This window comes from Vulpes lagopus, chromosome 3 (assembly GCF_018345385.1).
Source record: "Vulpes lagopus strain Blue_001 chromosome 3, ASM1834538v1, whole genome shotgun sequence".
Lineage (NCBI taxonomy): Eukaryota > Metazoa > Chordata > Mammalia > Carnivora > Canidae > Vulpes > Vulpes lagopus.
In genome coordinates this window covers 131,091,674-131,160,105 of record NC_054826.1, presented here as the reverse complement: position 1 = coordinate 131,160,105, position 68,432 = coordinate 131,091,674, and the positions used below count along the sequence as shown (strand labels likewise).

The window sequence follows — 68,432 nt, the reverse complement described above, 5'->3', positions numbered from 1 at the left end:
TTGATTTCATCTCCTATCCTCGGAAATTTCCACTTGTCTCTCTAATAACAACACTCATTATACTGGTACTGTTATTAAAGAACTCTATAAAGTTTGTCTTTTACCCCCAAACTTTTGCTATTATTGTCATCCTTTTATCATTAACTTATCATTTACTTATTTTTGTAGTCCTTTAGGAAAAATGCCTGGGTGGCTCAGTGGTTGAGCATCTGCCTTCAGCTCAGGGCGTGATCCTGGAGTCCTGCACTGGGCTCCCACATGGAGCCTGCTTCTCCCTCTGCCTATGTCTCTGCCTCTCTGTCTCTGTGTCTCTCATGAATAAATAAAATCTAAAAAAACCAAAAAACTAGTAGAATCCTAAAAGCTGAAATTAACAAAGCTTCCTTAAACTTCCATGGCCTAAAATATTACCATTAGTTTTAACGTATATAAGATCAATCTCCTCCGGGACTCAAATGTTATATTCTTATCAATTAATAAGAGGCTGGTCCATGTGTTTGAAAATCCCACCCCAGGACATGGGAACTTTAATACTATACTGTTGGTATTTATTTCTAACATGTCATTTTATATCCTGAGGATATTTTACATAGATTTAAAAATTTTTTTTTTTAATTTTTATTTATTTATTTATGACAGTCACAGAGAGAGAGAGAGGCAGAGACACAGGCAGAGGGAGAAGCAGGCTCCATGCACCGGGAGCCCAACGTGGGATTCGATCCCGGGTCTCCAGGATCGCGCCCTGGGCCAAAGGCAGGCGCTAAACCGCTGCGCCACCCAGGGATCCCAGATTTAAAATTTTTTACATTGAGGGTTTAGAATATAGAGCTGGGAGGAGTTATGGAATACAAGCCAGAGGTCAGATTAAAGTCCCTTAGCCAAATTCTGACACAAGTTGCTTTTCAAATTGAACTGGTCAATGGTCTAAAATCAGGAGAGAACCCGGATGAATCCGGAAACCCTGGTGCCGCTGGCCACACTGGCGCCCCTCAGCCCAGCCTCCCGCTTCCCCAGCCCTCTGCTCCCGTCTCCTTGCACCCACTGCATCCTCGCCCTGACCCTCTGGGCCCCCGCACCCAGGCCAGCCCGCCTCCTGCACCCCTGCAGAACTGCCCCCTGTTTCTGCTGAGGCGCCATGAGAGCTCTGGGCCCATCTCCCGTCGTCACCTGCCTCGGTGTCCTTTCCTGCCACGCACTGCCCCCCCCCCCCCACCAGGAATCCCTCCCTGGATTCCTCTCTGCCTCTCACTGCCTCTTGGTGTTTACAGGGGAAATGTGTCCCCCAGTTGAAAACCTCTCTCCCTGGCAGTGCCCTGGGACTCCCAGCATTCACAGCCAGGATCATCTTATTCACGGTGCCCACCTGGTGACAGCATCTCAGTGACTCTTGGTCACTACAGGAGCGACCTCAGGGATGAGTGCCAGTGGACCAACATCTGTCCCACTCTTACATGTTCTTACTCTGCTTATCCTTAGCTTCAAAAATAGAACTTTAAATCTATTTAAAGTGGATAAGTGGAATCTTGTGATGTTGCCGTTCCAGGCTGAGGATGTGTAAGAGTCAAAGGGACAACTCCTTAATGTATGATGAACGTGTAGCCACATCGAGGGCCACTCATGTGTGTTTGCACTTGGCCCCCACCACCTCCCCGTGGCCAGACTTACCTGGAATTCACCTTGACCCCAAGGGCTACTTCCTGAGCCTGGACCCAGCCCTGGAGCACTGAGGACTGGCTGGGGGTGGATGGGTGGGCAGCACGTGCAACAGGGACTGAGCTCTGCTGGCCTCAGGCGACACACCCTCCCAGCTCCCCAGCCTAGCACAGATGGACAGACCTCTGACTTCTGCGATAGCTGATCGATCAGGGGAAGCCTGTGGGTGTTTTTGTCTGTTAAATTTTAAAAATTAATTTATTTTTAAAGATTTTATTTATTTATTTGAGAGGGAGAGAGCATGCAGGAGCATGAGCCGGGGTGGGGCAGAGGGAGAGGGACAAGCCGACTCCCCACAGAGCAGAGACCCCAACTCGCAGCTGGATCCCAGGACCTGTGATAAGGACCTGAGCTGAAGGCAGATGCTTAACTGACTGAGCCACCCAGGCGCCCCTAGGGGAAGCCTCTGTGTCCTCCTCTTTCCCCACTCCACACTTGATCATGGTGCTTTGAAATCCTTATCAAACACCGGGTTCACACTTGCTGTCCTAACACAGTGTTAAGTCATTTCAGGCTTATTTTTCCGTAGCGCAGCAGTTTAGCGCCACCTGCAGCCCGGGGCGTGATCCTGGAGACCCTGGATAGAGTCCCATGTCAGGCTCTCTGTATGATGCCTGCTTCTCCCTCTGCCTGTGTCTCTGCCTCTCTCTCTCTATCTCTATGAATAAATAAATAAAATCTTAAAAAAAAAGCCCTAAGATTAAAAAGCGAGCACTTAATAATCCCCGAAGTAGGCAAACGAAGAAGATGCTTCCGTAGTTATACAAAACGGTATCTTCAGACAAACAGGACGAACAATTCCTGGTGACAGTTCTTTTGTTTTTGGGCCTCAAAGTCTCTTGGAAATGCTTCATCAAATGCTGAACTTCATGCATTGGAGTGATAAGCCAGTCACTTTCTGTTTGCTTTGGCATTAAACGATCTACAATAAAAGCAGAAAGGGCACTAGAAAATCATTCAGGGAAAGTTCTGACTCACATGTAAAGTGGATGATTAGAGAGACAGTTTCTCACGTTTTGTAATTACTTATGCTAAAGAAATTTCAGGCAATTTCTGAGTCTGAACTGTGCCTCCTAAAGCCAATGAAAGAAAGCCAGCTTTTGGACACTTGGAGTCTTTTGTTTCATTTTAAGTTGCCCCTCAAACGAACAATTTGCCCGCCTCAAAGTCCCCCCAAAGTGGTCCATATAATTTCAAATTGTCGCTGGTGAACTCTGCCAGTTAGAAAGATATATACAGGTGTTAACATTATAGGAGCAAGAGCAAAGGAAGCAGGTGTTTGGCCGGGATGGGTGCCGTTGAGACCTGTAGTGTGACCCTCTATGTGACATGTGTCTCTGGGACTTGGTCAAAGACCAAGGATCACTCATCAGGGGCCAGATGAGATCTCCTGATTCCAGAGAGACTGAACTAAGGTGATTTTTAAGGTGTGGATACAGAACACTGTTTACTAAAGTTAATTTTAATTTGTCCTTATTTTAAAAATGCCAGCAGAGTAACAAAACATGAAAATGCCTTTGGATGATAATGCATGTATATTTGTTTTGGCCTTCTTAAAATGTTTACATAATGTGAGATAAACATGCATAAAAAATTGCTGGATGGTTTTTAAACTTATTTCCCTTTGAGTTTCTCTTGTGTCTACAGAAAAAAAGAAAAGATTGGTTACTCTAAAGATAATAAGTAGCGTGGATGATTAATTGTATTGGATATAGTAATGGCGGAGATACAGGTATATATATCTATGTAAAATAGGATGTGATTTTCTGTTTATTTAGAAAAATTATTACAGTTAATTCAAATGATGAATTTAATATGATACATATTATTTTAATATGCTGATAAGTTAATGATACTTAAAGCAATATCCAAAATCTTTAAAGTAATATTTATTGTATGTTTATGTACCTGTGTATCTGAATACATATAAATGAAATATTAGTAGATCCTTTACTATAATCTCTTACAAAAATAATGCACTGAATGAGTAAAGTTAATATTGGGGTCCTTCATGTAAAATGCTTATGTGCTTCTACACACAGATAAGTAGAGGTTCCTTTTCTTCACCAAATGATTCTCAGAACCTTTACTGCTTTTCCCACACTCTTAAATTATTTTGTTAGAAATTCCCTTGAATAGCCCTGTCCTCACTGTATTTGCTCATATTTTAAAATGCTAGCACAGACCTAAATTCACACTTGAAATATAGACTTCTCCAGAAACCAAATCAGTTCCAAAAATTAAGATAATTGTCCTTACCTGGGCCTCCCAGCTGCTAAAAAGGAAAAGAGCAAGCACCGGTGCTATTAGCAGATATGTTTTTGGGGTAGCCTGCAAATTTGGAATGCTTTAGGAAGAGCTTTCTAACTTTGACAAAACCATAAAGATTGGATAAGTTAAAAAAAGGGGGGGTGATTAGCTGATTTGCTGTTACCTAAGGAAATAGCTATAATAAAAGTAGAACATCATTCACAACACTAAGACTGGGGATCTCACGGTAGTGCTGTGGCTGACCTTCTTGCTCTGCAAGTAGCATTGCCCAAGACTGTTCCAGTAATCGCAGTGAAAAGAAACTCTTGGAAGAACACAAAGAGGCTATTTTTAAACTGTCATAGACAAATCCCTGATTTGGAAAACCGGAAAGTGGAAAAATTCAGAAGCAGGAGAAGTTGCATAAAGAGGAATTTTGCGTTCTCAGAGTGGCTGATGCATAACCTCATATAATGTTAAACGAAGTTTAGCAGAGATGCTTCATCTTATTACTCATAATAGCAGAGATACACCGGCAGCAATCTTGAGCCAACATCAGTAGGATACTTTATTTATTTTTTAAAGATTTTATTTATTTATTCACGAGAGAGAGAGAGAGGCAGAGACACAGGCAGAGGGAGAAACGACAGAGAGAGAGAGAGAGAGGCAGAGACACAGGCAGAGGAAGAAGCAGGCTCCATGTAGGGAGCCTGATGTGGGACTCGATCCCTAGTCTCCAGGATCATGCTCTGGGCTGAAGGCAGCGCTAAACCGCTGAGCCACCTGGGCTGCCCAGTAGGATACTTTAGAAGCATTGCCAAGGATGTTTTTAAAACATGTCACACTGCTGATGATGTGATCCTGATGTAACATAAAGGTAGGATATGGACAAGAACTGAAGTCTTGAGAGCCTTTCATACTTGCTAATGGACTTTATACAGTTGCCTCTTGCAATGGATTATAAATGTGTTTTGGTTATTTTCTGTTTTCTTCTCGGAGAATATTAAAGATTTTCCTTACCAGGAAGCTATGGTTCTAATTGTAGCAAAAGAAAAAAAGAAATCTGCTTGATTTCATCTCCTATCCTCGGAAATTTCCACTTGTCTCTCTAATAACAACACTCATTATACTGGTACTGTTATTAAAGAACTCTATAAAGTTTGTCTTTTACCCCCAAACTTTTGCTATTATTGTCATCCTTTTATCATTAACTTATCATTTACTTATTTTTGTAGTCCTTTAGGAAAAATGCCTGGGTGGCTCAGTGGTTGAGCATCTGCCTTCAGCTCAGGGCGTGATCCTGGAGTCCTGCACTGGGCTCCCACATGGAGCCTGCTTCTCCCTCTGCCTATGTCTCTGCCTCTCTGTCTCTGTGTCTCTCATGAATAAATAAAATCTAAAAAAACCAAAAAACTAGTAGAATCCTAAAAGCTGAAATTAACAAAGCTTCCTTAAACTTCCATGGCCTAAAATATTACCATTAGTTTTAACGTATATAAGATCAATCTCCTCCGGGACTCAAATGTTATATTCTTATCAATTAATAAGAGGCTGGTCCATGTGTTTGAAAATCCCACCCCAGGACATGGGAACTTTAATACTATACTGTTGGTATTTATTTCTAACATGTCATTTTATATCCTGAGGATATTTTACATAGATTTAAAAAATTTTTTTTTTAAATTTTTATTTATTTATTTATGACAGTCACAGAGAGAGAGAGAGGCAGAGGGAGAAGCAGGCTCCATGCACCGGGAGCCCAACGTGGGATTCGATCCCGGGTCTCCAGGATCGCGCCCTGGGCCAAAGGCAGGCGCTAAACCGCTGCGCCACCCAGGGATCCCAGATTTAAAATTTTTTACATTGAGGGTTTAGAATATAGAGCTGGGAGGAGTTATGGAATACAAGCCAGAGGTCAGATTAAAGTCCCTTAGCCAAATTCTGACACAAGTTGCTTTTCAAATTGAACTGGTCAATGGTCTAAAATCAGGAGAGAACCCGGATGAATCCGGAAACCCTGGTGCCGCTGGCCACACTGGCGCCCCTCAGCCCAGCCTCCCGCTTCCCCAGCCCTCTGCTCCCGTCTCCTTGCACCCACTGCATCCCCGCCCTGACCCTCTGGGCCCCCGCACCCAGGCCAGCCCGCCTCCTGCACCCCTGCAGAACTGCCCCCTGTTTCTTCTGAGGCGCCATGAGAGCTCTGGGCCCATCTCCCGTCGTCACCTGCCTCGGTGTCCTTTCCTGCCACGCACTGCCCCCCCCCCCCCACCAGGAATCCCTCCCTGGATTCCTCTCTGCCTCTCACTGCCTCTTGGTGTTTACAGGGGAAATGTGTCCCCCAGTTGAAAACCTCTCTCCCTGGCAGTGCCCTGGGACTCCCAGCATTCACAGCCAGGATCATCTTATTCACGGTGCCCACCTGGTGACAGCATCTCAGTGACTCTTGGTCACTACAGGAGCGACCTCAGGGATGAGTGCCAGTGGACCAACATCTGTCCCACTCTTACATGTTCTTACTCTGCTTATCCTTAGCTTCAAAAATAGAACTTTAAATCTATTTAAAGTGGATAAGTGGAATCTTGTGATGTTGCCGTTCCAGGCTGAGGATGTGTAAGAGTCAAAGGGACAACTCCTTAATGTATGATGAACGTGTAGCCACATCGAGGGCCACTCATGTGTGTTTGCACTTGGCCCCCACCACCTCCCCGTGGCCAGACTTACCTGGAATTCACCTTGACCCCAAGGGCTACTTCCTGAGCCTGGACCCAGCCCTGGAGCACTGAGGACTGGCTGGGGGTGGATGGGTGGGCAGCACGTGCAACAGGGACTGAGCTCTGCTGGCCTCAGGCGACACACCCTCCCAGCTCCCCAGCCTAGCACAGATGGACAGACCTCTGACTTCTGCGATAGCTGATCGATCAGGGGAAGCCTGTGGGTGTTTTTGTCTGTTAAATTTTAAAAATTAATTTATTTTTAAAGATTTTATTTATTTATTTGAGAGGGAGAGAGCATGCAGGAGCATGAGCCGGGGTGGGGCAGAGGGAGAGGGACAAGCCGACTCCCCACAGAGCAGAGACCCCAACTCGCAGCTGGATCCCAGGACCTGTGATAAGGACCTGAGCTGAAGGCAGATGCTTAACTGACTGAGCCACCCAGGCGCCCCTAGGGGAAGCCTCTGTGTCCTCCTCTTTCCCCACTCCACACTTGATCATGGTGCTTTGAAATCCTTATCAAACACCGGGTTCACACTTTGCTGTCCTAACACAGTGTTAAGTCATTTCAGGCTTATTTTTCCGTAGTGCATTTTTCTGTGCTTTAAATGAGTTTTAAAGTCATTCGTTGGGCAGCCCGGGTGGCTCAGCGGTTTAGCGCCGCCTTCAGGCCAGGGCCTGATCCTGGACCTCGAGATGGAGTCCCATGTCCGGCTCCCTGCATGGAGCCTGCTTCTCCCTCTGCCTGTGTCTCTGCCTCTCTCTCTCTCTCTCTCATGAGTAAATAAATAAAATCTTAAAAAAGAAGTCATTTGTTGTTTTAAATTTTTATTTATTTATTTTTTAAAGATTTTATTTATGTATTTGACAGAGAGAGCACACAAGCAGGGGGAGCACAGGCAGAGGCAGAGGGAGAAGCAAGCTACCGGTGACCAAGGACCCTGATGCAGGGCTCGATCCCGGGACCCTGGGATCATGACCTGAGCCAAAGGCAGATGCTTAACCAACTGAGCCACCCAGGTGCCCCCCATTTGTTTTTTAAGGCTCCCTTCTTCTGGGTGGTGCAGTTGGTTAAGCGTCCAGTCTTGGTTTGGGCTCAGGTCATGATCTCAGGGTCCTGGGATGGAGCCTCGGGGCCAGCTCTTCGTCAGTGTGGATTCTGCACTTCCCTCCCTCTGCACCTCCTGCGTGTGCTCGCTCTTGCTCTCACTCTCTCTCAAATAAATACATAAAATCTTAAAAAAAAAAGGTCCCTGCTTCTGTTTTCACATACCCACCAGACCTTGCAATATCCTTTATCCAAAGGGAAACGAGCACAGGCCAAGCTCTGGCCTACTCACCTAGTTCTGAAATAGTCTTCTGCCTCCAAAGAAGAAAGGTGGCAGGGAGGACACCGTGGTTGTGGACGTCGTGCCATACGTCAGAGGTCACGGAAGAGCCTCACAGGCCATCTGAGCCACCCTGACATACAGGGGAGCACACGTGGGCCCCAGCTAGGGTCGGGCTGGAATGCCACAGCCAAGGAGCGCAGGGACGGCCTGACTGCCGTCCTGTGGGGCGCCCTCCACCCTCCTGCTCACCCCCCATCCCCCCCCCCCCCCCCCCCCCCCCCCCCGCTGCCCTCTGTGGCCGTCAGGGCTCCCGTGCCCCTTCAGCCCTGTGCTGTGTGTGAGCACCACACTCCCTGTCGCTGTCCTGGACATGAACGACATCTCTGGGGCTGCACCCCACAGCCCCGCCCTTGGGTTCTGGGTTCCGATTCGCAGCCAGGGTCCTAACGGTAATGGCTCCGTTGCCAGCTGAGCCAAGGGCCCTCAGGCACGTGCCCGAAGGGCCGGGGCCTCCGCAGGCCAAGGAGCAAACACGGAGACCACGTCGTCCCGGCGGCAGTTCCCACGCAGGGACCGCGTGTTCCGGAGACCCGTCCCGGGGGGGGCCGTTGGGGCGGGTCTGAGTCCTGGGCCCCCCGCCCCGGGCCGCTCTGCACCCGGACGGAGGACGCTCTCCCCGCTCCGCACCTGGGCGGAGAGCGCAGCGCAGGTGGGATCCCGGCAGCCCGGGGCGGAGCCAAGTGCAGGGCGGGGGCGGGGGCGGAGGAGCTTCCCGGGGCCCCGCGGGTCCCGAGGGTTCCGTCAGGTCCTAGACCTAGAAACAGAGCCCTGGTTTGCGCGGGGAGCCGCGGGGAGCCGCCGGGAGCCGGAGCAGAGACGCCCGCAGCCACCCGCCTTCAGAGGCGGCCCGGCCCCGGCGGCTGGGGGACCTAGAGGCCGAGCGGCTTGGGGCCGCGCCTCGGCCGGGTCGCCGCGCCTCCGCGGGGCGGGGCTCGGACTGGGCGGGGCCGAGAGGAGGGGCCGGGGCCGGAGCCGAGGGGGCGGGGGCGGAGCCGAGAGGAGGGGGCGGAGCCGAGAGGAGGGGGCGGAGCCGAGAGGAGGGGCCGGGCCGGAGCCGAAGGGGCGGAGCCGAGAGGAGGAGCCGGGGACCGAGCCGGGGGCGGGGGCTGGCCCGCCGCAGGTCAGCTCAATAAATTGCGAGCTCGGCTGTGCCCAGTCCCTCCACTCAGCGCAAAAATCCGGCACCATGGTCATGATCTTCGGTTACTGGGACATTCGCGGGGTGAGCGCTGGGGCTGCCGGGTTGGGTGGATGGAGGCTCCTGGAGAGAAATCTTGCGTCCTAGGGACCGTGTGTACCAGAGTCCGCTTCAGGGCTTCTGCAGCTCAGTCCTTCCTCGTAGTCTGTCCTCCTGGGGCGTGTTCTTGACTCCGCGCGCGCATGCGTGTGTGTGAGCGGGCGGGGGGGGGGTGCGGCGGGGGCAGGTGGGCGCGCACGCGGCCGGGGTCCCGGGGCCGCCGAGGCTCCCTGCGCGGGGCGAGCACCAAGCCAGAGCCCCGTCCTGCAGCTGGCGCACGCCGTCCGCCTGCTCCTGGAGTACACGGACTCGCACTACGAGGAGAAGACGTACACGATGGGGGACGGTAACGCAGCCCCGTGCCCTCTGGCTTTGGCCCACCTGCTGCTGATTTGTGACCCAGCAGCCATTGCCTTAGCCACATGCGCCTCGACCCCGTCACCCACCACCACCTGGAGCAGGGCCTGCCCTACCCTAAGGCCTTTTAGGGTCCCCAGGCGGGACGGGAGAGGGAGTTGCTGGACGTTGGCGTCAGGAACTGGGATGGGTTCCCCTTAGGGCTGCTCTAAACGTTTTGTAAGCTTACTCACGCAAGTCCCAGAGCCCTGTAAGCCTACACTGTCCCCTGACCTGGAACGTGAGACTCGGTGGTCCAGATTCTAGATGCAACTGGAACAGGGGTTTGCCACTGATCTTTGGGGGGTGGGGGGTGTTCCCGGCCCTACCTCCGCCCCAGGCCCAGTGAGGGTGGGTTCTGGGGAGGTTTGTTTCACTCCATCTTCTTCACCACAGCTCCCGACTATGACAGAAGCCAGTGGCTGAATGAAAAATTCAAGCTGGGTCTGGACTTCCCCAATGTAGGTGCAGGGGGTGGGGGCGATGTGGGGGCAAGTGGGAGGGTGTCTACTCCACCTGCTTTCCCAGCTCAGAGGTTTCAGGATTTGCTGCCTTTTGCTCAGCCTCTCAGCTTTCTAGTTCTTGTCACCGCCTGTCCCCCATGCTCTACGTTCTAGTTCATTCAGTCATTTTACAGTGTACTGATTGAGTGGCTACACGAGCCAGACTCTGGAAGTGCCCTCGTTCAAGGGGAGGGGGGGTTGCAGGGGAGCCCCTGGCCTACCCACCTGCCCCTGTTGCCCTGCAGCTGCCCTACTTAATTGATGGGGCTCACAAGATCACCCAGAGCAACGCCATCCTTCGCTACATTGCTCGCAAACACAACCTCTGTGAGTGGGGCTGGGTGGGGATGCAGGGGAACAGGTGCCATGCCCCTGGGGATGCCTGGGTGGGATGTGGAGGGTGAGTCTCTTGTTATGTGGGCCTCAGGTGGGGAGACGGAAGAGGAGAAGATTCGTGTGGACATTTTGGAGAATGAGGTTATGGACACCCGCAAATACTTTGCCAGGATCTGCTACAGCCCTGACTTTGTGAGTCTCCTCCCCATGGGCTGAGATGGACAGGGTGTTTTAGGGAGAGTGGACTCTTTTGTGCCATCTACCTTGGTCTCCTTTGCCATTTGAATCCCAAGGCGAGGCTGATTCTGCAAATCATTCTCTGTACTTTCACCAGAATGACCCTTATAATTTATTTTTTATTTTTTTATTTTTATTTATTTTTATTTACTTTTTTATTTTTTTGACCCATATAATTTAATGCATCAGATGAGTACTGTGACTCAGTATCCAGGGTGGAAATTCAGTTCCTAGACAGTGTGTTTACCTTGTTAGCTCAGCACTGTCTTCCTGACACCCCCAGACCTGAGCACATTTGCCCAGCAGGCGAATGTCAGCACAGGGGTAGACCCAGGGCTTTGTACTCCCTCTCCTTCCTCTCAGTCTCTCAAATTCTACATCTTTCCAGAAACTACTCGAGTGTCCATTCCTAGCTATCACCTGCCAAGTAGAAGGTGATAGACCGTGTCTCCCTAGGCCGTTTCAGTTTCGTGCTTCTTTGCCTCTGCCCGCCATCTGAGTGCAGAGCACTGCTGGGTTCTCACAGACACCTGGGTGTGACCTCTGGGAGGGCGTTTGGAGAGGAGCGGTGGCAGATTCAGGGGCAGTGAGGTGGTGCTCTCTGCCTTCCACAGCCTCTCACAGGTGGGCGGTGGGACCCAGGAGGACTCTGCTGAGCACAGCTTCGCTAAATCATAGCCTGGACAGTGACTCGGCTCTGGTGGGGGGGACACAGCTGCTCACCCCCGGCAGCTGGGGTCATGCACGGCCCAGGGGAGACTTGCCTGTCTGCCCAGGGGGCCTGTGTCTGAGGTGGTGACGGCTGTTCTGTGTCTCAGGAGAAACTGAAGCCTGAGTACGTGAAGGCAATCCCTGACAAGATGAAGCTCTACTCACAGTTTCTGGGGAAGAGGCCTTGGTTTGCAGGGGAGAAGGTAAGGGGAAGGCTATGGGCGATGGGAGGCCGTCATTTTGCCCAGGTTCAGAGTTAGGTGCTCATTCCTTCTTTGCCTTTCTTTAGCTCACCTACGTGGATTTCCTGGTTTACGACATCCTTGACCTGCACCGCATATTTGAGCCCACTTCCCTGGACACGTTCCCGAACCTGAAGGAGTTCATGGCTCGCTTTGAGGTGATTCTCGACCCTCTTTACTAGTTATGGGTCTCTTGTCTTCTCTCTTTTCTCTAAGGCTTTCTTAGCTTTACAGCTAAAATAAAGAAGAAGTAGGATTTATAGAGGATTTGTTTATGCCAGGACCCATGCTCATATCTTACATATAGTGTGTGAAATTCAGTCTTTACAACATTTCTACACGGCAGAGGAATTATTGCCCGCATACTACAGATTAGAGCAATGAGGCAGAAAGGCTAAGTCATTTGCAGAGTGTGTCAGGGGCAGTGAGGCTGTCCTGGGCTCCCAGGCAGCGGCTGGTTGGGGTGGGCAGCAGTGAGTGGCTTTCCCTTTCCTGGGCCAGTTGGTACACCTTGGGTCTATTTATACTGGGCTCTGCGGCTCAGGATGGTGTGAATGAAGCCGATGTTCAGGGGTGTGTATGGAGCTGGCATTAGTAGAGCAGAGCCATGGTGGGGATGATACTACGTAGGAAGGACACAGATGGCATTTACTCTGCATCTCCAGGCAGCTTTGCAGCCACCCGATCCCTGTCGGGGGCCACCCTGAGATCCCCAGGAATGTAGTTGGTCCCGGGTATGCGGGCCTAGGTGGGTGCCCCGTGGAAGGAGACCACCTTGCGTCTTCTGTGGTGGGCACCTTCCTTCCCTCCGTGACCCCCTTCCCTTCTTCTTTTCCATTAGCGAAGCTTCCGTGTCAGAGGCGGGCAGTCCGTTTATTTTAAGTCCTGTTGGCCGATCCAATCTTCCCCTGGGGTGTGAGGCACCGTGCCAGGCACAGTGGGGATGCAAGGGTGAGCCGGGCCTGGGGCCACCATCCTGGGGCTCAGAGCACTTGGAGGGCTAGAGGAGCACCCCGCCGTGTGGTGTGTGTGCTGCCAACTGGGTGCTGGAGGAGTACAGCCTGGACCTCACCCGATGTCACTGGCTGGAGGGCTTCGGGTGTGCTTTGTGAGCCATGGGCGGCTTTGAGGCATTTGTCCAGCAGGACTTTCAGCCTGCAGTCTGAGTCTCTTCCCCATTCCTCATCCAGAGATCTGCTTTCTCAGCTGGTCCTTATCAGCCCTGGCTTGGGCTTGGGTGACTGGCCTTGGGGACTGTGCCAGAGCTCCGGGGACTGGCTAGCAGGAGGGACAGAGGACATCCGTGGGCTGCAGTGTGTGGCCTGCTGGGTACAGGCAGTCCCAGGATCTTGAGTCCTTTAGAACCCACTGGGCCCTCCGTGTGCTGGGAAGGAGGGCCTCAGACAGCCGTGAGTGTCTTGTGCCCACTGGCTGCAGCAGCGCTGGGGAGGAGGTAGTGGTGCCCATGACATTGGCCTCAGCTACCAGGCCAAGCAGTTGGATCTTCTTCTTTCTGAGGCATAAATAGAGTCTGGCCTGGGCTGGCTTTCATGCTCCCCAGCCTCTCCTCTTTGCTCCAGATTTTGCTGAGTCACTGGGTGAGGTCTGGGCTCTCCTGCAAGCTGTATGGGCACATTCTGAGTGCCCCTGTTCTGCTGGGTTTCCGTGTGTGTCAAACCCTGAGATGCCAGGAGCCTCCCTCTGCACTTGGGGATGTTTGTATGACAGGGAGGGATAGGGCCTCCTGAGAAGGTGGAGGAGGGAGAGGAGGAGGGGGGAGGCAGAAAGAGCTCAGCTCTGGAAAGAGAGCCAGCTGCCCTCCAGCCCTTCCCACCTGCTAGCCTTGGGAGCCTGAGGAGGTCGCTGCAGCCCCTGTGCCTGTTTGCCTTCTGCTGTAGGGAGATAGTAGGACCTGTCTTGTAGGGTGGTTGATGGGGGTCCTTTACCTGTACCGTCATCTCTGGTGGATTCAAAGCACCCAGTGCAGGGACAGTCTCCAGATGTGGTAACTCTTTGAGATGTCGCAGTAGTTAGAGGTTGCTGGAGAGGTGAATTAGGAGATCTGCGGACCCCAGGTTGATTGTCTGTAATCTCAATACCGGATGTCACAAGGAATATTCCTCACCTCAGGTTGCTCAGTAGGGCAGCAGACCTGAAATCTGACATGTCTTTCTCCACCCTCAGGGCTTGAAGAACATACCTGCCTACATGAAGTCCAGCCGCTTCGTCCCAGGCCCTCTGTTTCTAAAGATTGCCATGTGGGGCAACAAGTAGGGGGGGCATAGGAGGAGATGCCAGCAAGGAGCTGGAGCTGTGCTTGTTCCATGTACCAGAACAGGTGTCCTGCTTTTTTGCCCTTTGTTACATTTTTTTTTGTCCCCATGAAATACCTATTGACTCCCTTTTCTCCTTCCCAACCCTATTTTCATCAAAGGCCCTTGACGTCAGCTATCCACTTCAGCAATTTTCCTCCTGCCCCAGTGTTACCCCTCCTGCGCTAAAGCCAACCAGATCATTCTTCCCTCGGTGGTTGTGCCACTTGCAGGAACTGGCCTGGACTTCTGGCCGGCAGAGCCTGCCCCTGAGCTCCGGAGCACTGTCCTGAAGCCTGGTGTGACCTGGTGTGCCCGTGTTGTTCCCCCGGGGTGGTCCCTGCCCAGCCCTGGCTAATCCCCAGTAAAGCCTTGAGCACTATGACCTGGCTTGTGTTCTTCCTTTCTGGCCTTTGGATTCAGGACTGACCGTGTTTGGGAACATGAGAGTTCCCTTTTCTGGCGTCTGTTGTACCAGCTCAGTGGATCGGGATGTGTGTGTGGTGCCAAGAAAGGGGACACATAGGTTTTTTTTTTTTTAAGATTTTATGTATTTATTCATAGAGACACAGAGAGAGAGAGAGAGAGAGAGAGAGGAGCAGAGACACAGGCAGAGGGAGAAGCAGGCTCCATGCAGAGAGCCTGACGTGGGACTCATCCAGGGTCTCCAGGATCACGCCCTGGGCTGCAGGCGGCGCTAAACCGCTGCGCCACCGGGGCTGCCCGGGACACATAGGATTTTAAGGATTCTTGCTCATTTCTACCCACTTCATACACTGCTGAACCTCAGCCTGGGGTCTTATAGAAATAGGGAGGCCCTTCTGTGCCTGAGTCCCTCCTTAATGCAGCATTCATGGGGTGCTGCCTATAAGCTTGCAGAAAGCATTCTGTGTCGTGGTCTGGGGGCCCTGGGGGCTTAAGGAGTCCACTGCAGAGGACATACTGTCACCCCTTCCTGGGTGCTCTCCCTGCTTTGGCTACCTTTCCTTCATGCTCAGATAACTGTGGAAGGTGAAATGAAATGTAATGACTTCTTTTTTTTTTTTTTTTAATTTTTTATTTATTTATGATAGTCACAGAGAGAGAGAGAGAGGCAGAGACACAGGCGGAGGGAGAAGCAGGCTCCATGCACTGGGAGCCTGATGTGGGATTCGATCCCGGGTCTCCAGGATCGCGCCCCGGGCCAAAGGCAGGTGCCAAACCGCTGCGCCACCCAGGGATCCCAAATGTAATGACTTCTTTTAAGGGGTTTTCAAAAGCAGCCGGGAGGCTATTAAGGAGATGGACCTAATGCTCATCCTCATTAATGAAACCGTGAACTTTGAACCGGACAAATTGCAACTATTCCAAGAACTCTGCCGAAATACCTGCAACTTTCTTGAATTAAGAAATCTTGTTCAGTATTAGCCTTTGCAAACCAATTATATTCGGCCAAGGTTAGTTTTCTGCCACCAACACCAATCACAATTATTTGTAAACAATACATACAAATCTCTTCTTTTTTAATGATTTATTTATTGTAGAGTGTGTGTGCTTGTGTGCACGAGTGCGTGTGTGAGTTGGGGCAGGGGCAGAGGGGCAGCAGACTCCCTGCTGAGCATGTGTGGTCCCATGACCACAGGGGGTCAATCTCACCACTATGAGATCTTGACCTGAGCCAAAATCAGGAGCTAGATACTCAACCGACTGAGTCACCCAGGCACCCTGATACAAATGTGTTTTAAAACCTTTGACTTTTGTTCTCTAGGGGAACACAGTTTGGGTTGCTATCCAAATCTGTGCTCCCTCAGTTACAATTCTGAGACGTGCTTTTGCTTTATTTCAGCTCTGCCAGTGGTCAATGTACATATCTCAATAGAATAAGAAGGGCTAAGAATAAAAAGGAAAGATGTAATCAAAACTAGGGGGGGCGTTAAGTTAAAAGATAAACAGAACAAAAATATTAGATCATAGTAAAATAGATCTAGAACAGGAGTTGGCACATGTTTTCTGTAAGGTGCTAAATAGTGCATAGTTTTGGCTTTGTGGGCCACGTCTCAGTCACAGTTAACCTCAGTTCTTTTGTAGTCTGTATGCGAGCTCCTTGGAAGTTTCCTGGGTGTAATCTGAGCCCTTTCCCTGTACTAGGAGGGCAGGGAGGGACAGAAGAGGCAGGTCTCTCCAGTTTGGTAGGTGGGAGGTTACCCAAGCATGGGAACTGATCACACGAGGCTTGTCTTGGGTGGCAGTAAGATGAGTAGATCTACACACCCACCTGGCAAATCATAAGTTTATATAGAGGCCTTAACTGGGTTCAGTCATGTGTACTGTCCAGATGGTCTCAACATCACATCACTATCTGAAGACTCTGTCCTTGCGACAGCTTTTGGGAGCAGGGAAGGCAATGGAATGCACCTTCCAGGGACAGGGAATGAGGAAATTCTGATTGCTGGGGTCCAGGTCAGGGGCCAACCAGAGGCCGCATTTTCTGGATGACTGCCCCAACCCTGTGTGAAAGCAGCCATGGGCAATACAGAAATGAGTGAGTGGGGATGTAGTCCAAGAAAATTCAAAAACAGGTGGCTATAGTTTCCAAACTTCTCTATAGAAACAGTTGACTCCTGATCCAGAAGCTTAAATTAGCTATATGGAAGTTTAAATGTGAAATTTGAAATAAGAAAGGTGATTACCAGGGCGCCTGGCTAGCTTAGTCGGAAGAGAATGTGACCCTGGATATCAGGGTCATGAGTCTAAGCCCCATTTTGGGGGCAGAGTTTAGAAAGAAAAGGAAGGAAAGAAGGAAGGGAGGGATAGAGGGATGGAATGGGGAGGGAGGGAGGAGGAAAGGACAGAGGGGTGATTAGCAAAGAATAGAGGGATGATGTGATAGAGATAATTGCAAACGAAAACAATTTTCTAAACATGTGGCCAAAATCATAAAAGGTAAAATAGTATATTTTAAAGTCTGGGGGTAGAAGTAGTAGAATGTATGTACTTCAAACTGAGGCAACCAAAAAAGATGATCTTCCTGTGACTAGGATCTAGCTGAGGTCCTAAGAAACACAAGATCTTTATTTTTGATAAACCCAAGGGGAGTGCTAGATCCCTGAGGCTCCTTGCCGCAGAAACAGGAAAATGATTTATTAGAGGTATCAGGTTGCTCACGGAATCCCTGAGAGGACCAGTGAGTTGGCCTTGGAAGCTGGGCGGCCAGGAGGTGTGGCTAACCACATGTGAGAACATTTCAGAGAAAGCCCCACAGCCATTGTGGGGTGCAGACTCCGCAGCTCCTACCCCTGCCACGTGGCACCAGATGCCAATGCCTCTCACCATTGCTGCCTCGAAACCCTGATCCCTTCCACTCCTGTCCTTGCCAGAAAAGGAATTTTCAGAGCCTGCTTCTTTAGTTTTTATTTATTTTAAAAAGAGTTTATTTGTTTATTCATGAGAAACAGAGAGAGGCAGAGACAGAAGCAGGCTGAGCCCAATGTGGGCCTCGATCCCAGGACTCCAGGATCATGCCCTGAGCCAGAGGCAGACGCTCAACCGCTCAACTGCTCCCTGAGCCACCCAGGCATCCCAGAGCCTGATTTTTAGAATTGAAGTCTTGCACTCCTGTGCACAATGACCAGAGCCGGGGTCACAGGCCTGTGCCTCAGGCTCAGGGGGCTGGAAAAACAATTGGATTAATTAGGATTAAGTTCTGCTGGATGTAACTAAATAGTAACAGTGGCTTAAATGGGCAGATGTTTATTTCTCATTGAAAAAAAGACCTGGAGGTAAACACTCGTTAACGTTGGCTTCATGGTAGCTTTAGTGACCTAGTTTAACTTTATGCTCCATCATTCTCAGCATGCGGTGCCCATTCTTTATGTCACCATGGCCCCAAGTGACTGCTAGAGCCCCATCACATCTGCATTCCAAACAGCAAGGGAAAGAACGAGGAATGGGGGTTTCTCTTTTCGTCTTGAGGAAACTTTCTGGAAGTAAAGTAGAACACTTCCATTTATACCTCCTTGGCCAGAATTTAATCAGATTGGAAATGACATCTTTTGCCTGAGAAGTAATGTGCCCGGCAGTCACCGAGGGTCGTGACAGCAGAAGCTGGGGAGATGGATCTCAAGAGTGAACTAGCAGTCACGACTTTGGGGAGGTAGGGCTTAAAACATAAGAAATTCCCCACCTCTAGGTAGGTTCCAATGCCTAAGATAAACACCTTCTTCTTCTTTCTTCTTTCTTTTCTTCTTCTTCTTCTTCTTCTTCTTCTTCTTCTTCTTCTTCTTCTTCTTCTTCTTCTTCTTCTTCTTCTTCTTCTTCTTCTTCTTCTTCTTCTTCTTCTTCTTTTTTTTTTTAGATTTTATTCACTTATTCATGAGAGACACAGAGGGAGAGGCAGAGACACAGGCAGAGGGAGAAGCAGGCTCTCCGCGGGGAGCCCCTTGCAGGGACTCGATCCCAGGAACCTGGAATCACACCCTGAGCTGAAGGCAGATGCTCAACCACTGAGCCACCCAGGTGTCCCAGATAAACACTTTCTTTTCCATATGTGCATTTCCAAGCAATAGCCACCACCATAAAATGCTCCTGCCTAACGTAATGCAACCATCCCTGATACAAACAAAAACACATTTACCCTCTTTTACCCCTAACAGGAACAACTCAGGATCATCAAGTACTGCATCCAGTTCCAAGCTGGAGATCTCTGAGAAATGTTCAGACTGATATTTTGAAAATGACGGTCGGAAGTGTAATGCCAATGACCTCCAATTCGCCCTATGTAAAATAGTAAGGGAATGGGAGGCAGGAAAAAGGGAAATGAGATGAGCTCAATAATGTAGTAGAAAGTAACCTGCACTCAGATCTGCAGATAAGCCATTTTGCATTTGTTTATATCTTGCATTTATTTAATTGCCTCATTATTTATATCTTGCATTATTTAATTGCCTAATCTCAACAAAGAAGTTGAGATTCCAAAGAGATGTTGCATAATCAGGCTTTTATACTTGGGTATCAGCAGCCTAGAGGTATTCCTGATTGGCTTTTTCTGTCTCCATCCCTCTGATAACCACACTTCCAGGTTCACTGTCATCCCACTTTGTTAGCCTACATTTTCCTAACTCAGGTGACATGATGAACGAAATCTTTATATTGAAGGCAGATAGATACACAGAGACCAGCCGGCTGCTACGTCATGACTCAAGACCTGGGAAGCAGAGGATAAGAAGGGCCAATCCTTGTGGGTTTCAGAACAACTCTTCCTGTAGTGCTAATTGCTACATTCCTAGTTAACCAGATCTGGCTTTTCCCAACAGACTTCACTTTGTGAGGTAGCCCCAACAATCTCCCAAAAAAGCACAGTTCCATCCAAAACACCCAGAGCCCGCATACCCTGTGTTTCCCACGTTCTTCCCCATTCTCTTCTCATTTGAAACATAATTTTGGAAGGAAGCAGATACGGCTTCAGCCATAGTTTTTTTTTTCTTTTTTTAAAAGGTTTTATTTATTTATTTATTTATTTATTTATTTATTTATTTATTCATTATTCATTCATTCATTCATTCATTCATTCATTCGCAACACACAGAGAAAGGCAGAGACCCAGGCAGAGGGAGAAGCAGGTTCCCTGCGGGGAGCCTGATGCTGGACTCGATCCCAGGACTCTGGGATCACGCCCTGAGCCGAAGGCAGAAGCTCAACCACTGAGCCACCTGGGTGCCCCTTCAGTCACAGTTTTGTTTTTTTTTTTTTTAAATCTGTTAGTGCAATTTGGAAACATTATACCATAGAAGATGAAATACAGGCCTGTTCTAATTGTCCTTCAGGCCTCTACCAACCGGAACATTACCCTGCTTCCTTTAATCCTATCCTCCACATCACTGAAAACACTCCCTGCTAATAATCTTCAGTTGGCCCTCTGTCTCCATGTGGGGCAACACGGTAGCACCTATTCACTTGAAATTCAAATAAACACATATTCAGTTAATCTTTTCTTCTGGATTAAATCCCACGTGAGCCACCTGTAATTATTTCCACTGAAAATGCCAAAAGAATGCTGACAGCCTCTCCCTGTTGGCTTTTAGAAATGTTCCATTCCAAACTGGCCTAAGCAAGGAACAAGTGAGACTCCGAAATCCTAAAACCCACTCCGCATGCTCGGAGTTCTTTGTTGGTCCTCAGGACCTCCCTGGACCTGAACCTGAACTTCTGTCCTGACTTTAAGCATTCTACCTGAACCATCTCCCAAACAGAGGAGAATTTGAGAAAGTTTTCCGAGAGCATTAAGCACTTATTTGAAGCAAACCTTTTTTCTCCTTCCAATTCTCATCAGAACAAAGTGGAATCAATGCAATAGTGAGTACCTGTTTTGTGCTGGGCTCTATACAAGCACTAGATATAAAAATTTGCTTAAGACTCCATCCCTGGGCAGCCTTCAGTCCAGGGTGACCTGGGATCGAGTCCCATGTCAGGCTCCCTGCATGGAGCATGGAGCCTGTTCCCCCCTCTGCCTGTGTCTCTGGCTCTCTCTCTCTCTCTCTCTCTGATATAAATAAATATATCATGAATAAATAAATAAAATCTTTCTTTTTTTTTTAAAGACACAGTTCCTGATGGGGCACCTGGGTGGCTCAGGGGTTGAGTATCTGCCTTTGGCTCAGGGCATGATCCTGGGGTCCGAGTAGGGAACTGCCACTTCTGAGTCTCTGCCTTTTTCTCTGTGTCTCTCATGAATAAATAAAATCTTAAAAAAAAAAAAGACACAGTCCCTGCTCTCAGACAACTTATAGTTTAATGGCAGAGACAGACATTTAAACAAGCAAATAGTTCAGTGCAGTAAGTTGATGGAAGAAAACATTTAATCCTAAGGGAATAAAGATTTAAAATAAATGCATTTAAATTTGCCTGGGGGGAGATGGACAAATGTCAGTTCTAAGCTAAATCTCAGTGGTTTATACATGTTTATTTCTTACTCATGCTTCATGTCAGATGTGGTCAACGGGAGCCCTGCGTTTTGCAGTCTGTCTGACTGGTGGAGACTCAGGTTGACAACTGCTCACAGTCATCACAATGGTAGGAAGTGGGTATGGAAACTCACATCCTGGCTCTTAACGCTTCTGCCTGGAAAATGGGTGTAATTTCTCCTCATGTTTAATTGACCAAAGCAAGTCATAGAGCTGCACTTAATTTCAAGAGGGTGGTGAAACTTTCCTAAAAGGAAAATGATCACGAATCTTTGGTGACCATCACTAACCATTTTCATGGGGGTTATCAGTTGTGGCCTCCCAGAGGCAGTGACTTGTGAGCTTACCTTAGAAGAGGCATGGGCATGATTAGGCAGGCAGGGCTGGAGCAAAAGCAGTCTAGGCAGAGGGAACAGCAAGTATAAAAGCATGAAGATAAAAGAGAACACGGTACTTTTGGATAATTCATATTTACAAATTTATATAACATTGGTCTGTTCTGAGTGCTCTAAAAATATTGGGTTAATTCTCATAACAACCCAGTGAGGGAGGGTTCATTGATGGGAGAAGGCACTGAGGCACAGGAGGCCAGAGTGCACTGGGGCAGAGCCAGGATCTCTACCCAGGCAGCCTCCAGACTCCAGAGGGTGTGCTACTCCCTAGGGAATTCAGCAAGGCTGGCACCCAGGGCTCCAGGGCAGGGGCAGGCACAAGCCCAGAGATGTCACTGGAAAGGAAACAGAGGTGAGATTATGAAGGATAATTAAAGGAGGGGAGGGATGTGAGCACATTTCCGCATTAGAGAAATCACTGGCTAATGGTCAATTCCTTCTCTCTTCCCTACTCTATCTGAACTCCCTAAATCCATGTTGTTCGTGGGGCTCATTGATCCACCCAGTCCTGCAGATGAAGGATAAGGAATGTGCAATTTCTGTGCAAAGTCCAGACATTCTCACAGGCCCTCAAGCTAGCTTTGAAGGCAGATCCATGTCCATACCCATCAGTGTCCCCTAGTCCACTCGGCCCATCAATGAAATGATTCTATGACTCATTTTTCTTTCTTTCTTTTTTTTTAATTTTTATTTATTTATGATAGTCAAGAGAGAGAGAGAGAGAGAGAGAGAGAGAGAGAGGCAGAGACACAGGCAGAGGGAGAAGCAGGCTCCATGCACCGGGAGCCCGATGTGGGATTCGATCCCAGGTCTCCAGGATCGCGCCCTGGGCCAAAGGCAGGCGCCAAACTGCTGCGCCACCCAGGGATCCCCTCATTTTTCTTTAATCACATAAGCTATTTCCTTCTATTTTCTTTTTTTAAGATTTTATTTATTCATTCATGAGAGACATGGAGAGAGGCAGAGACCCAGGCAGAGGGAGAAGCAAGGTCCATGCAGGAAGTGCTATACGGGACTCGATCCCAGGACTCCAGGATCATGACCTGAGCTGAAGGCAGGCACTCAACCGCTGAGCCACCCGGGGCCCCAGAAGGGAGAGATTTAAAAAGCATGGACTGGGGCACCTGAGTGGCTCAGCGGCTGAGCGCCTGCCTTTGGCTCAGGTCATGATCTTAGGGTTCTGGCATCGAGTCCCACATGGCACTTCCAGCATGGACCTTGCTTCTCCCTCTGCCTGGGGTCTCTGCCTCTCTCCATGTCTCCCATGAATAAATAAAATCTTTAGAAAAAAAAAAAATCCCTCCCTTCTGACTTCCTCCTTGCTGTCTTCTGTCACCTCCATCCCAGGAATTTTCTCTCAGAGGACTGCAGGGCCAATTTCCTGTTTTCTTGCCTTCTTCCCTGTGGTGAACAGACAGTCCCCCATAATCCCATCCTCTGGTACTTGCACACTTGTGAGAAATCCTCTCCCCTTGAGTGTGGGTGGGACTGGTGATTTGCTTCTAATAGAGGACCCCAAAGGTGGTGGGATGTTTTTCCATGATTACATTACATAGGGCTGTAGTATCTGACTCCCCAGGAGACTTTCCCCTTTGTTGGTATTGATGAAGCAAGAAGCCCCCTTTTCAAGGAACCGAGGGTGGCCCCAGCTGACAGCCAGCAAGAACCTAAAGCCTTCTCTCTGTCCAACAGGTCACAAGGAACTAAATTCTATTGGCAGTCTTGTGTCTCAGAAGCAGATCTTTCTCCAGTTGAGCCTTAGGATGAGATCACAGCCCTGGCTGGCACATGGACTGTGGGTTTCAGATGAGCCCCTGAAGCAGAAGACCCTGTAAGAGATGTGCCCAGACTCCTAACCCACAGAAACCATGGGATAGTGTGTGTGGTTTTAAGCTGCTAAATTGGTGGTAAGATTGTTACACAGCAGTAACTGATACATTTCCTTTCTGACTTCTGGCCACATCCTCTGTCTAGTTAGAGAGGCATTCTCAGCTCCTCTGGCCTTCCCTAAATCCACAAAGCCTTTCCTTCCCCTAGGACACACTTTACTCACTCACACTATTGAAATTCATGCAATAAAGAATCTCTAGCTTTGTACCTCTTCTGGCCGTTGCCTCCCCATACCCAAAATATGGCCCTAGATATCTAACTACTGTCACGAGGGGTGGCAACAGGTGGCAGGTGAACCACCTACTTAAAACTTTGTGTCTAATACCTTCTGAGGTCGTCCTCCTGATATCACCTGGCCATTTAGATCCTCTGTCTTTCCCTCCCTAGAGAGATCTTTGTCTCCTGGTCTACCGGGGAAAGCAATCTGGCCCTCAGGTCCCTGTTTAAGGCTGGAAACTACTCAAATGGAGCTCTGCAAATGGAGCTGGTGCCAATTCAGTCATAGGAGTTCACTTCCTCTTGGTTTGCTTTTTCTTAAAGCTAGTTTCTCTTACACAGAAATACTTGAATACACTCCCCTCATTTTTAAAAAAGATTTTATTTATTTGTGAGACAGAGAGAGAGTCAGAGGGAGGTGTAGGCTCCCTATGGGAAGCCTGATATGGGACTCAATCTGGGACCCCAGGATCACAACCTGAGCCAAAGGCAGACACTCAACCACTGAGCCACCCAGACGCCCTGAAATTCAGCCTTTTAAAATGGACATTTCAGTACAGATGGTCCCCAGTGCACAATGGTTCTACAAAAATAGAAATCCTTAGCCCTATCTCTAAAATCCCCATTCATCCTGAAGCCTGGGCCTCTCTCCCATTTGCCTGAATAAGCATGGTTCAGTGTGTCCTCCCAGATCGACTGATCGATGTTTCTTTCTTTCTTTTTCTTCTTTTCCCTTTTTTCTCCTTTCTTTTCTTTCTCTTTTTTTCTTTCTAGAGAGTGAGCACAAGCAGGAGGGGCAGAGGGAGAGGGAGAGAAAATCTCAAGCAGACTCTATGCTGGGTGCACAGCCGGATGCGGAGCTTGATCTCACAACCCCGAGGTCACAACTTGAGCTGAAACCACAAATTGGGTGCTTAATCAACTGCGTCACCCAGGAGACCTCCTCCAGTTCTTTTTCTAGCCATTCAATACATAAATGTATCTGATGAAAATGCCTACCTCGTGGTTTCCTTCTTTAAAACATAAAAGGTATTATACTGTACATGCTCATCTGCAATCTAATTTGCAGAAAAGTCACCAATGTGTCTTGGATCTTTCCACATTAGTTCACACAGTTAAATCTCATTCTTTTGTTGCTTTATGGTATTCCACAGTACTGATGGGCACGGACAGGATTTTCACCTGGTCTCACAAACAATACCACAATCTTAGTTATATAGCTTAGGTACATGGGGTAGTTTTCACCAGGACAGAAATTGTTGGGTTAAAGGACATGATTTGATTTTTAGAAGATATTGGCAAACTGTCCTCCAATATAAGTATACCGATTTACAAGCTCACTGGCAGGAAATGCCAACACTTCACAAACTTCTTTTTGTTCACCTGTTAGATAGAAAATGGTCTTTTGCTGTTGTAATCTGCAGTTTTTGGATTATAAACATCTGTTTAACATTTTTTTTGGCCATAACTATTTCTCTAAATCATGTGTTCATGGGTTTCTGTCCATTTTCTTTTTTTTTTTTTTTTCTTGTTTGTCCATAAGTCTTAATGATCTATAGGAGTTCTTTCTATAGTCTTTATATTGGGACTTTTTTGTCAGTTTTGTCCTTTTGTCTCATTTGCCATCTTGTCATTTAATTTTGTGTATTTGTGCCTTTGTCCTAGAAAATTCTTAAATCTGATTAACTGTTCAACTTATAGATCTTTCCCTTCATGGATTTTAAAAAAATATTTATTCATGAGAGACATATAAAGGCAGAGACATAGGCAGAGGGAGAAGCAGGCTCCCTGCAGGGAGCCCGATGCAGGACTCGACCCCAGGACCCCGGATCACGACCTGAGCCAAAGGCAGATGCTCAACCACTGAGCTACCCAGGTATACCTATGGCTTTTTGTTTTTAGGTCTCATTTAGAGAAACCTATCATAAAATCACAAATATTCTGTTTTAATACTTCTACAGCTTTAATATTGGGCCTTAAGTTGTAGATGAGCTAGTTTTAGTGAATAGTGTGAGGTAGGGTTCTATTATTATAGATTTTTAGTGAACGAGCGAGAGTGCACAAGCCCCAACATGTGGCTCAATCCCATGACCCGGAGATCATGACCTGAGTCAAAACCAAGAGTTGGATGCCTAACCAACTGAGCCACCCAGGTGCCCCATTATTGTTTTTTAAAAGATTTTATTTATTCATGAGAGACACAGAGGAAGAGAGGCAGACCCAGGCAGAAGGAGAAGTAGGCTCCATGCAGGAGCCCGATGTGGGACTTGATTCCAGGACTCCAGGATCAGGCCCTGGGCCAAAGGGAGATGCTCAACTGCTGAGCCACCCGGGGATCCCTTTTTTTTTTTTTTAAGATTTTATTTATTCCTGAGAGACACACAGAGAGAGATGGGCAGAGACACAGGAAGTGGGAGAAGCAGGCTCCATGCAGGAGCCCGATGCCCCATTATTATTATTTTTCCCACTATTATTTTTAATTGGTAACTGACATAATCCCATTTATTGGTTAGTCCACCAGTTTGAAAGTCCATCTTTATCATACTACATTCCCGTGTAAAAGGATCCATTTCTGAACTCAGTTCTGTAAAATCAACAGTTCCATATAGTTTTGCTTGGTATCTACACCACCTCTTCAAAGGGCTCCAGTCCCATTTAATGTATCTGTCCTCTACAACTGTACAATATCACCTTTGTTTCTAGTGCTTGGGCAAGAACCTCTAGCTTTGAACACAGCTGAGATGTAGGGGGACTGTCAGTGTTACAGTGACTGTATTCACATCTTGGACATTTTCCATATATCCTTACTCTCCCCTGGCCTTTAGTCCCAAGAGAAATCCAGCTAGACACCAGTAGCCTAAATGCTATTTATTGAAAAGAGCAGAGAAGAGAGAGTACAGGCTCCCTAGGCACAGGATGGAATAAAAACAAGCAGATCAAGTCCACCTCCTGCTCAGCATATTCTCTTGTTGCCCCACAGGGCCATCTTGTTGTTGATGGGCATCTTCAGGAAGCGGTCAGATTGCATGTAGTTAGCTATCTTCTCCAAAGCCTGAAGGGAAAGCACACCAAACCTGATACTCTAACCCAGTCCAAAAGACCCATGCCGAACCAGTGACACTCACATACTGCCTGCCTCTATACCATCCCCCCTTCCTCCCTCCACTACCATTTCATGTCGACAGTGCTTTAGGGTGTAGAAGCTGAAGCCTTTTCTCAAGACTTGTAAGTTTAGAAGTGTACCACCACTGATCCCTTTACACAAATGCTGGTGTTGAGAATCTACCACAGTGGGGTCCCTTGGGAACCAGGAGAGCCTGCGAGTGTTTCTGTACAGGAAAAGTATAGGGAGCATCACCTCAAAACGGCACATGAAAGCCTTCAGATTTGGAAATTCATCCAGGCACTTGGGCTCAAACATACGGTTCTGATCCAAGACATCATAAGTGAGGAAATCCACAAAGGTGAGCTAGAAGAACAGTAAGATGGTCAGGTCTGCAGAGATCCTTAATCCTGGGAGATAGAAAGGCATCTTTCCTCTTTCCTTTCTTCCTACCTTTTCTCCTGCAAACCAGGAGAATTTCCCCAGGAACAAGGAGAACTGTTTCAGTTGTCCAGGTAGCTGTTCCAAGTACCGGGGCTTCAGTTTTTCCTGGGAGAGAAGGAAAAAGAGAGTAAGAGCACAGCTGTCAGCGTCTTCGGAGCTAGTCAGGGCATGGGCCAGTGGGGGACACTCAGTGATCCCCTTCTCCGTGTGCCTCCCTCTTACTGCCTGCAGTAGGGGTGGCAGGACAGAAAGGGGGAGGGGCCAACACCAGAGTCCTATAACAAATGGACCCCCCCAGCCCCACCCCACCCCCCATATAAAACAGTTCTTTCCTATTCTGCAGATCTGCAGACTGGGTTGGTGGGAAAGCAGAAGCGGCAGGAAGCAGCGGATGAACCCCTGGGTTCTCAACACTCCTTCTCCTCGATGCCTGCTTGCTAAGGAAACTCACAAGGTCAGGACTGTAGCACAGTTGTACCAGCTGTATGCGGAAATCCATTATTTGGTTCTCCATGATGTCCACTCGAATTCTTTCTTCTTCAGTCTCACCACCTGTACACCAAAAGATGAGAAATCACCTTTGGAATGATCCACTTCCAGGAAAACTGCCAGCCGGGCGGGCCTCCCTCCCTGGCCCTACGCCACTCACACATATTGTGCTTGCGAGCGATGTAGCGCAGGATAGCATTACTCTGGGTTATCTTGTTCTTACCATCCATGAGGTAGGGCAGCTGGAAGGAAAATGACATGTCAGATGAACAACCAACTCTCTCTTGCCTCCCTGCCTCTCTCTCTCTCTCGGGGAACATGAGACTTGCAGGAAGTGAAAAGTAGAGAGAAGATGCTGTGTTAGGAGGAAGAAGAAAATATGTGGAAAGTAGCAATTGGGTCCCCACCTGATTCTAGACCAGAGTTCTTAATCTCTCTGTGCATGTGTACGGGCATACCACAGACCCTTTGTCAGAATAAGATTTTTAAATGCATAAAGCAAATTACATGCTTTCGAAATTTATAAAACATCAAAGAAACAAAATCATAATCAAGTAATATGTGCCTATTGCATTAAATAACAAGGCACGGCATAACAACTATCATAATTTCAAAGTATGATGCGTGTAAATAATATTTTGCACAGTATCTGCCACATATGTAATATGAAAATACTCCATTTCTACTAGTGACAAAGTCACAGCCATGGCTAATCACCAACGTCCCTTATTACCTAGATTCACAATAGAAGGAATTGTTAACTTTTTTAGTGGTTACTGTTAATGAAAACTTTTTCTCTCCATTCGAGTTCGGGCACCCTTGCTTTCTACTTCTCTTAGCCAGCTTCCGAGCTCCCATTCTCGGTGTCCCCAGCCCAGAGAGGAAAGCGGCACGGCTATACTGGACGGCCTTGCCGTCTGCCCCCTCTTCTCCGGAGGCCACCTACGTTAGGAAAGTCCAGGTCGAGCTTGAATTTCACATCCAGCCATTGGCTTTTATCATAGTCCGGAGCTGTAAGAGAATGCGGGGCCCAACCTCCTTAGCAGCCCGCCTGAGGGGAGTGGAGAGATCTAGCACTTCGCACCCCGGGCCCCCAAGGGTGGCCTCTGCTCTCCGGGCCCACTCGGTGGGCCGCTCACACGGTGGGACCGCGGCTCGGAAGAGGCTGCATCCGTGCGTCCGGCGGGGGGCTCGGCGCTCCCGGGTGACTGGGGCCGCCTCGCACCCGCCTCAGACGTGGGGCCCCTCTGGGCACAGCGACGGGGGGCGGGGGGCTCGCGCGGGCCGCATTACCTTCCCCGCACGTGTACCGTCTCTCCTCATAGCAGGTATCCGTGAACTCCAGGAGCATGCGGATGGCGTGCGCCAGCTGGGGCAGAAGACCCCGTCAGCGCCTGCGCGGCGCCCCCGCCCCGCCCCCAACGTCCCCTGCCCGCCTGGCATCCCGCCTCGCACGCCGCCGCGGCGCTCGTTAGGCCGCCCGCCGCCACCCCGACATCGCCTCGGCGGCCGGCTGCTTCAGCCGTCGCGGCCGCACGGCGGGCCCGGGCCCCGGCGGGGAGCTCGGCGGCGGCGGGCGGCGCTGAGGCGACGGACGCCGGCTCCGCTCGGGGGCCGCCACCCTGAGGTCCGGTCGCGGGGCCCCTGCCTCCGCGACCCAGCGGCTCGGCAGTCGAGCCGGCACTCACCCCGCGAATATCCCAGTACCCCAGAACCATGTTCGACTTCGACAAAGACATGGCGACGGCGCCTCCACTCCGACGACTGGGGGTCTCCAGCGAACGGGCGGGGCTTTATACCCGACGCCAGTGGGCGGGGCCAACGCCGCGGCTCTGACCCCGCCCCCGCCGGCTCTGACCCCGCCTCCGCCGCCGGCCTCCGCTCGGTCCGCGAGCCCGCGGGCGGCCCCGAGGCTGCGGGCTCTGCGCTCTGCGGACGGGGGCTGCGCGGGCGGCCGGCGGCCCGGCGCTGAGGGCCCTGGTGAACCCCGGACGGTGACGGCCAGGCCATAAGTACTTCTCCAGCCGGAGGGCTCAGCGCTGTAGACAAGCACCGAGAGGTGATGAACGGTTCAGCTTGCAGCGTCGGTGGCCCGCTCCGCGCTCCCAGGGAAGCTCTGCTCTTCACGATGGCTTCAGCAGCCTTGGAAGCACGGGTTCCCTCTCCGCCAGAGCACACGTTGTCCGTCTGTTAGCGAGTGACCTAAAAGAAACATTTCAAACTACAGATAAGAGTAAGGATCTCCCTACGTTCTGTTCTCACGCCTCTGAAGCCTGCAACCTTGTACACAGTAAAAGCCTGAGATAAAGTTTGTGATTTTCTGAAATGTCCTTCATCGTGGCGATTTGGTGACTCTTGATGTGACAAGAAACCACATCTAATCCTGTAGTAAGCATTCCTTCTTAGGGGCACTCTCTTCTCTCTGCAGATAGTGTATCCCGGGCCGCTGTCCCGACTTGGGCCCCCTTTTCTTTTTTCTTTTCTCTTTTCTTTTCTTTTCTTTTTCTTTCTTTTCCTTTCTTTTCTTTTCTTTCTTTTCTTTTCCTTTCTTTTCCTTTCTTTTCCTTTCTTTTCTTTTCTTTTCTTTTCTTTTCTTTTCTTTTTTCTTTTCTTTCTTTTCTTTTTTAAGCAGTTCTAAAAGGTTTGTTGTTAGGCGTTGGCAGTTCCTGGCGTAGCAGGCACGGTATCAGAGAAACTTACCTGAGAACAGTGGGGGCCTCCTGGAACTCAATGCTCGGACCCCTGTGCCCCTCTTGCCCTTCTGACTTCTCAGTGCTCACAGGTGTATCTGCCGAGGTTTCCTGGTATCCGGACTCGTCAATCAGTTGAAGCTCCTGACTTTTATTCTAGCGGCTAAAGGCTACCTGGAGGGCAGCCCCGGTGGAGCAGCGGTTTAGCGCCGCCTGCAGCCCGGGGCGTGATCCTGGAGACCCGGGATCGGAATCCTGGAGACCCGGGATGGGGTCCCACGTCGGGCTCCCTGCGTGGAGCCTGCTTCTCCCTCTGCCTGTGTCTGCCTCTCTCTCTCTCTGAATAAATAAAATCATAAAAAAAAAATAAAGTCTACCTAGTAATGTTCTGTAGCTGGGAATAGCCCAGGGGGAGGAGTTGATGCGTTGGTTGTTTCACTTTCGCTTTATACTAATATCATTAAAGTTTGAATAAATTTTCTGGCTAGAAGTTGGAGAGACTAAACTGTTCAGTTCTGAAGAGAAGGGACACTTGTCCCTTCCAGCCAAAGCCAGTTCTGCTTTCAGGTGACTAGCAGAAGTGTCTGAGGATATTCCTCAAGCCCTGTTAGGGTCCCATCCATCTAGTAAGGTAATGGCTCCTCTGGGGTAGCAGACAGAAGGATTGCTCATCCACTGCTCCAGATCCCTCTTGGTAGTCTTAGAGCTTGCTGGGAAAAAATGAGACACCTAAGAGTGTATCACAGCTGTTGGGAAAGTGCCCCCCCATGAATAGTACCCTCTTGATCCACCACACTTAATATCCTTAGATTTTATTCAAGCCTTATTCTAACAATAAAGCTGAAACTAAAAGAAATAGGAGAACCATGCTTCAAAGGATAGAACAACTCCCAGAGAACCAGCAGCCACCCACAGAAACTCTGGCCGGCTATATGTATAGTACACATGAGCCTATACTTGCAAGTATGTACTTAAAAGGGAAAATTTAAGGATAATCTGAGTCTCACATGGCCCAAATAGGGTTCTTTCGACATGTCTGAATTAGTTTCTTGTGTGCACAGAGAAAGCCAGCTATAAGACTAATAACCAGAAATTAGGAAGTCATTTGGTTCAGTCAATGAAGTCCCTGGCTTTTGGGGAGGAACCAACAATTACAGAGGTGCTCTGGCTTCATTTGGTTTGTCTGTTGTTACAACTTTTGGTATCTTTGTACACAACCGACCTTGTTCTAATTGGAAGTGGAAAATAACTAATTAATGGATCTGTAAGTTTTAATGCTACCTTATAATTAGGTTGGTTTTAATAAAAGGGGAATATTTGGAAATTGGGTCTCTAATGTCCTCTCCACAAATAATAATGAAACATAGACTAAAAGCATTTGAATCATTGTGTACAGGTTTCTATGTGCATTGTAAACATAAGATATTTGCTCTACCTTCCAATGGTTTGCTAAAATTAATTTGTGGAAGAGCTCGATTTAATTGGTTTAAAGGCAAGCACTTGTAAAGATTGGGCATGCTAAAACTCAAAGGATAAAAACTCACCCAAATGCTTTCAAGTTCACATGATGGGATAAAATTCTCCAAATTCAAATTTTTATGTTATTCCACAATAAAGACACATCACAGGAAGGGACCTAACTGATGATCCAAAGACATAGGGATGAACAAAAATGTGAGACGACCCTCTCTGAATAATGAGGACGAGGAGGACGAAGACAGGCCGCCACTAGACATTCTAAATCCACCCCTGCTCTCCAAGCACAAGCATCAGTGCCCAATCCACTGCCTACTCCTCCATCTCTTCTAGAAGGCTGAAATGCAACGAGGCAGGAGATGGAGATTTTTTTTTAATGTTATTCCAAAACTTTAAATCTGCCTCCAGCCTTGCCAGCAGCACCCTTGCTTCCTGTGTCTCTGCCTCCTCCTGTTCCCTGGACCCCACCTGGCCAGCTCCTATGCCATCCCTGGTGCCTCTACCACCTTCTCCTCCTACCCTCACTATCAAGGAGGAAAAGGCACCCCAAGCTACCTCCTTAAGGGTTTTATTCTAAGGTTCCTATTCTAAAATAAACTGAAGCACCTCCCAAATCAACATGAAGAAGCCCAAGGACTCCCTTGAACTAAACCACTCACTTCAGATTTCCCCACAGAAGTCCAAAGGAAATTGACCATTGGGAAACAAACTGACTTTTCAGGGGATACAGATGTAATATATTCAGTATTAAAGCTAAACCAAGGCTGTTGGTTTAACTAAAATAAACATGCCTTTAGAGTTACCAATGTCAAATATTACACATATAACTCACTTTTGCTCTACTTGAATTTATTTATTTATTTATTTATTTATTTATTTATTTATTTATTTTAAAGGATTTTATTTATTTATTCATGAGAGACACAGAGACAAGGCAGAGACATAGGGAGAGGGAGAAGCAGGCTACTCCCAGGGAGCCTAATGTGGGACTTGATCCCAGAACTCTGGGATCACACCCTGAGCCAAAGACAGATGCTCAACTGCTCAGTCACCCAGGAGCCCTCTACCTGACTTTTTTAAGTTTGTGTTATCTCTGTTCCAATCTCTTAGCAGGAGAGGACTTAAAATGGTGTTGATTTTGTATTTGTCACGAAGTTTTTATGGTTAATTGTTAAGAATAAGTAGGTCAAGTAAATAAAAAGGTTTACAGATAAACTTTTAAATAGCTTCCAAACAAAACATTAAAAAAAAAATAGCTTCCAAAAAATCATTGGTTACCCAAAACTTTGAAGTTTTGCTAAGTTAAATGATAAGTTTAAATTCGTTGAATATCTAATCTTATCCAAATAAGATGAAATACTAATACCACTGAGTGTTTGTCTGCTTTTGGCTTCTTATTTCAGAGAAACTAAAGATATTCGAGTCAGTTGGTAAACATGCTTTGTGCCTTATTGAAAGATTGTACTATTAAAAGAAAAAATGTTTAGAGAAATTATAAAATATATTCATAAATTTGCCAATCTAAAGAATTCTGAGATCATGACTCACAATTTGTTACTAATTAGTTTTCACAGGAGACTAAGTTTTCCAGAATTAGGATTCTGATAAATATGACTGAGACTACTAGAAAATGATTTTAAAAAGCAACTCTGTATGTAGGAGAATATGAGGTATATTAGAACGGTATAAGGAATGAAAAAACATTTTTGTTGATGGAAAAGAAAATAATTTTATCCTGAAATGAGACTGGTTATTTAGAGAGGTAAAATGTAGGATGAAATCTAAATAAAAAAGAAAGTTGTAGAAGATTTGTGACGGTGAATCCTTGAAAAAAATTTTATGTGTGGTCAGGACTAAGATTGGAATAAAGTAATTTTAAAAGTATACTGATAAGGGGAGCCTGGGTGGTTCAGTCGGTTAAGTGTCTGCCTTCAGGTCAGGTCATGATCCTGGGGTCCTGGGATCAAGCCCTGAGTAAGGCTCTCTGCTCAGTGTAGAGCCTGCTTGTATATGCGCTCTCTCTCTCTCTCCCTCTCTCTCTCTTTCTCTCTCCTTGTCAGAAAATAAAGTCTTAAAAAAAAACACTGATATAAAATTAAAATTTGGCTTTTCTCTCTGTTAATAAAAAGACAAAAGTTTCTTGGATTATTGGTCTGCTCTTGATAAGAAATTATAAATAAGGTGGTGGTTTTCTTCCCTATTTGCCCAGAAAAACAAGATTTCCATAGTTGTTTTTATCAGGTCTTTGCTTATTTAAAAAAAAACCTAAATCTTCTAAAAAAAAAAAAAAAAAAACCAAACAAACAAAAAACAAATCCCAAAACTAAATCTTCTTAATATTAAAGGAGCTAAGTTTTGCTAAGAACTATATATCCTTCCATAAAATCTCTTATGGCCACCTTAGTTAAGCAGTAATTAAATATTAAATTTTGTAATAACCTATGATCCTATGTAGACACATGCTTTAAAACATTCTGAGGTTAGTTTTTTCTTTTTTTAAACACACTTCCCAGAAATTCAAATCCTAAATGAAGTCTTTTTGGTATGTTAAGTTACTTAGAAAGCACTGTCAAACAAATAATGATAAATCTTAGGTTATATTTTATGTATAAATGCTATAACTGTTCTAGAAGATATATGAAATTCCTAAAGTTTTACTATGTCCTGGGTTAGATCATCACTTGATATTATGATTTTTGAAATGTTATATCAGAAATAATTGGATTTCCTTGCCAGCTAAATTATAATGAACTCATATCAGATTTTTAATCATGTTCATTTTTGAGTCTTTTGTCATTTCTAGTTATTATTCCCATGCTCTTACAAAATGTGTTTTGTCTTCAAGGAGATTCACAAAAGGAACTTTTGGCAAATACAGTTGTTTAATATTTTTAAGATCATAAATGTAAGCTGAATAAAAATTTCCAGAACTAATAGAAAAAATTGCATTCAAACAAAATAAGAATTAATAACATGAGGCTAAATGGATCAAAAAAGATGATTATAGTTTTTTATGACTCTTATTTAAAACATTGTTGATTCTCTAATGTTTGCTCTTTCAGATTAAGGAAACTTTCTCTTAATTATATCCGTGATCTACAGAAATATAATAAAATATTCCTTTGAGAACAAATTGAGACATTTAACTTTTCTCCCTACCTGAAACCTCTGAAATTCAGAAACTCTCAGTGAGTGTTCTTTCTTTCATGGCATCTATAATTATTTACATAAGTTCAATAGAAATCTGTTCTCCATATAAGAGGAACCTTGGAAAAACTGGTTGTATTTTCAACGCTTTGACAGGAATATCATATTTGAGAGAGACATGCATAGACTCATACGACCAGATAATTTTAAGGAATTAAGGTTGACTTTTTGAAGCCAACCAATACAGCCCCTTGGAAATGTTGGTCTGATTCCCTTGTTTATAGGGTTCTCAGCAGTCTTACCAGGTAAGTAAAGAATATTGCTTCCTAGCAGGTGCAAGAACCTCAGGATATTTTGGGGACCTTGAGAAGAGGAATCCACTCAAATCTACAGGTATCACAAGGCAAGTCTGATGGCAATATTTGGCTTGGCTTTTGGCCTCAAGAGGCTACTTAAAGTTCAATCTAGAGATGCCTTATGAAAAGTTCTAGGAGTATCTGGTTGGCTTAGTCAGTAAAGCACGTAACCCTCCTTTTCTTTTTCTTTTTTTTTTTAATTTTTTTTTATTATTTATTTATGATAGTCATACAGAGAGAGAGAGAGAGAGGCAGAGACATAGGCAGAGGGAGAAGCAGGCTCCATGCACCGGGAGCCCGACGTGGGATTCGATCCCGGGTCTCCAGGATCGCGCCCTGGGCCAAAGGCAGGCGCCAAACCGCTGCGCCACCCAGGGATCCCTTTTTTTAATTTTTTTTTTTTTTATTACCCTCCTTTTCTTTTTAAAAATTTTAATTCGATTCTTTTTTTTTTTTTTTAATTTTTTTTTTTAACTTTATTTATGATAGTCAGAGAGAGAGAGAGAGGCAGAGACACAGGCAGAGGGAGAAACAGGCTCCATGCACCGGGAGCCCGACGTGGGATTCGATCCCGGGTCTCCAGGATCGCGCCCTGGGCCAAAGACAGGCGCTAAACCACTGCGCCACCCAGGGATCCCTCTTTTTAAAAATTTTAAAAGATTGTATTTATTTATTTGAGAGAGAGAGAAAGAGCACAAGCACGGGGAGCAGCAGAGGGAAGGAGAAGCCACCCAAGCGTCCCAAGCATGCAACTTTTGAGTACAAGCCCTACGTCAGGCATGGAGCCTGGTTAAAAAAAAAAAAAAAAGTTCCAGTAACACAAGTTTAAAAGAATCTGCATGGTCAGTCACTGCTCTTGTTGAGTAAATAATTAGGCCAAGTTTATTAAAAAATTTATTACAAACAAATTAGTTTTGATTTGGCTATATTTAAAACTGAGGGTGAATATATAGAGAAAATGCGTTTCAGTAACACATCTTTGTAGATATTAGATATTAATACTATTTATTATAAACTAGACTAGTCCTGAATTCTGGTTTCCTCAAATATCTGGCTATGGCTCTCCAAGCTAAGGTTTCTAGTCTGCTTCCATTCTCCTAACTAAAACTGCCTTTTTTCCCTAAAGCCCTAAAAATTGATGCTGGACAACTTGAAGTCAGCTTCAGAGTAACTGCCAGAAAACTCATTCATAGACAATCTTTGTGCCTGTTGCTCTATGGGTCATTCAAAAAGATCACGAGGGGGCGCCTGCGTGACTCAGTCTGTTAAGTGTTTGCCTTTGGCTTGGTCCTGGGGTCCTGGGATGGAGACTCCTGCTCCCCGGGGAGCCTGCTTCTCCCTCTGCCACTCCCCGTTTGTGCTCTTGCTCTGTCAATTAAATAAATAAAATCTTTTTTTAAAAAAACTTAGTTAAAGAGAGAGAGAGAGTTAACTAAGTTAAAAAGAGAGAGAGGCAGAGACACAGGCAGAGGGAGAAGCAGGCTCCATGCAGGGAGCCCAACGTGGGACTTGATCCCTGGTCTCCGGGACCAGGTCCTGGGCGGAAGGCAGCACTAAACCGCTGAGCCACCCGGATTGCCCAATAAATAAAATCTTAGAAAAAAAAAAAACCAAAAAGATCATGGGAGACATTTGAATTATAAACTGGAAAAACCCATTTGATTTCCACTGCCTATTCCCACTCCATCTGAGGATGCTTCAAGCTTGACATCTGAAAATCTCACTGGCAGCATTTGAGACTCAGAGGCTGGGTTTGTCATTTGCTCCAACCATTAACCTGTGTTTTACTTTTGTTTTCATAAAAATGCCTCTTCCTGATTACTTGATTGCTTGCTAACTAAGGCAGAGTCTATATGTTGGCTAATACCACTTGCTGCCCCTATATGAACTCCTCCTGGGAAATAAGAATCCATATAGATAGAAGCAGGCCCAAGCCACTTGGCTATAAGAAGCCCTCTCCAAGGTGGCTGGGACTGGTTTACTGATCTATTCTCTTGGATACCCATTGCTATCAATTTTAGAGGGACGGGTAGGTTTAACTGTACTATTACTTTCCCTTAAAATATACTGGGGATAAAATTAATGATGTCATATAGTACCAAATTATGTGGGAAAATATCCAAGTTCTTAGATAAGGAACCATTTCCCGTAGTTGGTTTCTGTTACCACAAGGGACTGAGAGCGGGCGGCATCCTATACCATGGCAACTCCTTCCATTGCAAAGCCTCTACTGCACCCTGATTCAGCTTGAAGCAGTTACAGGAGACGGATCTTTGCCCATATCCCACAGAAATGTAACAAAAGACTGACAATGGGAAATTACAACTGGAAAAATATTTAGTATGCCCGACCCCGTGTTGCTTCTATTTCCCTTGCTGCGATGGCTTTTAAGTTAAAAACTTCTGCTTAGCCCGGCACATAGGCGTGTTACAGATAAGATCTGCCAAGACTGCTCTTTACCCTAAACCTACTTCACCTGAAGAAAAAGAAGCGGCCAGAGTGCTCATCATTTCAGTTCTTCAAGATGGAGAAATAATCATAACCCAGGAGAATTGCAACCGCGCCCCATGGGGTTAATGAAGTTAAAACTAACAAAAAGTTTGAAACTTGTTTTTCAAACAACCATTTCTCCCAACCCCCTATTGTGTCTTTTCAGACCCCACTAATTCACTAGCTGTTCCTGCAGAAGCCTGGACTCAAGGTTAGTTGATATGGTTCCAGCCTCTGAATGAACAAGGCTCTGCATTCCTTTCCAGAGGCCTCATCCATATCATCAGCTCTTGGAGCATGCCCATAGCCCCCTCTCTTTATCCTAAGAAAAAACCTCCTGATATCAGGGACTTAATTTTGCCTTTTTTAAAAAAGATTTTATTCATTTATTTCATGAGAGAAAAAAATATATATTTTCGTACCTAACAGTGAGGGACTTGATGCACCCAGGGCAGACGAGCCAGTCACCCTTGCACCAAGAGACATAAAATAAGGTTGATTTTCAATGTTTTCTGAGGAAAAACTAGTGATCAAAAGGGGGAAATGATAAAGGAAAATTTCACCTTTCAGTGTCAGTGGCCCTGCTCCTGGGCTCCCAGGGAAGCTCTACTCTTACCAAGGTCAGAATGACTTCACCAAACTTCAAAGCATGGGTTCTCTCTCTGCCCTGAGCACACGTTGTCCATTAGCAAATAAAAAAATATTTCAAACTACAGATAAGAGTAAAAGTCTCCCTAAGGTCTGTCTCATACCTCTGAATCCTTTAGCCTTGCACATAGTAAAAAGCTTAAGATATTGGGGCAGCTGGGTGGCGGAGCTGTTGAGCGTCTGCCTTCAGCTCAGGGCATGATCCCGGGGTCCAGGATTGGGCTCCCTGCAGGGGGAGCCTGCTTCTCCCTCTGCCTGTGTCTCTGCCTCTCTGTCTCTTGAGAATAAATAAAATCAAATCTTTAAAAATAAGTAAATAAGCCTAAGATGAGAATGAGCAGAGGGAGGGACAGAGGGAGAGGGAGAAGCAGATTTCCCTCTGAGCAGGGAGCCTGATGCAGGGTTCCATCCCAGGACCCTGAGGTCATGATCTCAACCAACTGAGGCCACCCAGGCGCCCCCCCCCCTTTTTTTTTGCAATTCTAAAAGGTTTGTTCTTGTTGTCATGGACAGAGGGACTAAGACTCTGACCACCAAGGAATTGCTCTTGAGGATGGTAGAAAGGCAGCTTACGCAGAAGGTTCTGGCCCGGCCTCCACAGCATGGCTCGTCAGGACACTGAGCTCCCAACCCTCTAGCCCTGGTGTGGGAAATCACATTTCCCCCTTAGTTTGCTGAAGCAAGGTTGGGATTTCTCTTCTTTCTTTTAAGATATTATTTATTCATAAGAGACACAGAGAAAAAGAGGCAGAGACATAGGCAAAGGAAGAAGCAGGCTCCCAGCAGGAAGCTTCATGCGGGACTTGATCCTCCGACCCTGGGATCACCACCTGAGTCAAAGGCAGACACTCACGCACTGAGCCACCCAGGTGCCCCAAGGTTGAGACTTCTTAAAAGGCCGCCTTACTAAAAGGAAGAAGGAAAAAAGTACAAATGCATAGGGACAGATGACTTAAAATGCCTGGATTTCTCTTCCAAGGTAACAAAAGGCCAGTCACAAATTAACCGGAGGAAAAGGCAAACATGTTTTGAACACCTATGATATGTCAGACAAGAATCTAGGTAGTTTGCAGCGCTTGGGTGGCTCAGTCGGTTGAGTGTCTGCCTTTGGCTCAGGTCATGATCCCAGGGTCCCAGGAAGAGCCCCACGCTCGGCTCCCTGCTGAGCGGGGAGCCTGCTTCTCCCTCTCCCTCTACGCCTCCCCCTGCTCATTCTCTCTCTATCTCAAACAAATAAATAAAATCTTAAAGAAAAAAACTAAGTGTTTCACATAGGTTGGCTGATTAATTCCATTTTAAGCTTCATAACAATTTTGTGAAATAGGTTTTATGCCCACTTTTTAGAAGATAAGCAATGCCTGGCAAGGTTAAGTTGCCTTTCTAAGCTTCAGTTCCCATGGGTGGCCTGGGGTCAAAACCGAGGTCTGTCGGGCAGCACAGCTTGTGCCAGTTCACTAAGCTTGGGTGTCCCAGCAGCTCCTCACCTTATCTCAGTCTTTGCTGGGAAATCTGATGAGCCCTGGGCTAAAACACCTTTTTTTCTTCTGGCCCTGAAGTCTTTTCCTGTGTCTAGGACCCCTTCAGCTCTCTGAATCCCCAAAGGGCAGTGGGTTACTATTGTCTCTCCGCATCTAAGAAATTAACTTTGCTGGGTTGGCTCTGACCCTTGACAGTCAGATTCTAAGAGTCTCACCATTTATCTCTTTTGTGAAGAAAAGCTTTTACTTTCCTATTCAGCGTTACCAGCTAAGAGAGGTGATTTTTGGAGGCCAGGCACTCAAGGGAATGGCACAGGCAGTCCAAAAATAGGGTAATCTGGGGCCCAGACAGAAGAGATACTCAAGGGAACATCTTAAGAACCCTCCAGGGCCATTGATCCACAGGCACAACACTTCTCGGAGACAAAATCAATAAAAGTATAACCTCTGTTCTGTAGGGAGGAGAGTCTAGGGCAGCTTATGAAACTTGAAAAGGCTGTGGATACTAAATATTAGAAGCCACAAACAGTCCAAACTTCTCATTTCACCTTTGAGAAAATAGGGATTCAGACTGTGAAGTGACTTGCTATGGTTCCAACAGCCAGTTGGTGGACTGTCAACTTTTAGTCCAATGTTCCTTATGCTCCGCCAGTAAAGAGACTAGCTGAGGAGGGAGCTCATGGTTGGCTCCCCCAACAGGAGGGGACAACAGTTGCATTGAAAGCGAAAGTTGCAGGGGCCCAGGGGTGCGGGGTGGGGGTTGGGGGGGTGGTGCTCAGTCGGTGGTTAACCGGTTAAACGGTTAAGCGTCTGCCTTTGGCTCAGGTCCTGATCCCAGGTCCTTGGATCCAGCCCCACATCAGGTTCCTGGTCCGGCATCCAGCTCCCTGGCTGTGGGGAGCCTGCCTCTCCCCCTCCCTCAGCCTGCTTCTCTCCCTGCTTGTGCTCTTTGACTCTGTCCAATAAATAAATACAATCTTTAGAAAACTAAAATAAAATAGGAAGTTGCCAAGTAGAGCCTAGAGCAGCTGACACGCTTGCTAGTGCTTCTCTGGCTCATCAGCCAGTGTGATCCACACCAACTACTGTCGGCCTGAGTACTCTTTCCTCCTCTGAGGAGCTGTACCCTCAGCTGCCCTGGGTGCCTTGGGACATACTGGGAAAAGTGTACACAGAAGGTAGAAGGTAGTAGGCATCACCTTATTTTAGAATTTGTTTATAAAGAGACTAAGGAGAGCTTGGGCCATTATTCTCAAATTCTCTCAGCTCCAGGTTTGCAGTGGGAATTCCCACTCACCTTCAAACAGTCTGGCCCAGTGGTGGGTGTGGGGCCACCACTGTTTCAAGGCCAGCGTCCCACTGCTTCCAGCCTCCCTGCCCTTGGCCCCCATCAGGCCCAGAAGAAGCCACTGGGAGGCACATGCCAAGCTCGCAGATGCTTTTACTGGGGAGGAGGGGGGCTGAATGAGAGTCCTGACAAATCAAGCACAAAGTGCTCCAGTCTTAGGAAAGACACACAATAAATAGGTGGTCACTGGGGAGGGCTCTCAACACAGCGAGAAGGGGCACCATTTGTCTCAGCTTCCGGGCTTGCTCATCCTCTTTGCTGTGTGAGATGGGGCGTGGGGTTCACTGCAAACTGGGGACGTGAGTGTGGATTTCTCAGGGTGCCAAAAAGTATCAGATCTGCCATCCTGCTTGCGAGAGGTCTTGGTCTCAGAGGTGTCTGGGTTGGTGCCTAAAGGCTCATCTGAGGAAAGAAAAGGATTGAGGTGAGGAAGGTGGCAGGCCAGAGATCCCCAGGGCTCATGTCAACACTCAGCTTGGAGCCTCATGGCAGGCTTGAGCGCCCTGGCTGTGCGTGGGAAGTCGGGCGGCCTCTGAGGGGACTGTCCTGTGCCCAGCACCCGCCACACTTGCTCTTAGCCCAGGGCTGGGCCTGCGGGCTTGTCCACCTGGCACTCTCCCTCCTACCCAGGGAGCATCCCACACTCCCTGTGAGGGTCAGGGCCACAGGGTGTCCTCACCCCCAACGTCCTTCTGACATTTTCTAACTGTGCCAGGACCCGTGGAGCCTCCTGTGGACACAGCATCTGGAGCTCCCCGGGTCTCATGCGAAGCAGCTGGCTCCCTGTGAGGAACCCGAGGCTCTTCACCGTGCTGGGAACAAAAACAGGAGGTGTCGGCGGGTGGAGTGGAGGGCGGGGGCCTGCGTGTTGGAGGCGTGGTGCATTTTGGAGTATGAGGGGCTGTTGGGCTTGGGCGCTGGGGTTACAGAATTCGGGGAAAAGCGTATCTGGAGGTGACGGAGTAAGATACGCATGTTGGCTTAAACCGACTTCAGAACTCTTGGGTTTGAATCGAGGAATGCCCTGGAAGAGAATTTTGCGGCAGGAAGGGATGGTTGGCACCTGAAGTTCTTTCGGGCTTCCTGGAATCCTACTGCCCCCCCGAGGCAGAGGATCCCTGTTCAGTGCTCTAGCACGCTCTCTCTAACTCAGCAGAGGGTGGCACCTGCGGGTCTCTTCTGTGCGGTGCATGTTCTGGGTGTTCTGGGGCTCCGGGCTGCCTCGGCTGTAACCTGACTCCCTCCCAAGTGCTCCCAGCACAGCGTCCAGGGCGGGACACTCACGTGGTGGAGAAGTTCTGTGCCTGCAGCCAGGCCGCCACCTCCTCAGGCGTCGAGCTAGGTCGAAGCACTGGAGCCTGGAACCAGGGGAACCCGGGTAAGAGGCCGTCTCATTTCATTTCTACCCACGGCCCCCAACATCTGGGCCCTTTCTCTGGACTCCCATCAAATCACTTATCTCACTCCGCGGTTTGCTTGTCTGGTGGGGACAAGGCCTTGTTCTCTGCTCGGGCCCCAGGATAAACTTGGCATACAGGGAGCCTGTGACGATGCCGATTACATAGAACCAAGACTATCTCCTCCACTTGTCATTGAATCCCTCCTGCTCCCACCCCCGGCCTGTAGCTTCTGGACGGTCTAGGCTGGATAGTACCCAAGAAGGCGACTGGCTCTGGTCCCCCGGGGCCCTCGACTGTAGGGGCTCTAGGATGTTGCTGGGAATGTAGCCACTCTGTCCCTTCTCATTCTTCACCAGCCACCACCGCTTGCTCTGGTCCAGGACCTGTCAAGAGTCCCTACTTCAGTCACCAGAGCCTCTGCCCACGCCCAGTCCCCAACATGGCTTTCTTCCTTCCTGCCCTTCCCCACCCTCCTTCTCTCTAGGCCGCCCACCCCAGTAACCCCACACCCAGACCAACGCCAGGCTGCCTATGGCTCCCACCCACCACCACCTCTTTTTCTAGGCTCAAGCCCGAGTCTCACCTCCAGCACCTCTCCCTGGGCTACAGTCAGTTCCTGTGGGTTCCTGGCTTCAAACTCGTATAGGACTTGCATTTTCAGGGCTGGCTTCATGGGTCTGGAGCTGGAGGGCATGTGGTTGGGGTCCCCAGGCTGAGGGCCATGGTTGTGTGTCTCCTCTTGGACAAGGTAGGAGGTGCTCCCTAATCCAGGGCTTCCCCCCCACCCCGACCACACACAGAGTCAGGAGGGCTGGAGAATGGAGTCTCAGAGACTGAGTCCCTGTCCCAGCCCCAGAGACCCAGAGATCTCCTGCCTGGAATCTGGTGGTGACCCTTCAGCTGCCACTGGGATTTAATGGCAGGTCAGTGTAAGGCAGGGCTTGGGGTGGGGGTTTCTGCAGGCGGGAGGGGGCTGAAATGTCACTGATTTCTGAAGACTCTGCTAGCAATGGACTCTTCTCTGTCTGAGCTCTCCTCTGAGTGCTTTATACCTGAGCTCTGGGAAATCAGAGGCATGGTAGGTCATATCACAGGAAGCAGGATAGGAGACTGGGAAGATAAAAAACCACTTTTCGATTCAAGGTAGGGGTGGGGAGGTGCTGTACAGGCACGTGACTGGCCAAAAGTGAGCTCAGAGGGTCTCTGAGTCGTAGAATCCACAGATCCATAGGGTCAGTCTCACACACACACCCCCATCATAGAGTCCTGGCTAAGCCCAGGGCATACCGTAGAGAGGTAGAGCTCTGGTATCCCGAGGGTGCCTGGGGGGAAAGAGCAGAGAGAGCAAGAGCAGGGAATCAGCCAGCCTAGTGTGGGAGCTGGCGTATCAGACCACAGCCCCACTCACACATGCCTGCCTCACATCCCCTCCCTGCCTGCCCAGCTCGCAGATCTGGGACCTACCTGAACCCACCTACCACTGAGAGCTGTCATGTGACCATGGTGGATGGGGAGGGCAGAAAAGTAGCCAGAGCCCAGGGCTTTGAGCAGGGCTCTTTGCTAAGCATCCCTTACCTGGTTGGAGGGTTCTGGAAGCTGCCAACCATCACAGAATGTGGGTTGGTACGGTGGGGGCTCACCGCCTGTCCAGTCGGCCCTGGGGAGAGAACAAAGCTGAGTCCACTTGGTGCCAGGCTGTTGGATGTGGAGAGGGAGGAGATGGCAGGCCCTGGCCTCGAGGTCTTACAAGGGAGGACATGGCCCGTGAGCACAGATGAAAGGCCCCAGACACCCTTACTGGGGCACCCAGTTAAGCAGAACGCATGCGTCCGCGTGGGTCTCTAGAGCCCAGCCTCACCTCTGCGCGTGAGGTGCAGACGCATCCACTCCCTAAGAACACATTGGACACTTTATTGCACTGCCTGGGAGTTTGGATCGAAGGGATGGAAGCACAGAGTGTCAGTGCTGGAAGACCCTCCCGGGGCTCAGGCTGGGCTTTTCTGACCTGATTTTCACTTCTTGGCAGCAGCTTTCTTTCTTTTGAGTTAACTAATGGGTGGAACTTGGCTTGAGGTCACAGCAGTTGTTGTGGTTGACTCCGGAGTGGGGGCTGCTCCTGGTTCCCCAGCCTCCCGCCCTATCGCCCGCTGCACCCCTACTGCAGGAGGGGCAGTGCTGTTTGTGGCATCCAGGCTTGTTCTGCTGGGAATCTTCTCCGCTTGCCTGTCCCGGGGAACCCCTGCTCACCTTGAGCAAGTTCCTTTCTTTCTTCGCTGGGGCATTTCCTTCCTCTTGGATCACCCCAATTACTTTCCTTCCCCACTGTATCCCACATGCTTCCCACGAGTCTGTATTTCTAACTCTAGGGAGCCCCATGACAGCAGCAGCCTGAGTGCAGTGGGTGGGATATCGGAAGCAGCTAATAAATATCTATTCAACGGGAACGAAGAAATCATTCCGTTTCTGAACCTTTTTAATTGGTTCCCTTTCTTTACCTTAAAAATATGCTCAAGGGGGCACCTGGGGGGCTCAGTGGTTGGGCATCTGCCTTTGGCTCAGGGCGTGATCCCGGGGTCCTGGGATCGAGTTCCACATCAGGCCCTGTGGGGAGCCTGCTTCTCCCTCTGCCTGTGTCTCTGCCTCTCTGTCTCTCATGAATAATTAAAAAAAATCTTTAATAATAATAATAATAATAAACTGGGACAGAAAAGAGAATAGAAATTACCAGGGGCTGGGGAGAGGGAGGAATGGGTACAGAGTTCTGTTTAGTTCATTGTTTCATGGGTACAGAGTTTCTGTTTGGCATGATGAAAAAAGTTCTGAAGATGAACAGTAGAGACGGTTGCACAACGCTGCGAACGTACCTAACGCTGTGGAATTCTACTCTTTAAAATGGCAAATTTTATCTTATGCATGTTTTACCACAACAAAATAAATAGATTACATTAAACCATAATCCACATCTTCAGGTGGATTGGACAAAAATTATTTTAATGAGTCTGTACTGAGAAGAGCACCCCGGTAGGCAAGGGACTCACTAGCCCAACTGGCTTGTTTCCTGGTTGACTCCTCTCTCTCTTCCTAAAATCCTCTTTCTCTCTTGGTTTTCATGCCTTTGCTTTTTGGTTGCTCCTTTGAACTCTCTGGAATTCCTCTTTGCCTCCTTGACCCTCTGCTCCCTTTGCCACCTACACGTGAAAGTGTCCCTTCCTATCCCGTGGGCTCAAGGGGGCCTCGCTGGTTAAGCGGGTCCTTGGGGCTCCCTCTGGAGTGCTCCACTTCTGTGCCCACTGCTCTCAGACCTGCAGGCCAGCTGGGACCTCTCTCCCGAGTTCTGGGTCCCCCTGTACCTGGGGACTGTCTCACTGACGCCTCAGCTCAGCCGACCCCGACTGGTCCACACCTCCCACCCCACCTCACTTGCTCCCCACAGCTCCCATCAGCCAGCTCAGCTGTGGCCTATCTCACCATCACACTGTGTGGAATATCTCTTTCTCCCTCAACCCCTTGACCGGTCGGTTGCCAAGTCTTACTTATGTTACATCGGCATCTCTTATGTCAGTAATTCTTAAATTCTGGCTGGAGTGAGACAATGTTTTCACTTTGTCCTTGACCAGAATGTGAACATTTCTCATAGCAGGCAGCCAACTCTACTTTCTTGGAAAGAGCTGTCCTTTTTTTCCTTCAGTGGTGAGTGATGGTGACTGGTGGGGTTTTTAATTTAAAAAATGTTTTTTAATTGTTTGTACTTAGTCTAATAAAAAGTTGGGAACTCCATGGAGAGGTCCCTCCGAAATTTGTTTTGAGATATTTCTGGTCTGTGACAACATCAGAGCCTACCATCTCTAATGTCCTGGCCCAGGTCAGTTCAGGCCTTGTCCTCACTCACCGGCTGGTGGTCCAGGCCGCACCCAGTCTCTTCCAGAAGTCGCTCTCAGCTGGGCTGAGACAGGACTGCAGCAGGTCGATGGCTTTGGGGGTGAGGAGGGGTGAAATCACTCGGGCTGCTAGACCAGGCTCAGGGCACTGGGCCAGGATCTAGGGCAGGGAATGCAAGGCGTCAGGCAGCCTAGGTCTCCCAGGGCCAAACAGGAGTGGGAAGGGGCCCGGAATTCCGAGCTTCCCACTCTTGTAATGCCACATTCCTGTCTCCCTCAGATCCCTGGGGTCCTCGGACCAACCCCAGCCCATCTAGTCTGTTGAGAGGTGTTGTAGACAGCAAGGATCATGTCTTGGGGTCAATGAGGAGGCTGTATTGTGATGAGCAAGGGGCAGACCCCACAACCTTCCCCTGTCCCCTGCCTTCCACCCTGGCCTCTGCTCCATCTTCACTCCAGCCTGTCCCTTTTCATCACCCTCTCAACCCCAAACTCACAGAGTCTAGAAGTTGGAAGAGGATGTGCACAAATTCGGGAGCGTTCTTCTCCTGCAGCCAGATGGCCAGCTTGCCCTGGGGACACAGGGCATTATGTGCTACTACCCATCATTCTTCCCCACCTTCACCAGGACCCCAGGACACTATAATTGTTCAGGGCCTTGGCTGGGAGCCTGGAGATCTCCAAAAGTGCTAAGTGCAGGAGGGGAGGTTCCAGGGGGAGAAGCTGGAGAAGGAAAGGACTTGGGGTTCTAGGAGACCAGAGAGGAGGCGGTGGCGGTGAGGGGAAGACTGTGAACTGGTGAGGAGTCACATACTAGGAGGTTGAAGCTGTACTTGATCTTCTGGAAGCAATCAATGTACTGTGCCTGTGTCATTCCTATAGGGGAGGAGGATGGTGGGGGGTTGTTCATCATCCCAAGACCACACCCCCACGTCCTCCCCCTCCCCCCCAGCCCTCAGCACTCACCCCACTGATGCTTGCCTTTTTTCTTCCCTAGTTTCTTCTTCTTATGACTGCTCTTTGCCTGGGCCTCCTTCAGCTTGCCCACAAACAGCTCGATATCCCTAAGGACGTGGCTTAGTATCTCCTGGACCCCAAACAACCCGTGCCCTTGAGTGGGCAGTTGGGTCCACCCTGGAACTCCCAACCCTGCCCCCGACCCTTCCCTACCTCCAGCCAGAGCCTCAGGTCCAGCCCAGGGTCTGACCAAGCCTCCCTGTCCCTCCTCAGTCCCGGGCCTGCCTTGGCCATCCTGGGACCTGGTCTTCCCTTGGGCTGGAAAGCTTCAGCCAGCTTAGGATGATCTATAGTTACCTCATCCCTCTCTGGGCTCTCGGGAGATGGGGTCCGCCTTGGAGGAGGCAAAGTGAGGGTGCTTGATTCTTGGGTACTGGAGTTGCGTAGCAGGGGCCTTGGGGATGGCGGTGTACCTACAATGTAAGGGGACCATGAGCCTTTCTGATCTTTGATTCAAACCTTCCTTTCCACCTGCCCTCGTGCCCCAAACTTACTGTGCTCTGGGGTCATCCAGTAGGACTGCTCTGGAGGGAGCCCCTGCTCTGGTGGGGGTACTTGCTCCTTAGAGAATGACCTCTCTGGAGAAGGCCCCCTCCATTTGTCTTGGCTGGGGTGATGGGCTCTAGAGTGGGGTCTGCTGAGCACATGATGGGGACACAGCTTTGACAGGGTTCTTGGGACAGAGGCTCTGCCCTGGATCAAAGGGTATTACCATCCCTCTCTAGAAGATCCACCTGCCCTGCTCCCTGGTCTCCATCTGGACTCCACCCCACCTCATGTGCCTGCCCTGGAGGCCCTCTCAGTCCGATATTAGTTTCCAGGGACAGTCTCCAGTGTTCCCTGGGCCTGGCCCCGCTCCTCCACCACGCTCATCTGCACCCTAGCCCCAGGCTGGTCCCTCCCCAGTTCCAGGCCCAGGTTGGTTGGGTCACATGCTTCTGGGCTCTCCCAGAAGTGGGGCCAGAGCCTGGCCCACCCAGGCCCCAGGTCAGAGGTCCTGCAGGTGGGCTGGGGCAGAGACTGCCTACCTCTGCTGTTGCTCCTCCTCCAGGGCCTTCTTCAGGCTGTTCCTTAGCTGCTCTGCCTGGAGGAAGCAGGAGTCAGGCAGGCTGTATGTGTGTTTATGTTGGGGGGTGAGGGACATTAGGGGGAAGTGATGGGCGTTGGACCCTCTCTCGCTCCCAGCCCTACCCCTAGTCCCTCACCCTCACTTCCTGGCAGTGGAAGAGCAGAGTGCTGGTGGCTGGCAGGCCGGACCCCTGCACCGTGATGGACAGGATAGCGTTGTAGGAGCCGATGTTGAGCACCACGTCCATGGCCTGGATGCTGTCCAGGCGGTAAGAGTCCAGCTCCTCCTGTGCCACACAGAGAGTTTGGCGGTGAGGTCCCTGAGAGTCATGGTGGCTCCTCATGGCCTTGGGCAGGGGTGTCACCTTCTCTGACCCAGTGCCTCTGTCTCCCCTCTCTTCCTAGGCCTGAATGTGTATTGTATACGGGGACAGGCTGTTCTTTGGGGCAGGGAGGGTGAAGCCCATGCCAGGTGCTTGCTTTTCTACACCCCACGTTAGCTGTTATCCATTGACAAGTTCAGGGGGGGCTGACCTTCGTCTCGATGTCCAGCAGTTGGAACGAGCCGTCTCTGACCTGCAGGAACAGGTCCTGACTCCACACCCGGCCCTGAGCATCCATCTCCTGCAGCTTCTTCAGCGCATCCTTGGGTTCTTGGACCTTCTGAGATCCTAGCTTACATGTCATTAGGTGCTGAGGGGAAAGGAGGTTTGGATCAGGAGCCCACAGGTGGTGGCGGGACAGGGTAGGGGTGGGGGTAAAAGCAGCAGAGGGGGAAGGCATGTTCTTAGCCTTGTTGCTCGGGAGGTCCCAGGCCATCCCCACACAGCAGCCTTTCCAGGCCAGTGGGAGGGCTGGAAGCAGTTGGGCTGGGATAGAGCCCTGGAGGCAGAGTCTGATGAGCTGCACTAGAGGGTTTAGAATCCTGGAGGAAGGATGTTATGGCCCTTAACAGTCCAGGTCACTTGACGGGGCTGGATGGTGGTAGATGTAGGTTCTAATAACCCAACAAATGGTCTGAACTCCTCTGGGCGGGATATAGGACCCTCCAATTCTGTCCCTGGCTGCCTTTGCCCCCTTTGGGAATCTACCACCCCAGCCTGGTCCTTCTCTTCTCTGACTCAGCACTCCTGCCTCCTTGCCTTTGCTCATGCTGTTCCCCATACCCTGAATGCTTTTCCCACTTCTGTTAGTCTGTCCCTTCCCAGTCTCCCAGGAAGATCCAGAACCCCCTGCCCCTGATTCTTGCCCAATGAGGTCCACGGTCATCCCGGTCTTGCTCAGAGCCTTGCCCGCTGCTAGTCCCATCACCCTGGCAGGTTTTTGCTGTTTTTCTCCTTCCTTGAGAAGACCCTTCCCTCTTCCCATCCAAACTCCACCCCCACACACCACATTCCCCTTGCCCCACCTCCAGGCCCTTTTTGGGGGCTCCCATTGCCTCTTGCTCCTTGATCCCCTGCCCTGCTCTCAGCCCAGCCCTCAGTGCCTCTCTGGGAGTTCACACTGCTTACATATCCAGGGGCCCCTGATCTCATGAGCAAATGCCTGGCATCCTGGACACATCTCCTCCTGACCTCACCTGCCAGGCCTAAACAGAGCCGGCTCCCACGCCCACCTCTACCACGAGGCCCAGGACTCCTGGCCCCAAGCCGGCTGGCTGGAGGAGCCTGGCCTCCACTGCCCCGTGAGCCTCCAGACCACTGGCCCTGTGGTCCTCCTCTGCTTCTTCTCCCTGAGAGCCTGGATCGGCTGCTGCCTAGGGCTGGTGTCCACCCTGGATGCGCCAGCCTGATCAGGTGTCTGCTCTTCCCCACAACACCCTTCCGGCCTGTGCTTCCCCTGGGGTGTCAGCAGCCCTTTGGGCAACCAGAGCTCGCGGTGTTGTCTGCCCAGGCAGGGCCAGAGCCTTCATTCCAGCCCCCAAGCAGCCCGTGCCTGCCCTGGGAACTCAAGCCCAGACACCTCTGAGACAGTGGTCTGTTCAAGTGCTTGCAGGGAAGGCTATCCTCACACATTCCTTCCTCCTGCCATGCTGGACCCACTCACCTCCACCCTGTGCTGCAGACAGGTGGGCTCGGAGATGTTCTGCAAGTACTCCTTCCGTTGCACTGTAGGGGTGCGGAGCAAGGGGACGGAGACAAAACAGGCCGGGGAGACACAATTACAGGGGGTGGTCAGTGAGGGGAGGGAGATGCCCGAGGGCAAGGGGTTCAGGAAGGGAAGGGGAGAGGGGACCAGAGGGGGAGCTTACGGTAAATGGCTCTGCTGCTGGGCCGGGACATGTTGGCACTGTTAGATGACTCCAAGAATCTACACTGAACCAAAGAGACAGCCATCAGGGCTGGGGAGAAAAATACCAGGACAGACCCTGGCAGGAGAACTGCTCTTGCAGCTCATGACTCACCCAGGCCTGAGGCTTGGGCCAGACTCTGACTTGGGGCCTCCAGGACCAAACCCAAACCTGGCTCCAGGGGCCTTTCTGGAACCATATTCAGCCTTGCCTTCCTCTGAGGAGCCCCATTTTGGCTGGGCCTGGGAGGCCTCAAGGCAGGCTCCTGGCCTCCTTTATTTTATTATTATTTGTTCAGTAAGGCCCATTCCTGTGGACTTAGAAAAGTTCTGTGGACAGGCACCTGGAAACATCCTGTCTTGGGCCTGGATGTGAAGATGCCTCGCTTCTGGAGGAAAAGTGTCAGGTACAACAGCCTTTCGTGCCAAAGCAAACCTTTTGTCCAAGCCTGTTTCAGTTCTGCAAATTGGGAGGAGGTCCACGTTGCCTCTTAAGCTGCAGACCCACCCAGGAGGGGTATGTGTTGTGTGTGTGTATCTGTTTGCATGCACATGTTAATGCATGTTTATGATGTGGCTTTATAGGGTTTGTCAATGATCTACACTTCCCTGAATGTCTTATCAAGGCTCCTGTCTCTTCATCTGTCCATACTCTGAACCCTCTGTTCAGAGGCCCTTTCTACCCAGCCCTTTATTTTATTTTTTTAAAGGTTCTATTTATTTATTTGAGAGAGAGAGAGAGAGAGAGAGAGAGAGAGAGAGAGGGAATGAGAGCACACAAGCAGGGGGAGTGGCAAGCAGAGGAAGAAGGAGAAGCAGGCTTCCCACTGTGCAGGGAGCCGATGTGGGGCTCGATCCCAGGGCTCTGGAATTATGACCTGAGCTGAAGGCAAACACCTAACTGACTGAGCCACCCAGGTCCCCCTTGCCCAGCCTTTTTTAAAGTTTTATTATTTTTAAAAGATTCTATTTATTTATTTATGAGAGACACAGAGAAAGGCAGAGACATAGGCAGAGGGAGAAGCAGGGTCCCTGCGGGGAGCCTGATGTAGGACTTGATCCTGGGACCCTGGGATCATAACCTGAGTCAAAGGTAGATGCTCAATCACTAAGCCACCCAGGTGCCCCTTACCCAGCTCTTTAAATCCAGCTCAAGGATCACCTCTTCAGTGAAGCCCCCCCTTGACCACCACACTCTCCCCTGCCCAGAGTGCCTTCCTGATGCTACGCCCAGCCTTGTAGTTTTATCTCTAACAAAGATAGCCCCTCTGGTTAGCATGTGAGCCTGGGGCTGTGCCCCTTACAAACATCCTATTTAATTTTCACTACCATTGCTCGTACTTCTTTGGCTCTACACGTTGAACACTGTTCTATGGACTTCACCCTCATCAGCTCATTTAATCCTCAAAACAACCTCACCCGGTGGGTGCTGTTATTGCTCCATTAACCAGATGGGGCCTCTGAGGCTCAAAGAGGGTAAGAAGCCTGAGGTCACTGGAGAGTATTTCCTGGAAAATAAGCCTAGCCCAGTCTGGCTGCAAACCCCATACTTTAATTGTGTATATATGTCTCTGTTATGGGGCTGCAACATGCTAAGGACAGACTTGTCTTGCCACCACTGTCTCCCCAGTACCTTCCCGGCACAGGGTGTGTGTGTGTGTGTGTGTGTGTGTGTGACCAGAATGCACACACATATTGAAATGGAACGGAGGTAAGTGCAGTGCGTGTACAGGTGCAGGGTGGGGTGGGAGTGACTTGAACATGTGAGTCAGGGGGTAAGTGTCATTTGAATGACGTGTGTATGCTTCATGAATAGGGTGTCAAGTTTGTGGGTGCTATGCATCCCCGTGATGTGCCTGCGTCGTACAGAAACCCTGAAATAGCCCGGGCAAAGTGTAAGAAGGCAGCCCACACCCATTTATTAGGACTGTTATGAAAATAACAGTGGGTCTGATAAGATGAGTCAGTGATGAGGAGATCAGTTGCTAGGAAACAACTGAGGGATTGTGGAGGAGATGGTTGGCTCTATTTTCCTTGTTTGGGAGCTTGAATTAAGGCGAATTTGGCCCTGTCCCCTCCAAGGGGAGGAGGATGCTGGAAGCCTGCTTCTCCCTACTCTACCCCCCAGGGTGCAACACTTCCTGCTTCTAGATCCGGAAGAGAAAGAAGAGAAAATGAACTCTGCCTTGGTTGGCCCTACTGCCCTCCCCCATGCCGGCATGATTCCTGTGGGTACGTCCAGGGAACCGTCAAGATCCCAAACAGCAGGAGAGCGGAGGCGGCTGGCATCGGCCTGCCTTGCCCTTGGGGGAGTAGAGCTGTGGGCAGGCTGGTTTCCTAGATGTATCCTCTGAACTTAGGGGCTTGGAGCAGGGAAGGGGTGTCTGCATCGCAGACACTGGGAGAAGGAGCCCAGAGTTGCTTCTGGAGCCCTGGCTCCCCCTCCCCTGCTTCCTAGCCAGCTAGCCGCAGCCAAATGCCAAGCCTTTCTGGGGCATGCTCTTCCCGGCAGGGAATGCGCTGGAGACCTGGGCCTGGGAACACCTGCAGCTGGCGGAGCCCCGATTTTCCTGCGGGCCAGGCCCTTACCTGTGTTCCAGAGGTGCTTGTCCCCCTGAGGGGGCCGGTGCTCGAGCTGGTGGTCTGGTGCTGGGGGTGGGAAGGCAGCGCTTCTCTGTTAGTGGCTGTGGCAGGGGCCCTTGAGCCGCGGGTCCTGGGGAGCAGGCGGGCCTTATGATGATGAGGCCATGAGGCAGCCACACCTGTGCTCTTTGGACTCCGGTGGGCGTGGAGACTTTGGAGGCCACCACCCGCTCAGCAAGGAAGCCTGGACCTGTGGCAGCGCCAGGCTTAGCCAGGGACCCTGCAGCCCAGCCTCCTCCTCTGCCTTCCTCCAGCTTAGGGCGTGGCCTCTCCTCCCTCTGCCGCCTGGTGCCCCCTCTGAGGCCCCAGGTCCACATCAGGCACTAGGCTGGGGCCGAAAGGAGAGGACTGTCTTGGCCCAGGGAGGTCTGGCTTCTGTGGTCCGGGGACAGGTGGCTAGAGGTGGACCCCAGGCTTTGGGGAGGCCATGGACTGGCACGTGTGCCCGGGCGGGTGCAGTGCAGCACGTGTGGATGCATGATTACGTGTGCCCAGTGGTGCCTGTGAGCAGGACCTAGATCTCGGAAGAGCAGATGGGGACCAGGGGCTGGGACCACCGCGGGCATTACAGAGGGTGGAGACTCTTCCTGGCAGGGCAACACCATTCTGTCCTTTCTTGTCTCCTCCCACCCCGCAGGGGACCTGTCAGCCCCAGTTCTTGTGCCCTACTCACTTTCCTTCCCCACTGCCCTATGCCCTCAGACCTCTGCTCCATACCTGGCGGGCTTCGAGAAAGGTGAGAGACCGGAGGTTGCCTTTGTCCCTGTTCATGTCCCAGTCCCTCTGCTTCCTTTTACTTAAAAAACTTCTTTGGCACCCAGGCTGGGCTGGGCAGCCTGCCCTCTGGGAGCTTGAAGTCCAAGGGGGTCATGGAAACAGATCAAAGGGAACAAGGCAGCAGGGGAGAGGAGAGGAGAGGAGAGGAGAGGAGAGGAGAGGAGAGGAGAGCAGGGGAGGGGAGGGGAAGGAAGGGGAGGGGAGGGGAGGGGAGGGGAGTCCAATTTGGTGGCAGATCTCCTGGGTGGAGGTCAGGACCCACTAGGTGTTAGGATCCACGGGGAGGCCCGTGGTCTGGGAGCAGGGGCCTGCGTCTGCACGTCCATCCTCGGCTTCCTGGGGCCACCCTGGGAGGTCTTGGTTGACTCCCCAGCCCCCGGCCCAGCCACCACTGCCCTTGAGGGTCTGGAGGCCAGGGTTTGCATCCTGGCCACGGCCAGCCCCCCTGCGAGAGTCTGTAGGGCTGCCAGCTTTAGAGGCCCAGGGATGAGGTGCCTGCTGGGCCAGCCCCTAGCCATGGCCTCCCAGGGGGCCTCTTGCTTCTCCACTTCTTTCCGGATAGGACAGCCTGTCTGTCACCTTGCCTCCTCCAGTCCCAGCCTAGCTTCATCAAGGCTGTGGGCACATTCCACCTCTGGCTCAGGCCAGGGGCCCACCTAAGCCTGTGCTCCTACCCAGCTCAGGATAGGCCGGTCCTCACGTAGGCCTCCCCTGACATCAATGCAAGCACAGTGGGCTCTCGCACAGCAGACGGTGGGGGTGGGGGGGGAGGGCACAGCCCACTGCAGAGATGCACGTGAACCTCAGGGCAGAGAGATACAGAGCAGCCCTTGGCACGATGGGCTCTTGCACTCCACAGTCCCTGTAGGGGTGGCCTTGGGAGCAACATGGCTGTCCTCAGACAGGAGCCCTTTGTGCCCTGGGGGGTGGGGGCTGGACTCAGGGCTTCTTCCGGGCCGGACATTGTGGACACCCGCCAGGGTGGAGCCACTCCAGGGAAGAGGGGCATTAGGAGGGATGGAGAGGCCAGGCCACACACCCCTGGGGATGTGGGGGCCGTAACTGAGGATTCTACACAGAGAAAGCTCCTGGTGCCAAAGTAGTTCTTTACTTTTTTCTTTTCTTTTCTTTTTTTAAGATTGTATTTATTTATTCATGAGAGACACACAGAGAGAGAGAGAGAGAGAGAGAGAGAGAGGCAGAGACACAGGCAGAGGGAGAAGCAGGCTCCATGCAGGGAGCCCGAGGTGGGACTCAATCCCAGGACGGGGATCACGCCCTGGGCCGAAGGCAGGCGCTCAACCGTGAGCCACCTGGGCATCCCACAAAGTAAGTGCTTTAGCGAAGCAATCCTGGCTGGGGCATGGAGAGCTGGGACTCAAAGGGCATCTCCTTGAACTGTGAGGCTAGTGGGCTTGGGACCTCATCCACTCACTCATGCACTCCCTGGCTCTAAAAGGAAGGCTTCCCATCGGCCTGGCCCTGTGCTAGATGCTAGGAGACACCTTGGGACTCAGTCTGACTTCGGTGTCTCCCTCCAAACAGCCCAGGCTCTCCACCCACGTCCCCAGCTCAGTGGAGCCACCAACACCCAGCCAAGCATCCAAGCAGGGACCAGGGCCATCTTCTCCTGGCCCCCACACCCAGCCCCTCCCCCACCCTGTGAGTCCCCACAGATAGATCCACCTGTTCCCCCACCTCACTGCTGTGGCCTGAGCTCAGATGCATCAAACTGGCCACCTGTGACCATGCCTGGCTCCAGACATATTATTATTCATCCTCCCTCCTCCCTGCACACAGGGGATGATCCTCACCCAGAAAGGTGACCATCCCTCTGTGTCTAAAACCCATCACTGGCTCCCTGATGCTCTCAGGATATAATCCAAACTCCTGATCATGCACCTACATGAAAAGATGCATACATTAATTAAAACTTTGAAGGTATTTGACAATTTATTGGTAAATTCTGATGGACTCTAGGAAACCCAGAAGTCTCAGGAATTAGATTTCAAAAGATTTAGAAAGAATCCCTTTAAAAGCTTTCAATATCACATTCCTTATTAAACTGGGGCTTGGGGCACTTTGGGCATCATTTCACCCCTGAATTATTATCTTGATAAATTAGTCCACAGTGGAACCTGAAATCAAGGCCAGGTGAAAGATGTGTATTCACTCTTCTCCAAGCATGCAGATGGTGCCACATTTCCTACTGAACAGAGTAGAAGCTTCATAGACTTGAGGCTCCTGCCTCTGAGCCCAGTCTTATCCCCCACCTCGCTGCCCCTTGCACTTTACACTCAGCTTGGAGTGACCCGGGGAATCTGGAGGAGTCACAACTTTATAGCTGGCTCCTCACCTTTCTCAGCTGGGAACATTCATCCCTTTATGCCTTTAGGCCAACACCCAAGCTGTGCTTCCTTTGGAAGGTTTTCCACTGCGCAGGACTGGTGGCGACTCTGGTCCTTGGCTCCCAACTCCCTGGTACACACGGCCCTCCATCACTGTACATGTCACACTGAGGGGCATGTCCCCATCAGACTAGGATTCCTGAGGACCCAGGGTAGTTTTTGCCACAGTCTAGAGGAAAGAAGGACTTTGTCAACAAATATATGGACTGTGGCATCCCAGGCACAAAGGACCATACTCTGTTTGGGGCATCAGGGAAGGCTTCCCAGAGGAGGGAACACTGGGGTGGGCTTTTAAAAATCCAATTGGAGTCTGGCCACGGGGTGAAGTGGGAAGGGAATGCTAGGTGGAGGGAGTAGCAATCCTGCTGAACAGGTGGGTGAAATGGTGTGGTGAGAAGTGGTGTATGGCCAGAGCATGAACTCCGTGTGTGTCTACGTATGTGTGTGTGCATGTGTAACAGGGAGGTGGTGGCAGGTGACAGAGGATGTGTGTGTCCTCATCACCTGGTGGTGAGTGGAATCACTGAATGGCTTTGGACAAAGGTGTGGCGACGATGTTGCTGGTCTGCTGCCTCCTCAGAAGGCCCTGCCATTTGCTGATTCTCAGGGCATAGAGAGCAGTGGCTGAGGAGTGGGGGGTAGGGAGAGACCTAGGTGCACAGGTTTAAGGCCGAAGAGGCCAAGGAGTCCCTCCAGGCTCCCCTGGCCTGGGACTCTCAGAAACTCCAGAGCAGGTCCCAGGCCCTGCTCAGTGCTGGGGAACTCTGGAGGAAAGAGGTCCACTTTTACAGAGGGCAGTAAGGGAGGTAGGGCAGGACTCTGGTATCTGGGGACAGAGGCCTGCTTGTGGCTGAAAGGGGTAGAGTGCCAGCTAAGAGCGCCTCAGGCTCATGGAGCCAGCTGCCAGGGTGGGTCGAGCCAGAGCTCTTGCTGGTGGGCTGCATGGATGATTCGGATCAGGAGCCAGGGCCTGAGTCATGGCCTTGGCTGGGTGCTGGTGCCTGGTCCTGGGGCTACGGGGAGCCACAGAAACAGACCTCCTCTGTGCCACTGCTGCATCTGGTCCTGGCACATGGGGGGGGGGGGGCGGGCAGTTGGCTTCTATGAGCCAGGTAGAGGCGTGTATGAGAGATCTCGTCCCTGCATTTGGAGTTTACATTCCAGAGGTAGAAGAAATGAGCAGATACCTCGGTAATCAAAGCACTGATAAGCGACAGGAAGGAAGCCAGCAGGGGGCTGGTGTAACTGAGGGCATGGGTGTGGGAGGATACTTTGGGTGCATGTAATCAGAGAAGACATCTCCGAGGAGCCAGTGGGACGAAGTGCCGAAGTGCCCATGGGAGGGAGCAGCAAGATGGAGATGTGGCAGCTGGAAAGGCAGCTGGGAGACTGAAGTCTAAGGAGTGCAGAGAGAGGTGTTGCCAAGTGGCCTGAGGCGGGACAGGCAAGCATGGGCTGCAGTCACAGAGCACCAGCCTCAGCGGACCACAGCCAGGAGTGTGGCTTTTACTTCGAGGGCAATTGGGAGACACTGGGGGTCTGGAGTGGACTGGTGTGATCTGATTTGTGTTTCAGGTGCAACCTTCCCCTGGCCAGGAGAGCAGGCTGCGGTGGGGGCAGCTCTGCGGTGACAGGGAGGATGCGGGGCCGTGGGGGGCTGGCTGTGCGCACTAGGGATGAGATGGATTGAGGAGGAGAGCGCTTGGGGGGACTCCGGGTGGGCGCTGGACAGCGAGGCTGTGGTGGCCCTTGGTGAGGTGGGGAAGGCACAGAGGAGGAGGAGCCCGCAGAGGGAGGAGATTCAGTTCTGCCCGGTGGCTACAGTTTGGAGGGCTTCTGTGACCTCTGCTGGAAGCATCGAGAAGGTAGGAAGCATGGTGGGATGACCCTGGTGCACCCTGATTCAAGACTGGGTGGCAAGACCTTTCAGCCATGTTGGGGCGCCGTTGGTGGCGCGGCCTTCGATGGAAGAGCTGCTGCAGGGTGGCCGGTACCCGGCAGTTGTGCACAGATGCCCAGTGGTCTCAGGGGAGGAGGCCACGTGGGGGGAAGGTGTGAATGAAGGGCAGTGGCCTCGGGCTGACACGAGGCACTCGACATGAGGAGACTGGAAGGTGAAGAGGAGCCTTCTAAGGAGCCCATGAGCTCTCAGGGGAGCTGGGAGGGGACAGAGGTTCTAGAAGGAAGGAGTAGACACCTGGCTGAGGTGTGACCCACAGGTGGGGAAAAGTGCTGAGAGAAGAATCTGTGTCCTTGTCCACATGGAGGCCGGGGGGTGGGGGGGGGGAGGAGAGGGCAGTTCTCCGGAGGAGCCATGGTGGCCGGAGCTGGCTGGAGAGGGTTAGTGTGGGCGCCTCCAAGAGACTCTGCTGGGAATGGGGTGGTGGGGTCAGGGGATGACATATGGTAACCTTTTCAAACGTGTTCAGGAGGCGGGGAACCCAGGTGGCTCAGTGGTTGAGCTCTGCCTTCGGCCCAGGGCGTGATCCTGGAGATCCAGATAGAGTCCCGCATTGGGCTCCCTGCAGGGAGCCTGCTTCTTCCTCTGCCTGTGTCACTGCCTCTCCGTGTGTGTCTCATGACTAAATAAAATCTTAAAAAAGAAATGTGTTTAAGGGGGGAGGTACTGTGGCATACTTGCTGCTGGGGAGAAGCTACTGGTGAGAGAACAGAGACAGCAAAGGCCTGGAGCTTTAGGAAGCTGCCGAAGAAGGAGGTCCAGTGTAGATGGAGGGGCTGGTGTTGCTAGGGGAGGAGGGGCACACAGCCTGGGGAGACTCCGCAGTGCTCCCCACTCCCTAGACAGGCAGAGGAAGGCAAGGAGGCTGGAGCAGGAGGAGGCTGGGAGAAGGGGTGACTTCAGGGCATGTGGTCCATTCTCCAGAGGCAGTGTGGTGTCCCAGCCTTGAATTTTCCAGAGAGAAGGCCAGGCCCCAGGTGCCCCAGGAAACTTCCCCATCCAGGGACTGGGAGACCAGGGTTGGAATCTCAGACCAGCCCCCTTCACCTAGCTTGCCCTCAGTCCCTCAATCTCCTGAACCCCCAAACCCAAAGCCAGCACTCGGGTCTTACTTCTCCTACTTTCTCTACATGTCCCTGGCAGCAGGATGCCATTCTAGGGGTTTCTCGGCACTCCTCTCCCTGCTTCTGCTCACTTGGTGCCGCCTCTCTCCAGCCTTGGATCCACTGGGTCACTCCCACACATGTCTCCTCCTCCCTCCCTTGTATTCTGGGGCCTATCCCTCATCCAGGGGGTAGGAGTGTAGGTGGTCCCAGAGGCCTGGATTCACCCAGCACCCTTCACCTGACAGCCCTGAGGAAAGGCCTTCCGTCTGGAAAGCCCTTCATCAGAGGCTTGGACTTTGCACTGTGATTTAGAGCAGGGTTTCAGGAAAGCAGGCCTGGAAGGGCGGCTTGGGAGGTGGGGGAGGGCATGCGTGTCCTCTGCGATCTCAAGGGAGGGGTCTGGACGGCCCAGCTCAGGCCTTGCCTCTGGGAGGGGGTCAGTGTTCTGAGTCAGCCCTGTGGGGAGCGGCTGCCCTGGCTGCGCCGGGGAGGGGCCTCCCCCCAGCACTTCCAGCGTGTACTTCTGCTCTGGCCTCTACTTCAGCTCCTGCCCAAGATGGTTACAATGCAGCCATTCAGAACAGCGTGTAAAAGACGGGTCAGGATGTGGGGGAAAGTTCATGATGCGGATAAGCTGAAAAGGGTAGGCTACAGAATGGCAGATCCTAGTTTTGTGTGATCTCATTTTATGAAACAAACCAATGAACAAATACATAAACTGAAATCCTATCAATGGAAACAGAAAGAACCTCAACAAAACCTAGAATCCTGTAAATCTAAACAGAAAACAGTGCAATCATGTAAGTCTACACATAGAAAATCTTCAGGATAGGGGCGCCTGGCTGGCTCAGTCAGTAGAGCTTGTGACTCCACCTTAGGGTTGTTGAGTTTGAGCCCCATGTTGGATGTGGAGATTACCTAAAACTAAAATCAAGAAAGAAAGAAAGAAAGAAAGAAAGAAAGAAAGAAAGAAAGAAAGAAAGGAAGGAAGAAAGAAAAGAAAGTTCAAGTAGCTCTAGATGAAAAAGCCTACTTACAAAATGGCAACACTCAATTTTGTAAAAAAAAAAAAAAAAATTGTAATCACGAAATCTTGAGCAAGGAAAAAAATGGTCACCCTGTGAATCTGAACACTTACGCAGCACTTGCTGCAACCCAAGAAGGTAGAGTCTGTTATTTGCATTTCCGATTTACATAAAAAGAGACTGAGGCCCAACGATCAAAGAGGTTAAGTAATTAGTCCCAGGTCACCCAGCACCAAACAATAGGCCTGTGATCTGAACCTAGGAGGCTGGTCTTGAGAAGACACCGCAAGAAACAAGATCAGTTATCTCCAGCTGTGTGGGTGCTTCTATGTGGCTTCACTCTCTTCTTTGTGCTTTTAGGCATTTTCCAACTTCTTCCCAAAGAACATGCTATTTTTGTTAACCAATGCCTCTCTGCTCCCATTCCACCCCACACAAAGTAATTGGGAATTTAAAAAGTAACAAAACAAGACAAACATATCCCAGGAAGCCACTCCTCCTGGGGCCCTGGGACCTCTGTCCACCCGGGGGTGGCTGCTAAAGGGTGTGATCAGTGGCCTGAAGCCTGGGAAAGCCAGTGAGGGGCCGGTGGAAGGGCTCAGATCTCCCCTTTGTCCCACATGGCCATTGACGGTCCCAAAGACCTGTGCTGTGCCCCTGAGAATCCCAGGTCACCCCACCAAGGCCACTGAGGTCTTGGGCTGGCGCCAGGCCTCCTCTGTTTAGCACTGGACTGGCTGTCAGGCTTCCTTGAGGCTCCAGGAGGTGTGGGGGGGGGGGGGGGCGGGGGGAGGAGGTCGGTTGGGGGAGCACAGAACCAGCCAAGGAGTCTGAAAACCTCTCCTTGACTTCTAGGCCCTCACACACCCACCACACACATTCCCAACCCACACTGTTTGGCTTACACACAAAGCCAGGTTCCCCGCTGCCGTTGGGACTCTCTTGGTGACCAGGCGCTTGTTACCTTGACAGCAGGGCAGGTGGTGTGGGACTCTAGACAGGACAGAGCAAGGACCTTGGAGTCGGAAAGAATTGGTTTGAACCCCAGGCCTGGCTCGCAGCTGCGTGGCCTTGGAATCTGAGCTCTCTGAGCTCTCTGAGCTTCGGGTTCATCATTTGTCCAGGGGGCTAAGGAGGGCAGTGAGGGTTATGCAATAGCAGGGTCACATGTCTGAGCAGGGGAGGAGCTCCAAGAATGCTCCCCAAAGTTGGCCTCCTGCAAGTGCTTCCTGCTGCCCCCAGCACCCTTGCAGAACCCCTGGGAGTAGACTGGATCCCTCCTAGGTGTCTCCCCATGCGGCAAGCTTTCCTCAGTACCCTCCGCCACCCCAGGAGGGCAGGGTGCCCACACAGGCTGCCGTGTGGGTCACTCTGGAGTTTCTCAGATGCTGGCTCCATGGGAATCCCTGGGAAACTGGGTTGAGAATGAAGAGTTCATGAAGGGAGTCCCAGAATCCAGTTTTTTTACGCTCTCCCCAGGGGTTCCAACGGGAGCAGTGCTCTACCTTCCTCCAGTTGGTCCTGTTCTGCCCTGCGTGTCACCCCTATCTGCTGCTGCCTGACCAGCCCAGACCCGAGAGACTCCGTCGGGCTCCCTCAGTCTCCCTGTTCGGCTCCCTGGGTGTGCCCCATGGGCCGTGCTCACGCCAGACTCGCCTCAAGAGAAGCCCGTCCGGCGTGCTCTGCTCGGACGTGGACAGCAGCTGCGGCCAGGAGCCCCGGGGCCCCCAACTCGGATCCCGAGTGGTGGTCCTGCCTGTGGCTCAGCTGCCCACGCCCTTAGGCTGGAGGGGCCACGGTGACACGGGACAGCTTGGTTCTCATCTCACAGAGCCGAAGACCCAATCTCACAGGCAACAGAGCGAGCACAGCCACAGCCACAGACAGACATTTGTTAAGCAGAGAAAGCTCTCAACCTGAGAGGGATTGGAACAGGGTGGCTAAGGAGGGCTTTAACCATCTTTCTAGGAAACAGACCAGAGACCTTGGGGAATTTCTCATCAGTATCAGGGGGGGATTTGTAAGTTTCGTGTCTATACTTGGAAGGAACTCCGTGGACTTGAAACAAACAAGATGTTTTTGTGACTATCAGGAGCACAAACCAGGTGTTCCCTTCTCTCTGGTTAATACTCCTCCATAATATTTCTCTACATCTGGGGTTTCTGGGAGCCTAATAACCATTAAAGGAGGTTACTCCCTAACAATTTGGAGTTAGGGAGCCAGGTTTGTTTTTCTGATTTTACTGTCTTATCTCTGTTCCCTTGGGATGGGCAGGAGCCTGACTTTGGAGCCTTTACCTGCCTGGCCCCATCTGCCCCTAACTCATTCCTGAATCACTAGCCCCATGAACACAGCACAGAATTCAGGCCACCGAAGACACCCCCCCCCCCCCCCCCCCCCCCCCCCCCCCGTCGCCCCCAGCCACCCAGAGGCCTACCTGGGATTCCAGGACAAGCCTTCGGTGAGAGAGATAGCCAGTGGGGTATGCCCCTTGGTCCGAGGGGGTGATCCAGAGAAAATACCAGGCCTATCTAGCCCCAAGGTGAACAGTTCCAGGGAGAGTGCAGACAGCAGTGAGGCCCCAGGAGGGCCGAGCCCCCGAGGGCCCGTGGCCTCTGTCACCTGGCCCCTCCTCCTCTCAGAATGTGGTGCTTGGCTGGAGGTGGCCTTAGACTTAGCGTCCTGACCCCGCGGGGAGCCAAGGCCCATCCCAGCCGCCCGCTCTGACCATCACATTCTCCCCCGTGTCAGGCCCGCATCTACCCAGTGCGCGCCCCCCCTGTCAGGCAAGTCGCTCAGATATCTAGAAATAGTACGGTACCCTGAGAGCCGCCCACACCCTCACTAACGCCCGAGCCCCCGGGTTCGAGCGAACTCTTGGCACCTCAGTTTCTTCATCTGTGAAGTGGAGACAACTGGCTGCTGCTCACTGACCGCATGCGGGGTCCGGGCGGGGGCTGGGGCGGGGGCACCGGCTGCCCCAGGAGCGCTCCGGCCTCGCCGGGCTCCAGGCCGCGGGGAGGTGCCGGCTCCCTCTGCTGGACGGCAGGTGAATCGCAGACGGGAAAGGCCAGGCCTGCGGACTGCCCGGAGGAGGGAGCACCCCATCCCCGCCTGCCGGAGAAGGGGGGAGCCCCGAGGGGCCTGCCCAGAGGAGGGGGGAGCCCCGAGGCGCCTGCCTGGAGGAGGAGGAGGGAGCCCGCTGTTCCACGGGGGAAGCCTCCGAGGCCGGCGGCTCGCGGGGTGAAGCTTGCCTGCGTGGCCGCTGGGTTGGGACCTCCCCCCCACCAGGTCCTCCCTGAGGGCCGAGGCAGGGGACGCGGTGGCATCGTGGCATCCGTGCAGAGAACACCATCCCGGGGGAAAGAGACAGGACCAGGCAGCCGGTGTCCCAGTCTGTGCCTCTCAGGGACATAAGTGGCACTTTCAGGGGCATCCATGTCCTGCCTGGATTCGCTCATCCGGCTGGTGACAAAGTTCTCAGGTGGAGGCCCAAAGGGGTTTCTGGCTCATAACACTAGCACACTTGGACAATTCTGGAAGCTTCTGTAGCCTCTCTGAATTTGCCGGTCATGATAGTGGCTCTTATTTATTGCATTCCCCTGGGTAAGGAGCTGTGTGACGGGCTTTCAATGATACAATAAAGTAGGTATTGTTGGGGCCATTTCATGAATGGAAAAACTGAGGCTGGAGACGTAAAGATATGGTTACACATCCGGAGGGCCTGGGATACGAGCCCATATTCTGCGGTGTGAGTGCCTCTAACTGCTCTGCTTCCAGTTGTGCTAGCCTCCACGTCTCCCCAGGGATTAATTACACAAGCCCTAAAATGAGCAGGACGTTGCCTCTCAACCTCCCTTCCTGGATGAGCGTGTCCACTCCCATAGTTTTAGCCACAGTCCGAGAGCTGAAAAGGCCTCTGCCAATGGCTTGAGCCCCAGTCCCTTTGCACCTCTGACCCAGCTAATGCCTGTCTCGGTCACCCTCAGCCACTGAGGCTCAAACATTTGAGCCTCAAACATTTCATGGGATCCCTGGGTGGCGCAGCGGTTTAGCGCCTGCCTTTGGCCCAGGGTGCGATCCTGGAGACCCGGGATCGAATCCCACGTCAGGCTCCCAGTGCGTGGAGCCTGCTTCTCCCTCTGCCTGTGTCTATGCCTCTCTCTCTCTCTCTCTGTGTGACTGTCATAAATCAATAAAAAATTAAAAAAAAAAACATTTCAGGCTCAGTGTGCCCCACACTGAGCCGGCTCCTCCCCCAGCTCCCACCTGCTCCTCCCCCTGGCCCCCATCCCCGGCTGTGGTCCCACCATCCACTCCCCACAGGTGGCCACAGAGTCCTGGGTTTTTCTTCTTCAGCTATCCAGAATCTCTTCATGATCTCCCTTCTCTGCTGTTCTGCCTTGACTCAGATTGCTCCTCCCTTAGTCCACCACAGCCTGCAAACCTCTCATGTAGGGTGTCCTCCCCTGGGATTCCCCTTCTGATCCCTCCCACTTCTGTCCAACTGATCTTTGTAATTGAGATCTACACAAGTCACTCCTCTGCTTGTAAATCCTCCAGTTGCTCCTGCTGCTTTAAGGAAAAAAGCAAACTCTAGATTCGTCCATGGCACTGGAGATCTGCCTTCGGCCTCCTCTCCGCTTCATGCCCTTCCCACCCCAGGCCTGGCTGCAGAGGTACCCAGAGCCTTGACCTTGCTGCACCTTCTGTCTCCCCACCTTTCTTGCCTGGAACCTCCCGGACTCCCTTTCCCCTCAGCTGGTCCAGGGTTCTGAGCTGAGAGGGCACACCTCTTTTTTCATCTCTTGTCAGAAGCCTTCATGCAGGATATTGGTGAAGATTGTGATTTTTTTCTTCCACTAGATGTTGAGGACAGGATTTTGTGTCTTTTCTGTGTAACACCCACTTGAGCTAGTAAAGGCCAATGGTGAGGCCCTCAGGACAATGGGGCCGGGGTGGTTTTGTCTTCTAGAACCGTCTCTTGCAGAGTGGCCAGGCAGCCCCTGGCACTCCTCCTGCCCAACTCCCTCTACACCCCGCCCCACTTCACCATTTGAGGGGCCATCCCCATGGTGGCCAGCAGGGGGCAGGACCGATCCACAACATTCCCTTAGTCCAGGTCTGGAGTGGGTTGGCCCTTCTGGAGGTAGGGAGCAACACCAGGCCCTGGGAGAACAGGCCAGGTGTGCACAGCTGCGGCGGGAGGGGCAGGCCTCAAAAGGCCAGCTTAAGGTCACTGAAAATGCCAGGTCGGGTGACTTGACAGGATAGCCCTGGGATGGCACCTACTCTTCCTGGGCGTAGACCGCAACCCCAGCCTAGCTCTCCAACTGCGCCCCTTTGCCTTTCGTATGCTCAGCCGCTCCTTCCCAGCTAGCTCCCCAGCGTCAAGGGGGGTCTGAATTGGGCCCTCAGGGTACCCTAACTCCTTGGGAATCAACCCGAATCCAGGAATTTGAGGAGAAAGAAGTCCCATTCCTCTCGGCTCATTCCTGTGCCTCAAGAGGAGGAGGGAAGGCTGTCAATTTGAGGGGAAGCCACTCATGTGGGCGTTTGACAAAGATTTATCCTGTGGCCGCTGTGCTAGGGACGGGGGCTAAAGATGGGAGAGCGGGTATCCCGGCGCTGGGACCCCAAGTGCACAGGGTGAATTCAGGCCTCCAGTGACTCAGCCCGCAGGGCCGCAAGGGCTATGAACAGAGTGCCCGGAAGCTCTGAGGACCTGAGCAGCTTCCGCTCAGCCAGGCGCTGCAGGAGTTTTGACAAAGGAGAGGACATCATAGCCAGGCTTGTGAATAGGAGTAAAGTTCTGCCGGGTGGAGGAGGAGGGCCATCCTGGACAGAGGGACCCAGCATGAGCAAAGGTGCAGAAGCAAGGCTGTGTCTAGAGAATATCAATGAACAGATATGGTTAGATTTGCTTTCCACCCTCCACCAGCTGTTTGATGTGGAACACCATGTAAATTTAAGGTGTACAACATAGTGAATGGACACGTGTGCATATTGTAAAATGATGACCACAATGAGGTTCCTTAACTATCTGCTTTTGAATGACCGCTTGCTGTATGGCAGACATCATACTATCATACTTATTTATATTATTTCTTTTTTAAAAAGATTTTTATTTATTTATTCATGAGAGACACAGAGAGAGGCAGAGACAGAGGCAAAGGGAGAAGCAGGCTCCACGCAGGGAGGCTGATGTGGGACTACGGGGTGCCGATGTGGGACTCGATCCTGGGAACCCAGGATCCTGACCTGAGTGGATGGCAGACAGTCAACCAGTGAACCACCCAGCTGGTCTGGAGTGAACCACTATTTATTTCATTTCTAATTGTCATGTCAATCCTCAAGGTACCATGATCCACACTTTACAGATAAGAAACTGAGGGTCAGGGAAGCAAAGTGACAGCCCTGGTAAGAAGCTCAGAAGCTGATGTCCCGGTCAGGATGGTGTGACCCCACTGTCTCCAGAGGACTGGAGTTAAGGTGGTGGGTGTGTAGGTAGGAGGGGTCACACAAAAACCAGAAAAGTCCTCCTCTGTTCTAGGACCTCACCGCTGGCCCCAGCATCTCTGGCCAGGCTCTTAGGCTCTTCAGAAGACTCTTCTCGAACAGCGATCTGTCAGACTTGTCACTTTTTCTTTTCCTATGGGAAAAAATCCTGTGCAGATTTCATTCTGTGGGTCACAGATTTTGTCCAGGCCCAGTTGAAAGAGAAAGAGAAAGAGGCCTGAGGAGGGGTGAAAGGGATGGGGCTGCTCAAGTCAGGGCAAGTCAGCCTGCCGGGCAAGGCTCCTTGGCTTCCTTCCCCGCGCTGTTTGTCTCCCCTGTCTGATGCGATGGAGGTGCAAGGGGACCTCCTCTTCCAGCGAGAGAAGCCTGCTCCTGCGGGGCTCCCCTTCTCTGCGGAGGACCCTCCAAGCCTCCCCATTCTGGGCCTCAGTGCAGCCATCCCCACACCCTCCTCGGGATGCGTCCAGTCCTTATAAACTGGAACTCTCATCCTGTCCTTGCCAGGGATCGCTTTTAAAAAAATTGAGAAAAAAATTATGGTAAATAATATGACAGAGAAGGGCACATCCAAATTAAAGGCATTCTGGGCCTCTTGGCCCTCGCTGCGGCCTTTGCAGCAGGGAACCAGTGAGCAACCTCTTGTTTATCCCCAAGACATGTCTTTCTATAGGCAAACAGAGAGAGTGCAAGTCACTGTATACGCTTTAAAAAAAGTATGAATGGTGGGCGCCTGGGTGGCTCAGTTGGTTAAGCAGCTAAGTTTGGCTCAGGTCATGATCTCAGGGTCCTAGGATCGAGCCCCGTGTGGAGTGACTCTGCATTCAGCGGGGAGCCTGTTTCTGCCTCTCCCTCTGCACCCCAGACCCCCTCCTGCATGCTGGCTTTCTCTCAAATAAATAAAATCTTAAGAAAATACAAATGGGAAATGGGACCATATTATAACCATATTGTCTTATAGCTTCCTTTTTTTTTTTTTTTTTAACTCACATTATATCTTTGACATCTTCTCCGTGCCATGCACCCATCATATTTTTAATGACTACAGAGTTCTTTCTATAGACTTCAGGTACCAGTTTCTTCTTTGATGATGTTTCTTCTTGACATTTAGGCTGCTTCTAGTTTTTGCCATTTCAAACAGTGCTGGGATAAACAGCTGTATTTGTAGATTAGTTGCCAGCTAACTAATATGGTGTGTGTT

The 68,432-nt window shown here is 50.6% G+C and overlaps 3 protein-coding genes and 1 long non-coding RNA gene across 9 annotated transcripts; 2 read left to right on the top strand and 2 right to left on the bottom strand.

Annotated features, from left to right (window-relative positions):
• The first annotated feature begins 9,131 nt into the window (after positions 1-9,131).
• LOC121488295 (glutathione S-transferase Mu 1) lies at positions 9,132-14,421 on the top strand. Of its 2 annotated transcripts, XR_005987017.1 has the most exons (9): positions 9,132-9,287; positions 9,573-9,648; positions 10,095-10,159; positions 10,447-10,528; positions 10,629-10,729; positions 11,593-11,688; positions 11,775-11,885; positions 13,912-14,065; positions 14,273-14,421. XR_005987017.1 is itself a non-coding variant. In XM_041750761.1 (8 exons), exons 1-8 carry the CDS (start codon positions 9,252-9,254, stop codon positions 13,999-14,001), a joined length of 657 nt encoding a protein of 218 aa, XP_041606695.1. In that variant the 5' UTR covers positions 9,133-9,251; the 3' UTR covers positions 14,002-14,421. The 2 variants fall into 2 exon arrangements, 1 of the variants encoding a protein (XP_041606695.1); XM_041750761.1 differs by having other exon boundaries at positions 9,133-9,287; positions 13,912-14,421.
• Positions 14,422-20,665: 6,244 nt separating this feature from the next.
• On the top strand, positions 20,666-24,465 carry LOC121487723. The gene is made up of 3 exons (XR_005986905.1): positions 20,666-21,086; positions 23,062-23,276; positions 24,250-24,465. It is a non-coding gene; the product is annotated as an uncharacterized LOC121487723 (long non-coding RNA).
• Positions 24,466-26,328: 1,863 nt separating this feature from the next.
• GSTM3 (glutathione S-transferase mu 3) lies at positions 26,329-29,357 on the bottom strand. Its single transcript, XM_041750913.1, has 8 exons — positions 29,200-29,357; positions 28,805-28,880; positions 28,458-28,522; positions 27,672-27,753; positions 27,474-27,574; positions 27,032-27,127; positions 26,834-26,944; positions 26,329-26,527 (listed from the first exon to the last, which is right to left on the bottom strand). The coding sequence occupies exons 1-8, from the start codon at positions 29,248-29,250 to the stop codon at positions 26,429-26,431; spliced, it is 681 nt and encodes a 226-aa protein (XP_041606847.1). The 5' UTR covers positions 29,251-29,357; the 3' UTR covers positions 26,329-26,428.
• An 11,862-nt stretch (positions 29,358-41,219) lies between these two features.
• Positions 41,220-63,467, bottom strand: EPS8L3 (EPS8 like 3). 5 transcript variants are annotated; one of them, XM_041750310.1, is made up of 21 exons: positions 63,153-63,242; positions 54,157-54,289; positions 53,386-53,509; positions 50,759-50,822; positions 50,554-50,615; positions 49,042-49,200; positions 48,645-48,794; positions 48,468-48,523; positions 47,934-48,076; positions 47,737-47,852; positions 47,389-47,509; positions 47,237-47,298; positions 46,920-46,994; positions 46,434-46,582; positions 44,120-44,201; positions 43,832-43,866; positions 43,128-43,317; positions 42,799-42,927; positions 42,429-42,502; positions 41,824-41,956; positions 41,220-41,546 (listed from the first exon to the last, which is right to left on the bottom strand). In XM_041750310.1, exons 4-21 carry the CDS (start codon positions 50,787-50,789, stop codon positions 41,535-41,537), a joined length of 1,779 nt encoding a protein of 592 aa, XP_041606244.1. In that variant the 5' UTR covers positions 50,790-50,822; positions 53,386-53,509; positions 54,157-54,289; positions 63,153-63,242; the 3' UTR covers positions 41,220-41,534. The 5 variants fall into 5 exon arrangements, 4 of the variants coding, with proteins under 4 accessions (XP_041606244.1, XP_041606241.1, XP_041606242.1 ...); XM_041750307.1 differs by lacking the exon at positions 54,157-54,289 and having other exon boundaries at positions 63,153-63,455; XM_041750308.1 differs by lacking the exon at positions 54,157-54,289 and having other exon boundaries at positions 47,934-48,073; positions 63,153-63,452.
• Positions 63,468-68,432: the final 4,965 nt, after the last annotated feature.

Excerpts from the sequence above, each read along its gene's own strand:
- LOC121488295 (XM_041750761.1), top strand. The coding sequence starts at position 9,252 with ATGGTCATGATCTTCGGTTACTGGGACATTCGCGGG. Across the intron at positions 10,529-10,628 it reads TGCTCGCAAACACAACCTCT|GTGGGGAGACGGAAGAGGAG; the intron begins GTGAGTGGGGCT and ends TGTGGGCCTCAG. Across the intron at positions 11,886-13,911 it reads AGTTCATGGCTCGCTTTGAG|GGCTTGAAGAACATACCTGC; the intron begins GTGATTCTCGAC and ends CTCCACCCTCAG.
- GSTM3 (XM_041750913.1), bottom strand. The coding sequence starts at position 29,250 with ATGTCTTTGTCGAAGTCGAACATGGTTCTGGGGTACTGGGATATTCGC. Across the intron at positions 27,754-28,457 it reads TCGACCTGGACTTTCCTAAC|CTGCCCTACCTCATGGATGG; the intron begins GTAGGTGGCCTC and ends TTTTCCTTCCAG. Across the intron at positions 27,575-27,671 it reads CGCTCGCAAGCACAATATGT|GTGGTGAGACTGAAGAAGAA; the intron begins GTGAGTGGCGTA and ends TTTGGTGTACAG.
- EPS8L3 (XM_041750307.1), bottom strand. The coding sequence starts at position 63,424 with ATGGGCCTTGGCTCCCCGCGGGGTCAGGACGCTAAGTCTAAGGCCACC. Across the intron at positions 50,823-53,385 it reads CAAGCACCTCTGGAACACAG|TGTAGATTCTTGGAGTCATC; the intron begins GTAAGGGCCTGG and ends TCTTTGGTTCAG. Across the intron at positions 42,503-42,798 it reads AGAGCCAGTCGCCTTCTTGG|GCTCCAGTGCTTCGACCTAG; the intron begins GTACTATCCAGC and ends CCCTGGTTCCAG.